The sequence below is a fragment of the Bombina bombina genome, chromosome 8 (genome assembly GCF_027579735.1).
Source record: "Bombina bombina isolate aBomBom1 chromosome 8, aBomBom1.pri, whole genome shotgun sequence".
NCBI classification, from domain to species: Eukaryota; Metazoa; Chordata; class Amphibia; order Anura; family Bombinatoridae; genus Bombina; species Bombina bombina.
Window position 1 is genome coordinate 216015744 of NC_069506.1, and position 72089 is coordinate 216087832.

Below are 72089 nucleotides of genomic sequence, written 5' to 3' on the forward strand. Positions count from 1 at the left end.
TTTTTAATTTAGAATAGGGTAGGGAATTTTTTTTATTTTGGGGGGCTTTATTATTTTATTAGGGGGCTTAGAATAGGTGTAATTATCTTAAAAATCTTGTAATCTTTTTTTTATTTTTTGTAACTTAGTGTTTGTTTTTGTAATTTAGTTTAGTTTATTTAATTGTATTTTAGTTTAGATATTTGTAGTTTATTTAATTTATTGATAGTGTAGGTGTATTTGTAACTTAGGTTAGGATTTATTTTACAGGTAAATTGGTAATTATTTTAACTAGGTAGCTATTAAATAGTTATTAACTATTTAATAGCTATTGTACCTAGTTAAAATAAATACCAAGTTACCTGTAAAATAAATATAAACCCTAAAATAGCTACAATGTAATTATTAATTACATTGTAGCTATCTTAGGGTTTATTTTATAGGTAAGTATTTAGATTTAAATAGGAATATTTTCATTAATAATATTAATATTAGATTTATTTTAATAAGAGTTTAGTTAGGGATGTTAGAGTTAGATAGGGTTATTATACTTAATATATATATAATATAATAACAATATTAACTATATTAACCCTAATATAATTAGGGTTAAAATAGTTAATATATATAATATAATAATTATATTAACTATATTAACCCTAATATAATTAGGGTTAATATAGTTAATATAGCTGGCGGCGGTGTAGGGGGATTAGATTAGGGGTTAATGTGTTTAATATAGGTGGCAGCGGTGTAGGGGGATTAGATTAGGGGTTAATACATTTATTATAGGTGGCAGCGGTGTAGGGGGATTTAGATTGTAGGCAAAAGAGCTGATTACTTTGTGACAAAGCCCTGCCAAAAGCCCTTTTAAGGGCTGGTAAAAGAGCAGTTTTCTTCGGGGCATGCCCCGCAAAAAGCCCTTTTAAGGGCTGGTAAAAGAGCAGTTTTCTTTGGGGCATGCCCCGCAAAAAGCCCTTTTAAGGGCTGGCAAAAGAGCAGTTTACTTTGGGGTAATGCCACGCAAAAAGCCCTTTTCAGGGCTATTTGTAGGGTTAGACTTAAGTTTAGTGGTAGGGATAGTTTAGTATTTTAGGGGTTAAATAATTTAATATAGATGGCGGCGGGATAGGGGGTAGGGGCTCACTTTAGGGGGTAGGTAAGGTAGATGGCGGCGGTGTTAGGGGCTCACTTTAGGGGGTTATAGATTTAATATAGCTGGCGGCGGGGTCCGGGAGCGGTGGTTTAGGGGTTAATAACTTTATTAGGTGGTGGCAGGGTCCGGGAGCAGCGGTTTAGGGGTTAATACATATTTTATTGTTAGGATAGTGAGGGGGATAGCGGATAGAGGGTTAGACGTGTCGGGCTATGTTTGGGAGGCGTGTTAGACAGTGCGGGTGATTTCATACTTTAGTCAGATTTTGTAGGCGCCGGCAGTTTCTAACGTGCCGTAAGTCACTGGCGACTCCAGAAATTTGTACTTACGCAGATTTCTGGACATCGCTGGTTTATCCGACTTACGGCACTTTAGCATCTGACGGCGCCGTATATTGGATAGCTCGAGTTGCGAGATGAAACTGCGGGCGACGCAGGTTCCCTCGCTTTCGCCGCAAACTACGCTGTATATCGGATCGCGCCCCTGATGTCTAGCTCATAAGTAGAAATACTAGAGAGATGGGAAAGGAATTTTTCATTGTTGTGCCTAGGGATGGGGGAATATTTCAGTACAATAGTCAAACATAGAAAATCATGGCTGCATTGATTCTAAATGTGTAATATTTGATGAAAATTTGTCAGATGATTTTGGAAAACATTTTTTTACCTGAACTAATATAAAAATTATTCAAATAACATTTGAATATTAATTCCGCAATATTTAAATGTTGATTTATATATTTTATTTTCATACACCTAGATTACAAGTTGTGCGTTCATGTTTTAATGCTGAAAATGGTAATTTCAGCGTTAAAACAGCACGCAGCCATTACAAGTCTTGTCAGTATAGCTGTATTGTAAGCCTTTTAGCCTGTACCGCAACGTCAGTCCCGCACACGTAAAAATTACGTTTTTTCATGGGACTTCCATAGCGCTGCCATTATGAGTTTTACGGTGAGGCTAAAAAGCTTGCTTTGCAGTAGTTATGAGTTTAACAGTACAAAACTGTAACATAAAACTCATAACTAAAGTGTTACAAAGTACACTAATAAACTACCTATTAACCCCTAAATCGAGGTCATCCCGCATCGCAAATACTATATTAAATTTATTAAACTCCTAATCTGCCGCTCCCGACATTGCCGGCACTAAAAATAATTATTAACCCCTATTCCGCCACTCCCCAACATCATCAACACTATAATAAAGTTATTAACCCGTAAACCGCCGCCCTCCCGCATCGCAAACACTATTTAAATATTATTAACCCCTAATCTGCTGTCCACCCACATCGTCCCCACTTTGCTAAAGTTATTAAGCCCTACACCGCCGTCACTATAATAAACCTATTAACCCTTAAACCGCAAGCCCCCCACAACGAAATATACTAAAGTAAACTATTAACCCTAAACCGAAAGCCCCCCACATCGCAATAAACTAAATTAACTAACGCCCCACTAACTTTATTTTAAAATTACAATTTCCCTATCTAAAATTAAATTAAAACTTACCTGTCAAATTAAAAGAACTAAGTTTAAACTAACAATTAAACTAATATAATTATTAAACTAACTATCAATTAGATAAAACTAAACTACACATTAAAAAAATCCTAACACTACTCTAAAAATTACAAAGTATCAAATTACAAAAAAATAAAAGACTAAATTACAAAAAATACCAAACACTAAATTACGAAAAATAACAAACGACATTATCCAAAATAAAAAAGAATTATACCTAATCTAATAGCCCTATAAAAATAAAAAAGCCCACCCAGAATAAAAAAAAACCCTAGCCTACAATAAACTACCAATAGCCCTTAAAAGGGTCTTTCGTGGGGCATTGCCCCAAAGATATCAGCTCTTTTCCCTGAAAAAAAAATACAAAGACCCCTCCAACAGTAAAACCCACCACCCAACCAACCCCCCAAAATAAAAAATCTAATTCTAAAAAAACCTAATCTACCCATTGCCCTGAAAAGGGCATTTGTATGGGCATTGCCCTTAAAAGGGCATTTAGCTCTTTTGCTGCCCAAACCCTAATCTAAAAAAAAAACACCCAAAAAACCCTTAAAAAAACCCTAACACTAACCCCCGACGATCCACTTACAGTTTTTAAAGTCCCAGATTGAACAATCTTCATCCAGGTGGCGAGAAGTCTTCATCCAAGCAGCCTCTTCTATCTTCATCCAGGCAGTGTATTCCTTATCCAGGCGGCGAGAAGTCTTCATCCAGGTCGCCTCTTCTATCTTCATCCAGGCGGCGAGAAGTCTTCACCCAGACGACCTCTTCTATCTTCATCCAGGTGGCATCTTCTATCTTGATCCCGGCGGCGTGGAGCGGGTCCATCCTGAAGACATCCGGCGCAGAGCATCCTCTTCATACGGTCGCCACCGTACACTGAATCTTCAATGCAAGGGAGCCGTTTTAATTTTTTTTAATCAGCCAATAGGAATTAGAGCTGCTAAAATCCTATTGGCTGTTCAAATCAGATAATAGGATTTAAGCAGCTCTCATTCTATTGGACTATTTACTAACTAGTCTACCTAGTTAAAATAAAATAAAAATTAAACCTAAGCTAGCTACAATATAACTATTAGTTATATTGTAGCTAGCTTAGGTTTTATTTCACAGGTAAGTATGTATTCAGTTTTAAATAGGTATTATTTAGTTAATAATTGTAACTTTAGTTTAGCTCTATTTTAATTATGTTAAAATTAGGGGGTGTTAGGGTTAGGTTTAGGGTTACGGTTAGGGTTAGATTTAGGGGTTAATATAGTTTAATTTAGGTTGTTGCGATGTGGGGGGCTGGCGGTTTAGGGGTTAATAGGTTTATTTAGTGGTAGTGATGTGGGAGGCCAAAGGTTTAGGGGTTAATACCTTTATTTAGTGGTGGCGATGTCAGGGAGCGGCGGAATAGGGGTTAATAACTTTAATATAGTAGCGGCGATGTTGGGGTGCAGTGGAATAGGGGTTAATAACTTTAATATAGTGGCGGCGATATCGGGAGCGGCAGATTAGGGGTTAATAACTTTATTTAGGTGGCGGCGCTATCAGGAGCGGAAGATTAGGGGTTAATAACATTATGCAGGTGGCGGCGGCGATTTTGGGGGCGGCGGGGTGTTTAGACTCGGGGTTTATGTTAGGGTGTTAGGTTAAAACGTAACTTTTATTTTCCCCATAGACATCAATGGGGCTGCGTTTCGGAGATTTTCATTCCACGATCACAGGTGTTAGGCTTTTTTTTGACCCGCTCTCCCCATTGATGTCTATGGGGGAAGCGTGCATGAGCACGTCAAAACAGTGCTTGAATTGTGTGCGGTATGGAGCTCAACGCAGCCATATCGCACGCACAAGCCGGCTATAGAGAATAAAATAACGCAACTTTTGTTGCGTTCGTTAATTTCCCTATATCGCGCATAACTCGTAATCTATCTGAAAATTATTATCAAGGGGAACATTTATTCTTCAATTTGAATACCAAAACGGAATCATCCTTAGTTGCATGTAAAATAGAGTTACTTCAAATGTATTACGTATTTTTGTAAATTGTAAACATATGATTCTCTGCTCAATTGTTCTATGCTTTTCATACTTGCACAGGCTTGATTATGTCTTCCAGTACAACTGTAGAAGTTGTCCCTGTGTAGTATTAGTTGCACAGAAATAATTAACACTTTAAAAACACGGGATTATCCTGTATGTCACGTGTCCTAAGACGTTTTATGCCCTGTAATAGCTAGACATGTGCATGGCCAAAAAATTTGGTTCGGTTCGGATCGATTCAGATTTTTTCGAATTTCGGTTCGGATTCGAATAAATTCGGCAGGATTCGGTTCGGTTCGGAAATTCGGAATTTCGGTAAGTGTTAGGTGGGATGTGCTGTGTATTAGACTAGTATTATGTACTGTATATTATATGTAACCCATAGCAGAGTGATATAACCTAATATACTGTACAATACTAGTGTAATCCATGGCCATCGGAATCTACCGAATAAATCCGAACTAATTCGGCACTATTTTAATTCGGAAATTCTAATCAATCTGAATACCAAATTTTACGAATTCGGACAAATTTTCGAATCGATCCGAAACTAAACGCACATTTCTAGTAATAGCTTGTGTCTCATCAACACCAGCAATACCACGCTTCTACATACCTTACTCGCAGAGGCAACTGGAAATAGCGTGGTATTGCCACTGTCTATGAGACCCATGCTATATAGCCACTTAGAGTAAAAACAACAGCCGACAAACAGGGTATGTTCACTGTTGTTAAAGAGTTAAAATCCTTAAGATGGGGTGTTCAAAACAGTTTTATTATTATTATTCAAGAATTAATTCATTAACATACTATTAACCTCTAGAGAAATAATAATCTTTCTCCCTACACATTTACAGTGAGGTGCAATGGTTTAATTATGCAATTAGAATACGATACACAGCAGCACTTCTTAGGTTAAAAGGATCTTTATTTCAACACATGGTCACCAGTAGACAAACATATGCATGTGGTCTTACCAAAAGCAATCTTAAAGGGGCGTTAAACACTAAACACATTTCATGCAACTCCCTCTAATTATGAGTGAGGCCATTTTGGAGCCTAGGACTTGCGCAAACTCATGAGTTTACTCACCTGCTTTTCAACAAAGTATACCTAAAGAACAAAGTAAATTTGATAATAGTTATTTTGATAATTTGATATTTCTTAACAGAATATTTTAAATGATATGCTCTATCTGAATCATGAAAGAAAAATTTTGGGTTTCGTGTCACTTGTATGTCTCTTTAAGGCCATCTATTTTGATTTTTGAAACACTTGGCTGTGTACCACTGTACCAGGTTGCTCACTGTCTGATAAGCAGAACTCCCACTACCTTGCGTTTGACAGTGACACAACTATCAAGCACTTTCTGTGTACAGGAACATCCATTTTACAATCACAGAAATAAAAATGTAATTTCTCTTTTAGTACTTTAATATTTCCCCCCTTAACAATGAGCATCCAAGAACAAGCATTGCATCTAGACAAATGGTTTGCAGGATTCATCCTTTGATGGATGGCCTCATGCCCATATTCTTTCAGACCCTGTGCTTTCAGAGAGATCTGCAACAGTATTGACTTGGATTTAATTGATACCATTTAAAGGGACACTCAAGCCAAAATTAAACTTTCATGATCCATATAGAGCATGCAACTTTAAAGGGACATTAAACACAAAATTTTATTTCATGATTCAGACAGAGAATACAACTTTAAATAACATTCAAATTTACTTATATTAGCTAATTTGCTTCATTCTTTAGACATCCTTTGTTAAAGAAATAGCAATGCACATGGGTCAGCCAATTACACAAGGCATCTATGTGCAGCCACCAATCAGCAGTGCCTGAGCCTATCTAGATATGCTTTTCATGAAAGAATATCAAGAGATAAAAGCAAATTAGATAATAGAAGTAAATTAGAAAGTTGTTTAACATTGTATTCTCTATCTAAATCGGGAAAGAAAAAAATTGGGTTCAATGTCCCTTTCAACAACTTTCCAATTTACTTTGATTAAACAAATGTGCACAGTCTTTTTATTATTACACATTTTGAGTCACCAGCTACTACTGAGCATGTGCAAGAATTCACAGAATATACGTATATGCATTTGTGATTGGCTGATGGCTGTCACATGATACAGGAGGAGTGGAAATAGACATAAATGAAATTTGTAAGCAAAAAATCTACTACACATTTGAAGTTCAGATTAAGGGGCCTATGTATCAAAGGTCTTGCGGACCTGATCTGACAGTGCGGATCAGGTCCGCAAGACCTCGCTGAATGCGGAGAGCAATACGCTCTCCGTATTCAGCATTGCACCAGCAGCTGACAAGAGCTGCTGCTGCTGCAACGCCACCCCCTGCAGACTCATGGCCAATCGGCCGCCAGCAGAGGGTGTCAATCAACCTGATCGTACTCGATCGGGTTGAATTGTGGCAATTCCTGTCTAAAATGGTTGTCTGATTATCGCACTTGGGCTCAAATAGAGAGATAACTAAATCCTTTTTAAGTAGACCCCAATTTTCATTTTTTTTTTACTATGGATCTCAGTAACTAATTTTTTTGTGACTATGGTTACCCCAAGAGATAACCAATAACGATTTTCTCTTGGTGGGCAGTGAAATACCTAAGAATAAAAACAAAACAGCAGAGGAACATTTATTTTACAGAATAACAGTAATACAGATACAAAATAATTACAATTTAGTGCTTTGATATATCCCTATATCAAACAATAAGCATCCAGGAGTAAGCATTGCATTGAAATGAATTGTTCCTGCAAATCAGCATTTGACAGACGGTGTCTTCCCTGCCTCATCATAAAAAAGAAAGGAAAGGCAATCAAACTTCGTGCAGGATAAAGCTGCAGAACAGAGCACATAAATGTAAAATATACAATAGTAAAGCTTATAGTTTATGTTGTTATTTAACAAAAAGGACCACAACAACTGCATATCCTGGACTTTACTTCTATTATTTAATTTGCTTCATTCTTTAGATATCCTTTGGGGAAGAAGTAGCAATGCACATGGGTGAGCCAATCACATAAGGAATCTATGTGTAGCCACCAGTCAGCAGCTACTTAGCTTATTTAGCTATGTTTTCAACCAATTATATCAAGAGAATAAAGCAAATTAGATAATAGAAGTAAATTGGAAAGTTGTTTAAAATGGCATGCTCTTTCTAAATCACGAAAGAAAAAAATTGGGTTTCATATCCCTTTAAACCTGACAACTGTAGTTTTTCCACTTTGCCCAGAGAAGCTGAGAAGAATTGATTTGGGATTTGCTGGTTAACATTTATCTGCTTTCATCTCTTAGCATCACTAACAGATATCTGAGCTAGACGTGTCTGTGTATCTTCTGCCATCAAGCTTTATATTGTCCTTCTTTTGCTAAACTTTCAAACATTCCCTCAGGGTTGCAGCATTTAAATGTCTATACTGACTTCTGTTGTAGCATGTTTTTGTTTTGTTTGTTTGTTTTTGCATCTATTTCTGTTTACATAGCCTCCTTTAAAGGGACATAAAAAATCTGCATGTCAGAAATCCGATGGTACAAACAGTGTTTAAATGTGCAAGCTGTGTTTAAAGTCACAACCTTAGATAATCAAGCTGTGAACTGATTAAGCTTTAAATAGCTATACTATAATTGCGTTTGTAATGTCCGTCGCCGTCGGCAGTTGCGCACGCATACTCAATGGGATGTTGGCAGCGCGAGGACAAAAGAATTCACCTGGATGCTGCAAAGCTGCATCCCGGTGGATGCAGCGAAGGCAAACGGAGCATTACAAAAGCAACACCTAATCGCCCACATTAAAGTATTTTTTTTTAAAAAACTAACCGCCCGCATCAAGTATTAAAAAAAACACACCGCCCGCATGAAATATAACAAAAAAAAATCCTACACGAAGTATTTACTCCTAAACCGCAAAAACCCCACATCGCAATAAACCTATTTACCCAATTAACCCCTAAACCACAAAACCCCTACATCTCAATAAACCTATTTAATTTATTAACCCCTAAACCGCAAAATCCCTACATCGCAATAAACCTATTTTCCCTATTAACCCCTAAACCGCAAAATCCCTACATCGCAATAAACCTATTTACCCTTTTAACCCCTAAACCGCAAAACCCCTACATCACAATAAACCTATTTACTCTATTAACCCCTAAACCGCAAAACCCTTACAACGCAATAAACCTATTTAACTTATTAACCCTTTAAACCTCAAAACCCACAATGCAAATAACTATTTAAATAACTAAGTACAGTACACTAACCTAACAACCCCTAACCTAACACCCCATTAAATAAACCCAAATTACCTAAACTAATACATTCCAAAGTTACAAAAAATAAAAAAAATACTAAGTTTACAAAAAATAAAAAAGCTAACATTACAGAAAATAAAAAAATCAAATTACCAAATTTAACAAAATTAAACCTAATCCCTATTAAAATAAAAAAGATCTCCCCAAAATAAAAACACTCCCTACTCTAATAATAAACTACCAGTAGCCCTGAAAAGGGCTTTTTACAGGGCACTGCCCCAAGATAATCAGCTCTTTTACAAAAAATATACAAAGTCCCACCTAACATTAAACCCCCCAAAATAAAATAACATAACACTAAAAAAACTAAACTACCCATTGCCCTGAAAAGGGCATTTGTTTGGGCATTGCCCTTAACAGGGCATTTAGCTCTTTTTCTGTCCATCCCTAATCTAAATAAAACAAATCCCCCCAAAAAAACCTTAAAAAATCCTAAATCTAACCCCCAGGTTGGTACTCATCGTTCCTGAAGTCCGGCGGAGAAGGTCCTGTTCCAGGCGGTGAAGTCTTCTTCCAAGCGCAACCTCTTCTTCTTCCAGGAACATCCTACGTGGATCGGTGATGAAGACTGAAGACCGCGGAGCTAAAGACCGGCAACCCTGGAACTGAAGACCGGAGACCGCAGAGCCATGGAGCGTGGAGGATCCTCTTCGTACGATCTCCGCCGTACACTGAATAGTGAAATCAAGGTACGCGATTAAAGATGGTGTCCGTTGAATTCCTATTGGCTGATTTGATTCTTCCAATTCAAATCAGCCAATAGGATGAAAGCTACTCCAATCCTATTGGCTATTTAAATTAGCCAATAGGATGAGAGCAAGTGAAACTCTATTGGCTGATTTGAATAGCCAATAAAATTTCACTTGCTCTCATCATGTTAAGTGGGACTTTGTATATTTTTTGTAAAAAAGAGCTGATTATTTTGGGGCAATGCCCTGCAAAAAGCCCTTTTAAGGGCTACTGGTAGTTTAGTATTAGAGTGGGGTGTGTTTTTTTAGGGGGTATTTTTTATTTTAATAGGGATTAGGTTTAATTTTGTTAAATTTGGTAATTTTATTTTTTTATTTTCTGTAATGTTAGCTTTTTTTATTTTTTTGTAAAGTTAGTTTTTTTTTAAAATTTTGTAACTTTGGAATGTATTAGTTTAGGTAATTTGGGTTTATTTAATGGGGTGTTAGGTTAGTGTACTGCAGTGATGTGCAGTGAGGTCAGAGGCTGGTGAGGCACTAGATATGATACGCCGGAGAAACACATGTACAGAGGGCCGCAAGTACCCCCAACAGGGCAGGTTTAAATGATAGCTGAACCAGTGCACAGGTGACATAATCAGGTGATGGGTGAGAGCAAGTTAGTAACCACTGAGTTACTGATCAGCTGATTACTTCACCTGTGCACTGATTTGGCTATAATGAAAACCTGGCCTGTTGGGGGTACTTGAGGACCATTGTTGAGAAACACTGCACTAAAGCACCAGCTCATCGGAAATGTATTGATTACCTGGAGAATAAAGCACACATACTCTGCTCACTGACACCCACACACACTCTGCTCACATACACACTCACACAATTCTGTGGCACAGTGCCAGTTACTAAGCAATTAGAACGATACACAATCTCTTCTCTACTCACTACTGTATTGTAAAAATAGAAATAATTTACCATACAAGTTTTACACAAAGTTATCAATACTGCCAACACAGCTGTTGCAATATGGTGTTCATATGCACGTGCACATCCCACTTAGGTATGCTCTTCAACAAAGGACACCAAAGGATACCAAAAGAATGAAGTACATAATAATAAAAGTAAAATAGAAAGGTTTTTTTTGTGCAATTTCTATCTGAATGATGGAAATGTAATTATGACTTTCATGTTCCTTTCAAAAACTAATTTGATTTGCTGATATAGGGCCAGTAACAGTTGATGCTAATTCTCAAAATATAAATAACTAGAAAAGTCTATTAAAATAGCATGTTCTACCTCAATCATGAAAGTTTAATTTTAAATGTCTCCCTTTGACTATGTGTTTAACCAGTTACTTTACAGTGGCATTATTTCTAAAAACATTTAACAACTGCAATAATTACATATATTTTTTAAATGAATCATGATCTCCTTTTTATCAATATAAACTTGTATAAAAGCAGCACATATTAAAAACACAATGCAACAGTTTTCAATTGATTTGTGAATTACTAGTTATCAGCAGTCTTTAAATAAATGGAGACACAGAGAAAAATAAAAAGAGATACTGCATCCTCTGACTGAACAGACATAACATATATGGAGTTTGTACCTAATTAAATCAAATAACCATGAAACCATGAAAAACCATGAAAAAGGGAGGCTTAGCAATATTCAATGTCAAAAACTTTAATTTAAATAATGTGGACACTGCACACTTAACTTCAAACTCTGGGTTTTAAATTATGGATTTAAATTTGAATTGACCCTTTGACTTCCTGTAAGTATTGGGTTATGCTCACTTACTGTCCCCCCTGTTAATGAGCTGTATCTGAACACAATTCAACAAAAACACTAAACCACATTCATTAAATTATCATTTTCACTAACAGAATCCATTTCAGTAAAATCTACGGCTGCAGCACTACAATAAAATGATGTTGAAACACTGCTCTCTCTGCCTCTCTCCCTTTCCTGCTCTGTAAGGATTCAGGAAGTGACAGTGGAACATTCCACTGCACTTAGAGGGGAAAAACAGAACTCTCTTTTTCACTTTAGCAAAGCTGTCAGCTTCACAGGACAGCAACAAAATAAATGAAAGTTGTTTTTTTTTCCGTTTTTTGTTTTGTTTTATATGATTTAACATCCAGCCCCAACCCTAAATTCCACTTACTAATGCCTCTCACTGGATTGGGTCAGCCCAAATGGGACTGCCTCAAATAAGCAGATAATGAGCCATGCAATGATCTTAACCACTTTCATCCAGTAGATGGCGTAGCATGTTGTGTAATGGTGGGCAGACCTGCTTGTGCCTCTCCATTGCACAACATGTAGCTGTGAAAAAAAAAATGCTGGGGAAAAAAATAGCAATTTTTTTATTTTTTTAAAGCCAATAAAATTTTTTTTTATTTTTGCCCATATGAGAGGTGAAGCACTGCCTCACCTGCCTCTAGTGACTGCACATCACTGGTGTACTGTACTTTGTTATTTAAATAGTTATTTGCATTGTGGGTTTTGCGGTTTAAAGGGTTAATAAGTTAAATAGGTTTATTGCGATGTAAGGGTTTTGCGGTTTAGGGGTTAATAGGGTAAATAGGTTTATTGTGATGTAGGGGTTTTGCGTTTTAGGGGTTAATAGGGTAAATAGGTTTATTGCGATGTAGGGGTTTTGTGGTGTAGGGGTAAATAGGGTAAATATGTTTATTGCAATGTAGGGGTTTTGCAGTTTAGGGGTTAATAGGGTAAATAGGTTTATTGCGATGTTGGGGTTTCACGGTTTAGGGGTTAATATAGGTTTATTGCGATGTGGGGGTTTTGCAGGTTAGGGGTTAATAAGTTAAATAGGTTTATTGCGATGTAGGGGTTTTGCTGTTTAGGGGTTAATAGGGTAAATAGATTTATTGCAATTTGGGGTTTTGCGGTTTAGGGGTTAATATTGTAAATAGGTTTATTGTGATGTAGGCATTTTGCGGTTTAGGGGTTAATAGGGTAAATAGGTTTATTGTGATGTGCAGGGTTTGCGGTTTAGGGGTTAAGGATTCCATTGATGATGGATAACAGGAAGATAAGGGTAGCTATCCAGTTGAGTTTTTAAATGAATTGGCACCTTCTGGAATGCCAGTTCATAAACTCAATCTAAAAAAAAGTAGTATTATTATGCTTTTGCGTAATCTTAACACCAAAAGAGGACTTTGTAATGGCACCAGATTAGTTGTAAAAGCATTGCGTGAAAATGTAATTATTGCACAAGTATTAACAGGTACAGCTGAAGGGCAAAATGTTTTCATTCCCCGAATAGATTTAGCCCCAAGCAATACTGAACTTCCTTTTGTGTTAAAGGGACAGTATACTGAAAAATAGTTTTTTGCTTAATGTGTTTACAATTGCTTTTTTTACCAACTGCAGAGAAAAAAATGTATGAAAAATAACTTTAAATGTTTTTTTGTGTATATTAAAGCTCTGATTTTGTGTTTTGAAGCCACAACCTAATAAAATGGGTTGAGCTTGTAGGTACAATCAGATCTCATTACTTTATCACATTGTGCAAATATATCTGCTTCTTTATCTTATATCTGTCCATAAAACAATCACCAGTACTTGGAGAGAACAATGGAAAATCAACATTGTATTACCTTATCTCTGCTATATCCCACTGGGGGTATAATTTCTTCTGCTGGCTGTGTTTACAAAGCTTATCAATAGCTGGGACCTGCGGCCACAAACTTTCAGAATAGGTGGGGATACCACATGCTAAATCAACTATTTCAAATGCCAATAGAAGGGTAAAGGAGCTACTTGTAAACAATTTAATACACTCCAGCAGGTAAAGTGGATCATTGGGAACAAATTAAAGGGGAGAAAATTTTTGAGTAAACTGTCCCTTTAAGAAGAAGACAATTCCCAGTTAAATTAGCATTCGCTATGACCATTAACAAAGCTCAGGGACAAACTTTAAGAAGAGTTGGCATATATTTGCCAGAGCCAGTTTTTAGCCATGGACAGTGTTATATGTAGCTTTTTCTGCAGATGTAAAAGTTAAGGTCATAGATGGACAAGAACAAGGGAAATTAATAACTGGAAGTGATGCCTGTTTTACTAAAAATGTTGTATATTAAGAAATATACTTAAAGTAGATATAATTTAAAGAGAAGAACTTTTGTATTTATTTAGGACAGTAGTTTGTCCAATTAGAGTGTGGCTATATCTGTAGTTTATTATATAGAAAATATTTTTGATATATTTAATATAGTAGTCCAATAAAATTTTAGTATTGCTACACCTGTAGCTTAAATTTTTATATATAAAAGAAGAGTTACAAAATACGTTGTTTCTACATCTGTAGTTTAAAAAATTATTAGACTGCCCTCTGGGCAGGCTTATCGACTAGTCTCATATAAAGGTAAAAACAGGACTTACCCAATTAACCAATGTGAGCAGAGCACTTTGGTCCAATATAGGACTTTTTAGAAAGTTTTTTATGTCATATTTTATATAGTATAGATCACTAGCTCTATTCTCAGCAAGCTTTGCACTTCTCATTGATTTCTTTTTTGTGTAAATCAGTTTTTTTGTCATGGGGTGACTTTTTCTCTGAAAAGCTGTAGACTAGTGAGGTAGCGCAAGAATTCAGGCGCGTATTTAGGCATAGGCCAACAAGGCCGGTGCCTAATGCGTCAGATTTTTGGGGGGGGCAGCACTGGCACTGTTTTGTTGGCAACTACTTTTTTTTAATTTATTTATTTTATATTTTTTCCCCGAATTTTTTTTTATTTTTTTTCATGCCGCGGTCACGTGACATTTTCCACCTTCCGCCCGCCTGCGCCTTCCTGTCTGCTCACAGTTGCCGGCTTGCCACACATGGATGGAGGGATCTCCCTCCCAGCAGGGCATTGAGGTAAGCGGCTTAGCGATGACTGTAAGACAGAAGTGGACGGACAGTACACGGACGGACTAGGCTCAGTGACACTGACTGCAGTGACGACGAGTCAGTGAGTGAGTGCCTGCCTGGGATCACATCGGAGCGTCAGCGGAGCCATCAGCCATAACATAGAGGATTGGACTGGTGAGGAGGGGGTTGACCCGGCCGGCACAGTGACCTGCTACCCTGAGTTTCACCCCTAAGTTGAAAGAGAATAGTTCTGCAATCTTTCACATATGGGGCATATTGTCTGTGTGGTGTGTTTATGCGATAGAGGATTATTTGGTGCTGCTAACTCTATACAGTAAATTAAATTATATAGGTGCACTGCTTACAATTTTTATGGTAATCACTTATCAATGATTAATCAACTTAATAATGGGGCCTCATATAATTCTGTTTTTTTTTATTATTATGAAAGAGGCAGAGCACTTCTCCCCATTACAAAAACTCGTGAACTAGTGAACTTTATTTTTGGCACATTTATTGTCATTACATGCCCAGAAGACAGACTACTAGACATTCTTGTTTGCCCTGCCTTTTTTCTTACAAAAATATAAATGGATTGGTTACTCTAAGGAATGCTAATTGCTAATACAGAGGGGGGAACATGCAGCAACCTGACAAAGTCCAGTCCAGACAATTAACAGCTATTCTATGATCACTTTAGTTGCACTGGCATCACAAAAATACTGCTTTCTCCTATTTCATACAAATAACATATTTTTATTTGTATAGCAGTAGTGTACTGCTATACACTGGAGTAGTTTACTGCTATACACTGGAGTAGTGTACTGCTATACACTGGAGTAGTGTACTGCTATACACTGGAGTAGTGTACTGCTATACACTGGAGTAGTGTACTGCTATACACTGGAGTAGTTTACTGCTATACACTGGAGTAGTGTACTGCTATACACTGGAGTAGTGTACTGCTATACACTGGAGTAGTGTACTGCTATACACTGGAGTAGTGTACTGCTATACACTGGAGTAGTGTACTGCTATACACTGCAGTAGTATACTGCTATACACTGGAGTAGTGTACTGCTATACACTGGAGTAGTTTACTGCTATACAAAATGAAAATATGTTATTTGTATGAAATAGGAGAAAGCAGAATTTTTGTGATGCCAGTGCAACTAAAGTGATCATAGAATAGCTGTTAATTGTCTGTACTCCAAATAATGTGACAAACTAACAGAAAAGCATTGATTGGTTTGGTAATGCCTTATTATGAAGCTATAAGTCACTGCAGTCAATAAAAAAGTCCACTGCTGCTGACCTTGAAAATACAGAATATAAAGCTTTGAAACTGCAGCTCCACCAAAAAAAGTCACATTACTCCTTGACCAAAAAATGATATGGACAAAAATGACCTAAATCCAGGGGGGTGGGGGCAGCAGGATTATGAGTGCCTAGGGCAGCACAAAACCCCTGCCCCTGCAAGAATTATAATCCAATTGTTTTGAAAAAATTAAGACAATTTGATATTAGAAGTAAACTGGAAAGTTGTTTCAAATTGTCACTTCCATTTCAGTTTAGGCAAAGGGCTGGATTAATCAACTGCCTTTCTGGCCTCTAAAGTCTTACTAGTTACTATGGTATCCTGTAGAAAGATGGTGGAGTAAAAGGGGCAGTATACACCAATTTTCATATAACTGCATGTAATAGACACTACTATAAAGAAGAATATGCACAGATACTGATCTAAACATCCAGTATAAAAAATTTAAAAACTTACTTAGAATTTCCCAGTTTAGATCTGTTAAATAGGTAGCAGGAACACCCACTACAAGAGGGAAATAGCAGACACTCCCCCTTTCTTTGCATATGAAAAGACTCTTTACACAAACGGGAGCAAGCTGGAGTAGGTATACATCAGTATTCTCCTAAAACTTTGGGGCTTGGTTAGGAGTCTGAAAATCAGTGCAATGTTATTTAAAAAATAAGCAAAATTATACTTTTAAAAAAAACTAAACAAAAAATACTGTATGGGCTCTTTAAATTGATCCTCTTCAAAACATTTATGCAAAGAAAAATCTAGTGTATAATGTCCCTTTAAGTGAAAGAATTTGTGGACTTGAACTGTATATAAACTCAAAAGATTAGATAGGTTGCTAATTATCATTTATCTTGCTAGTATGCAGCCACCCTTAATAACAAGCACTGAGTAACCTTTTTACATCGTTTCCAAAATTGTATCCTATGGAACTCTGTTTCCAATTTGTTTGTGGCTAGGGTTACCACAAGAGATAACTGCCAAAAGGTTCCTATCTGCAGAAGTTTATGTGCAAGAATCCTAACTGCAGGGTGTGCAATTATATATTGATATGTATCAGGTTTATCGTTCTGGTGAGGATTTGTGTGCCTCTGCAAACAATTTGTGTATTTTTACTAAAAAGGGGACATTGAATTGCTCTGAGAAGGAGATATAATATGATTGGCTATTTGGTTCTTTTTCCCCTGTGATATTGTGTTAGTGCTAAAGAAAATTTCCTAGATTTGTTACTAGTCATTCTTTTCACTCTACTGTAGAGGCAAACCCTTCTCTAAATAAGTGCCTATCAATTATTTCCTAAGACTTTATATAATTATTTCTTGCTACATAATTGCTTTTATCTTTAGACCCTTGTACACGTTCTCATCATAATGAATATGTTTCACAACGCTATTTGATTCTGTAGCTAAAGGACAGGAAACCTCTAAATTTTCTTTCGTTATTTGGATAGAACATACAATTAGAAACAACTTTCCAATTTACTTCTATTATCAAATTTGTTTAATTATCTTGTTATCCTTTGCTGAAGGAACAGCATTGCCATACTGGTAGCTAGATGAACACATCTAGTTAGCCAATCACAAGAGACAAATGTGAGCAGGCACCAATCAGTATCTAGTTCCCACTAGTGTAGGTTATGTGCGTATTCTTTTTCAACAATGGATACCAAGAGAACAAAGCACATTTGAAAATAGAAGTGAATTTAAAAGTGTCTTTAAACTACGTGCTCTATCTCAATCATGCAAGTTTAATTTTGACTTTTCTATCCCTTTAATTCTAGCAAATCATTTGTAAGGTGTAAATTTAAGATAATACAGTAACTTTTGCAAGTCATTTATAAAACCTGTTTTTATGTTTTTGTTTGTTTGTCTTTAACTTCCTTACAAGGTGCAAAAGAAATATATTAATAAACCAATAATTGTTACTATCTAGAATTTGTTACTGCTTACATAGAAAGCACAATAAATGTTGATAAAATGTTGTAAATCTTGTAATGCTGGTTCCAGAAAGGCTGGAAATAAAAATAGGTGTCTCAATAGTGAGGCAGACCAGGCTTATGATATTACTGTATCCCACTCTTGTATATCTGGTTTGATCAGGAAATGCAAAATCCCCATTAATCATCCTAACCTCCCCAGTGGATTAATCAAGAAATGTTATGAAATCCACTGAAATATCTCAGAAGATAAGAAATATAGAGACACTTCAAATGTAACATTGAAAAATGTGCATTTACAGTATATAATATAGCAAATTAAAATGTTAAGTAGCTGGGGTGAAGGCTTGAAGTGGTTCAGGGTGGTATGAAAGTGAGCCTTAAAGGGGCAGTATACACCAATTTTCATTTAACTGCATGTAACAGACACTGCTATAAAAAATAATATGCAAAGATACTGATCTAAAATAACTTTTAAAAACTTATTTAGAAGCTCCCAATTTAACAATTGTTAATGAGCCTGGGGCACCCACTGAAAAGGGTTGATAGCAGAACCTTCCCCCTCCCCTGTATATGAAAAGACCCATTATACAAACAGAAATAGTCTGAAGTCTGTATACAATAGTATACATCTTAAACTTTGGTGCTTGGTTAGGTGTCTGAAAATTAGCACAATGTTATTTAAAAATAAGCAAATATATACATTTTTTCCAAAAACACACCCAGATGGGCTATATAAATGGATCATCAACATTTATGCAAAGAAAAATCTAGTGTATAATGTCCCTTTAAGATAAGTACCTTATCTGCTGAAGGCTAGATACAAAGCAGTTCAAATATAATGCGAGCACTAATCCTCTGGCAATTAAATATTTGGTATCTGCAATATCTTTTAATTTCTGACACTGCAAAAGGGAAATTAAAATATATATTTTTAATTTCTTACATCTAAAAGATAGCATTTTATATAGTATTACAATTATATAAACTGATGTTCCTGTATTAAAAAAATAAACATTTTAATTTGTGTGTTTGTGGGGTGTGTCAATGTCTACCAAAAGGGCTATGGGAGTCTTTTTTTATCCACCAATGAGCTTCTATCCCATAAGTGTGCATTTCCTTTTCAAAATCAAATAAAAAGCTTTAATGTATAATTTGACTACTACCAGTTCTACTGAAAGCAATTCCATGTATAAACCAGCATTCCTTAAAATAGTATTTTATTACAATAGTATTATTTTATGTACTGGTTATTACCATAAACAAAATTCCACTCTCGGATATTATTAACTTTAAAATAAAACACTTTTCCTTAGCCTCCACCAAAAAAACTGAAGGTAAATTTAGTGGCATACAGGGTCATATTGTATGAATATGTGTGCTCCTCATGTCACCTATTCTCTTTATGAAATGCAATAAGAAAATACTATCAATCAAAATGAGACGAAAAAATATGTTCTGGAAATAGGATCTACACCCAGTTTAATTAACATGAGATTTGTTAATGTGACAGCAAAAATAGGATGGTACAATACAAACTTGTGACATCAGCAAGTGTTTTACATGTAGTAGAAAAGGATATATTGAGTAACAGAGATGCATAGAGGAAGTGATAAATAACATTTTATATAATGATAGAAAGCATCATACATTTTTATAATATAGTATCAGTAAATTTATTTTGCTATTTATTTATTTTTGCAGGGGAAACTTGTTTTTTAACCTATATTTGAAACTCACAAAGGTTTAAATTATATGTATCAGTACAATAAATCTACAAAGTAATAAAATGCAGCATGAAAGAAATGAAACTGAATGAAACTGTGGTATGTGATTACAGAGGTCTAATGCTGATCACATGGTACAGTCTCCTGGTTTGACCGTTACTATGACAAGAATCTCATAAAAACAGTGTTAGCATCAAGTGACCATAGGATCCACAAATTTGCCAAAGGGAAAAATCATCATTAGTATTTGATAATTCTAAGAATGGTAAAACGATTTTTAAAAATAAAATAAACATAAAATAAATGTAACAATATGAATTAAATATATGACTCCCGTGCTCAATGCTTCAACCTTCCATATCCCTATTTAAATAGGAGTTAATATCATTAATTGTATCCCTAAAATGTGTATTATTATTGTATTATAATTTGTAATATTACTGAAGAAACAGATATCTTGTGATGTCACATTTTATAAGGCAGCTATTTGTATATATAATTAACCTATGCTTTGTAAATTATTTAGAGAAAAGGGGTGGGGGGGACATACCAAGGTGGTGGCTGCTGATGTCACATCTGCCTACAGGTGCTGTATCCTCCCAGATATGGCTCATTTCACTATAAATACAGAATACAAAGCAACGTCAGACACAGCATCCTGAGACAACTCACTCAGAAACAAGTAAGTGTCTGCTTTCCTGGGTTATACTTTTGCCAACGCCTTTTATTTTTTTATCTCTTACTTGAAATTATTATATGATTAATGCAAAATATCTTTCTTTTATTCTTTCTTTCTTTTTCTTTCTTTCTTTCTTTCTTTCTTTCTTTCTTTCTTTCTTTCTTTCTTTCTTTCTTTCTTTCTTTCTTTCTTTCTTTCTTTCTTTTTCTTTCTTTCTTTCTTTCTTTCTTTCTTTTTCTTTCTTTCTTTCTTTCTTTCTTTCTTTCTTTAAGATATTTTTTTATGTATCTGGTAAACACTATCCTGTAAGCTGGATATGAGATCTTAATAATAATATCCCAGCATCTTGACTGCCACTAAAAGTTCCTGTTAAATGGATATATTAAAACTCATCGCAGGAATTAAACCTTCCTCCCACACACTGGAATGGTGTCAGCTGATTTTTTTGGAAATATAATCGTTTTTTTGATGCTGGACCACAAACCCTGTTGAAGGTCATCTTCCTTTGGACCCAGTCTCCTAAAAATGATGTCATATTGGGATTTTCTTGTTTCTAAGAATACGTTTGACTTTAGTATTTGTTTATTTTAAGACTTGCCTTCCTTTGGGATTACTATATATATTATATATATATATATATATATATATATATATATATATATATATATATATATATATATATATATATACACACACACACATCTGTAATAGAGTTTTTGGATTTATATGCTCTTCATAAAAAATCTACCCACTTGATTTCACTCTTTGTGGGTATTCTGCTATCATTGGCTGATTATATCCTTTTGGGGTTTATATTGCAACGTACCTCCCTTTATGATGCTTCCAAAGTAACATCAGTTCAGAGGTTCCCTTCCTCTTTGCTTGAATATATACTCAGGGAAACATTATTTGAGGATTCTTAATGCAATCATTACACCATAGATTTTTTGAGAATGATTTCCCTGTGGTCTCAAGGGTAATTTTTCCTGAAAATAAAGAATCAAGCATAGTATGTTCCTAGGATTCCCATACAACTGATCTTCATAGGGCATGCTTCATGAGAGTCATACAGAGAACATTTTAAAGTGCCTTTAAGCATGGGTGTTTAGTCTCCACAATTAATTCCTGGGATATTCTAATGTCAAAATGATATGCTGTAATTTACTAGATCATGCACGTTTTGCATTAGAGACTCTAGATTATAAGTCACAAGCTGGGCAGCACTTGAGCAGGACATAGCAGTTTCCATGAATTACTAATCATGCCACCTCTTACAAAATATTCTCTATCACAGGCAGGAATTGGTTAAATAGATTCATATTTGTTGACTTTGGGTGTAGTTGGAAGAAACAATATGCCTCTGACTGTTTAACTATAGGTAAAAACTAAGCATTACCCTGTCTCTAAACCTGATGGGCGAATCTGACCAGTACCTCTGCAGGTAATTGAACCTCTGGGATAATTTCTAATATACACAATTATTGTCATGCTCATTTATTTTAGTGTGAATTTTAGGTGAGAAAATTAGTATTTCAGGGAATAATATTATGTGGAATTGTATCATTATGCTTTCCTTCATTCCTGTTTCTCTACAGTTTTAAGAACAGCTCAAATGCTAGAGAAGCACTGAACTTTACAAATTAATATTTAATATGTATAGTTTAGTGGAATTTTGAATTCAGTTCTTAATTTCCCAGAAAATGTTTAATTATGTATTGCTAAAAAAAACTTTGCAATGTACTTTCATAATTTATTTGCCCTGTTTTCCTGTAATTTAACTCTAAAAATTGTAAAAAAATAAATAAAAAAAAACTAAATGGATCCTGTAGGATTCTTCATTTTAGCCCTGCAAGATTCTAAGCAGTGACTGCTTAATCAGCACAGATAATTAATGTCTGTCCCTAACTGACCACAGCAAAGTAAATAACATAAACAGAATTAAAAAGTATGTTCAGTGGTTATTTTCCTAGACTGTCAAACATTAACCTCTTAAGGACCGGGCATTTCAGACTAAAACTTCCCCAAAAGTCAGAGCATTTTTAGCATTTTTAACATCACTACATTTAAACAGAAATAGAGCCTTTTTTTACCTATCAAAACTATATATTTTTTTGAGTAGACAACCCAAAGTATTGATCTAGTTCCATTTTGGTATATTTCATGCCACCATTTCAATGCTAAAAATAAAAAAAATGGTTAACTTTTTGACAAACTTTAGGTTTCTTACTGAAATTATTTACAAACAGCTTGTGCAATCATGGCACAAATGGTTGTAAATGCTTCTCTGGGATCCCCTTTGTTCAGAAATAGCAGACATATATGGTTTTGCCATTGGTTTTTGGTAATTAAAATGCCGCTAATTGCAGCTGCGCACCACACTTTTATTATTCCCAGCAGTGAGGGGGTAGCTTGGAAGGTTAATTTTAGCTTTAGTGTAGAGATTACTCTCCCACCTGACACTTCACATCCCCTGATCCCTACCTGATCCTTTTCAAACAGTTCTCTTCCCTCCGACACCCCCCAATGGTCACCCCCATCTTAAGTACTGGCAGACAGTCTGTTAGTATGCAGTTTTACACCCTTTTTTTAATGTAGTGTAGGATTACCCCCTTACCTTCCCACCTCCCTGATCCCCCCAAAAAGCTCTTTAACCCTTCCCCTTCTAACCAATTTCATCCATCTTAGGTCTGCCAGTACCCAGTTTTTTATTATTTTAAATTTATTTTAATAATAAAAAAAAATGTATGTAGTGTAGCTGCCCAACTCCCTCCCCCTCCCTCATTTACCCCCCTCCCCATCCATGATCCTTTCCCTACCCTCTGACTGCTCCCTCCACATAGGATCCCCCTCTACCTCCTTCTACCTCCTCCCCCTCCCTCACCCCCCCCCCCGACACTCTCAGAGAATATTTTTTCTGTAACGTAGCCATCCCAACCGCTCCCGCCCCCCTCCAGCGATGGGCCACCCACCCGCCTCCCTCCTAACCCAACCACGCCACCAACGATCACCACCGCTGCCCGATGTACAGAGTGTCCTTCTCTGCATCGGTTACTCTGCACATCTATTTCTGCACTGCCCCACTCGTTAGCAGAAAAGAGGCCAAGGAAAGCAGCGTTGTAGTACTCTAGATGCCTACCTGGGTATCTCTTCAACACAGAATATAATGGGAACAAAGCAAATTTGATAATAGAAGTCAATTTGAATATTTTTTTTAATAGTTTGTTCTCTCGCAATCACAAAAAAAAATAATGTTTAGGTTTCATATATCTTTAAAACAAGAAGCCCCAATAGAAGAGTGTTTCTACAAGTACTCTGTCATCAGTTTCTGCTAGTTATTCTGCTGTTATTTACTTTTTCTTATTTCACCACCTTTCCACCATTTGCAAGGAATAGGTTTCCATACAAAAACTGGTTCTTTTAGTTTTTTAATTATGCCAAGAAAACAAGAGCCTTTATTTGTTCAGAATAAAGGGATATTCTAGCCAACATTGAAAACCACATGGGTGCCTTTTGGTATTGAAGAGAAGCAATTTTATAATATACCTGCATTAGCAAAAATGCTTCTAATAAAAGCTATAGCTGTTTCAAAAGTGTATTTAAGTATGCACCGTGCACCAGCATTTTAAACATAACACTTGCTCTGAGAGCCTAAGGTGCTTGTACCATCTGGTAATGACTCAATTTGTTCGTTGCTGACATAATACAAGCCCCACTGATGATCTGATCAGCTGCATTAATTAAAATGTGGGTGCAGTGACAATATCTAGCTATGCTTCACAGGCACGTGCAGAGAAAAATGTTAACACTAAAACAGTGATAACTCTTATGTATATATGTATATTGCAAATATGTTTCTATTCAAAGATGTAATAAATCTATGTGCATTTATAGTTTGTCTGGAATGTCCCTTTAACCCCGTCTAAGGTTCATTCTTTGTACTCATCTCCACATCTACTGGAAGTCTATTATGTGTATCTGCTACAGTAAAAACTCTGCTATATATAAAAAAAAAAATCTAAAATGACTTGGTTATAGTATTCCTAACTTTCTAACATCCCTAATGTTTTTTTCAATTCTAAAATCTCTTGAAATATTAGATTTCTATTCTATAACCCCATGTTCAATTTTGTGCTATCGCTATTGTTTTCCCTCTGTTTTATTTTCTAATCATGCACCTTTATAACAACAATATTGTATATAATTTATGTGCAGTTAGAGATAAGCTATCCCATAGTTGTCTCAAATTTGGGCAATTATGCTCTCCAGGGCTGCACAGTCTTTAGAAATGTCCTATTTTCTACATATTGCTACATTGTTTCCCATTAAAATATAAACTACTATTCAAAAATAGATGGTCATGAAAACTAAAAACATATCAATCTCTGGACAGCAAAATAACAGCACGTACTTTGCAAATGAATTCCTCAGTGTGGGACATAGGCAGGTTTATATGCACACTCCAATTTAACGTCTCTATATCACCATCTGCTGGTAAAAAAGCCCTGAATGTTACATTTAGGTGAGCAATGCCCCCAGAGGACAAAACCAACCAATATATTACAAACCCTTTTAAACGAGTATGAATTTTCTCAATAAAAAAAAAATCTCTTCAGTGCCCATATTACATTTTTTAATTTAAGGGAACATTAAATAAATACTAGATTATTTTCAAGGCAAAAATACGTATCTGCAAGTAAAGTTTTATTGCTTATAAAAAATACTTTTTTAATCCCTACAAAAGCAGCCAAATAATTAAATTAACCTCTCCATAAGGGGAATTTTGCTTGATATATATGTCCTTAGTATGAGATGATGTGATCTTCAGCCTACAGTTATTTACTCATATTGATATTTGTTTTCTATGTTTCTCCATGGGGTAAGAATAAGAGACTAAATTCAATAAAAAAGAGCATATTATTATTATTATTATTATTTTAAAGCAGAAGTTTGTATCACTATATTTGTATGGTTTTTATCATCATTAAAGGTATAGCAGCACTATCACAGCTAATTGAGTACTGATACCTGAGAAATTGTTAGCAAACTTTCACAGCAAGTGAAGAAGATGCAATAAATAAAACTTACATTTGAATTAGTAAAATTAAAGTGATAACAAATAAAACACACTACAAAGATAAAGAAAATAATATTTACTGAAAAACACTTTTTATATCCAAAAAGCACTTGTGTGTATTTTTTAATAATAATGTAATAACTTACCAAATTAAAGGCTAAAAAAAATGTTTTATTGCAAATTATACTATTGTTCTGATTTACATTATTTTTAAAAAGTAGTCTTTTTACTCTCTGTGTTTATAATAGGGGGAGGTGAGAGGGAATCAAACAGCTCCCTCCCCACTACCACAGCCTCTCTGACCCCGAGTGCAAACATTTTATCTCCTGTAACTGCATTACATTTTGTTACAGAAAAATAAACTGACAAATTTGATTTTTTTTTAAATCTTCTGTAGCTGTGAGTGCTTATTTATCAGTGGCTTTCTATGGGAACACCACCCAACTTTATCAAGGGGACATTTATATTTTGCTGTATTATTTCTTGTAGACCCCTGGCAATTAATATAATCCTAAACACATGGATTCCTGTTGTGAAATAACTGTAGTTCTTATCACTGTTCTTTTTTTTTTTTTTTTTTTTTTTTTACAGATCATAATGTCTTATCCAATCAGTTCTCAGCCTCAATTTGTCACGGGGGTGTACACTAGCAGCTCCAGCCAATGGAATTCTGAAGTCATGGACTGCTGTGAAGATGTGGGCATCTGTGAGTATCACATCTGGGGGCAATCTAAATTTTCAAGTGCTTTGTAAGGAGGGAGCATAATACTAACACTGCAACTATATATCTGTAGCTACAACATATAGCTATAAGGATGTGTATGTGTTGTTGTTTTGTTTTTAATCTTTGGCATTAGAGAATGCGGTGACATAAATTACAAGAGTACGCTCTCTGAGACTGTCAGGCTTTGTCAGGCAGTTTAGAATCACTAGAAAAGTAAACAATTACTAGTATCTTAAACCACAGCTGCTGAGATTTATAAAAGTTTGTTTGTTGCTAGTAGGTGTGGGGAAAGCAAATAAATCACCTAGTTGGTGATTTGCAAACCACATTGGCTACTAGCAGTTGTATGATGGTCCCTATGACATAAACTTTAATGCTGCCACCTGTGAATGATACACTTAATAAATGCAGCAGAGATTATTATTACAGGAACCAAAAGGTTGCAAACTGAGGTAGAAATAATACAATGCACTCAAGGGGTTAATTGGTAGAATAGTAATAAGTCAGAGAAGCCACAGGGAGAATAAACTTATAGAGACAAACTAAAATGAGCAAGAGGACTTGCCAGGTAGTTCGTAAATATAAACACTTAGAGCAAATAGTGTACCTTCTCCAATAGATGTAAGAGGTAAAAGCAGGCTTTAGTATACCAGATGAGCAGTAGAACTGTCCGGTCAGCGTTCAGGAGCGACAGGAGGATAGTGAAGTGTCGGTTAGATCCGTGAAGCTGGCGTGTGATGTCACCGCGGATGGATACACAGTCCGGCTAGTGTGGAAGTAGATCCGCCTGTGAGTAAAAAGATACGATCCGTGCGGCAAACAACTGTAAGGAGCAAACTTCTAAGAAACAAAGAAGATTGTAAGGATAAAGTCACTGGTGAAGTAGCACTACTGTCTCAGAAACTGAGAAGTAGTCAGGATAACACAAGGCTTAGGCCTCTAGTTATCAACGTGTCTACTTACCTGCCTTCGTCGGCCCCAATACGCCCGCCTAAGCTCGCCTCACATCGCCGCCGCGGACCTGAATACGCTAATCAAAGTTATCAATAAAGCTGTCAAAAAGCCGCGCACCAAGTACGGGGCGATGAGCAGCGGACTGTGATAGTTATCACTCATCCGATCTCGCTGCTCTTCGGCTTTTTTACAGCTTTATTGACAAGCTGTCACTAAGCACCCAAACTAACTACACTGTTCTACCCCCTATACCGGCGCCCCCGGAGCCCCCCGCAACTAAATAAAGTTATTAACCCCTAAACTGCCACTCCCGGACACCGCCGCAACTATAATAAATGTATTAACCCTTAAACCGCCGCTCCCGGAGCTCACCGCCACCTACATAATACCTAGTAACCCCTATCCTGCCCCCCCTATACCGCCGCCACCTATAATAAATTTATTAACCCCTATCCTGCCAATCCCGGACCCCGCCGCAACTAAATAAATTGTTTAACCCCTATCCTGCCCCGCCTACACCGTCGCCACCTATAATAAATTTAGTAACCCCTATCCTGCCCCCCCTATACCGCCGCAACCTATAATACATTTATTAACCCCTATCCTGCCCCCCCTACACCGCCTCCACTATAATAAAATTATTAACCCCTAAACCTAAGTCTAACCCTAACACCCCCCTAACTTAAATATTAATTAAATACATCTAAATAAATTTAACTCTTATTAAATTAATTATTCCTATTTAAAACTAAATACTTACCTTTAAAATAAACCCTAATATAGCTACAATATAAATAATAATTATATTGTAGCTAACATAGGCCTAGATTTAGAGTTGGGCGGTAGCCGTCAAAACCAGCGTTAGAGGCTCCTAACGCTGGTTTTTACCACCCGCTGGTATTTGGAGTCAGTCAGGAAAGGATCTAACGCTCACTTTCCAGCCGCGACTTTTCCATACCGCAGATCCCCCTACGCCATTTACGTATCCTATCTTTTCAATGGGATCTTTCTAACGCCGGTATTTAGAGTCGTGGCTGAAGTGAGCGTTAGAAATCTAACGACAAAACTCCAGCCGCAGAAAAAAGTCAGTAGTTAAGAGCTTTCTGGGCTAACGCCGGTTTATAAAGCTCTTAACTACTGTGCTCTAAAGTACACTAACACCCATAAACTACCTATGTACCCCTAAACCGAGGTCCCCCTACATCGCCGCCACTCTATTAAATTTTTTTAACCCCTAATCTGCCGCTCCGTACACCGCCGCCAGCTACGTTATCCCTATGTACCCCTAATCTGCTGCCCCTAACACAGCCGACCCCTATATTATATTTCTTAACCCCTAATCTGCCGCCCCCAATGTCGCCTCCACATACCTACAATTATTAACCCCTAATCTGCCGACCGGATCTCGCCGCTAATAACTGTATTAACCCCTAAAGCTAAGTCTAACCCTAACGCTAACACCCCCCTAAGTTAAATATAATTTAAATCTAAAGAAATAAATTAACTCTTATTAAATAAATTATTCCTATTTAAAGCTAAATACTTACCTGTAAAATAAACCCTAATATAGCTACAATATAAATTATAATTATATTGTAGCTATTTTAGGATTAATATTTATTTTACAGGCAACTTTGTAATTATATTAACCAGGTACAATAGCTATTAAATAGTTAATAACTATTTAATAGTTACCTAGTTAAAATAATTACAAAATTACCTGTAAAATAAATCCTAACCTAAGTTACAATTAAACCTAACACTACACTAGCAATAAATTAATTAAATACAATACCTACAATTATCTACAATTAAACCTAACACTACACTATCAATAAATTAATTAAATACAATACCTACAATTATCTACAATTAAACCTAACACTACACTATCAATAAATTAATTAAATACAATACCTACAATTATCTACAATTAAACCTAACACTACACTATCAATAAATTAATTAAATACAATACCTACAAATAAATACAATGAAATAAACTAACTAAAGTACAAAAAATAAAAAAGAACTAAGTTACAAAAAATAAAAAAATATTTACAAACATTAGAAAAATATTACAACAATTTTAAACTAATTACACCTACTCTAAGCCCCCTAATAAAATAACAAAGCCCCCCAAAATAAAAAAATGCCCTACCCTATTCTAAATTAAAAAAGTTTAAAGCTCTTTTACCTTACCAGCCCTGAAAAGGGCCCTTTGCGGGGCATGCCCCAAAGAATTCAGCTCTTTTGCCTGCAAAAAAAAACATACAATACCCCCCCAACATTACAACCCACCACCCACATACCCCTAATCTAACCCAAACCCCCCTTAAATAAATCTAACACTAAGCCCCTGAAGATCTTCCTACCTTATCTTCACCACACCGGGTTCACCGATCGATCCAGAAGAGCTCCTCCGATGTCTTGATCCAAGCCCAAGCGGGGGGCTGAAGATGTCCATGATCCGACTGAAGTCTTCATCCAAGCGGGAGCTGAAGAGGTCCATGATCCGGCTGAATTCTTCTATCAAGCGGCATCTTCAATCTTCTTTCTTCCGGATCCATGTTCATCCCGCCGACGCGGAACATCCATCTTCACCGACGAATGACGGTTCCTTTAAGAAAATTCTGATTGGCTGATGGAATCAGCCAATCAGAATCAAGTTCAATACGATTGGCTGATCCGATCAGCCAATCAGATTGAGCTCACATTCTATTGGCTGTTCCGATCAGCCAATAGAATGCAAGCTCAATCTGATTGGCTGATCGGATCAGCCAATCGGATTGAACTTGATTCTGATTGGCTGGTTCCATCAGCCAATCAGAATTTTCCTACCTTAATTCCGATTGGCTGATAGAATCCTATCAGCCAATCGGAATTCGAGGGACGCCATCTTGGATGACGTCCCTTAAAGGAACCATCATTCGTCGGGAAGTCGTCGGTGAAGATGGATGTTCCGCGTCGGCGGGATGAACATGGATCCGGAAGAAAGAAGATTGAAGATGCCGCTTGATAGAAGAATTCAGCCGGATCATGGACCTCTTCAGCTCCCGCTTGGATGAAGACTTCAGTCGGATCATGGACATCTTCAGCCCCCCGCTTGGGCTTGGATCAAGACATCAGAGGAGCTCTTCTGGATCGATCGGTGAACCCGGCGTGGTGAAGATAAGGTAGGAAGATCTTCAGGGGCTTAGTGTTAGGTTTATTTAAGGGGGGTTTGGGTTAGATTAGGGGTATGTGGGTGGTGGGTTGTAATGTTGGGGGGGGGTATTGTATGTTTTTTTTTACAGGCAAAAGAGCTGAATTCTTTGGGGCATGCCCCACAAAGGGCCCTTTTCAGGGCTGGTAAGGTAAAAGAGCTTTGAACTTTTTTAATTTAGAATAGGCTAGGGCATTTTTTTAATTTTGGGGGGCTTTGTTATTTTATTAGGGGGCTTAGAGATGATGTAATTAGTTTAAAATTGTTGTAATATTTTTCTAATGTTTGTAAATATTTTTTTATTTTTTGTAACTTAGTTCTTTTTTATTTTTTGTACTTTAGTTTATTTCATTGTATTTATTTGTAGGTATTGTATTTAATTAATTTATTGATAGTGTAGTGTTAGGTTTAATTGTAGATAATTGTAGGTATTGTATTTAATTAATTTATTGCTAGTGTAGTGTTAGGTTTAATTGTAACTTAGGTTAGGATTTATTTTACAGGTAATTTTGTAATTATTTTAACTAAGTAACTATTAAATAGTTATTAACTATTTAATAGCTATTGTACCTGGTTAATATAATTACAAAGTTGCCTGTAAAATAAATATTAATCCTAAAATAGCTACAATATAATTATAATTTATATTGTATCTATATTAGGGTTTATTTTACAGGTAAGTATTTAGCTTTAAATAGAAATAATTTATTTAATAAGAGTTAATTTATTTCGTTAGTTTTAAATTATATTTAAGTTAGGGGGTGTTAGGGTTAGAGTTAGACTTAGCTTTAGGGGTTAATACATTTATTATAGTAGCGGTGAGATCCGGTCGGCAGATTAGGGGTTAATTATTGTAGGTAGGTGGAGGCGACGTTGTGGGGAGCAGATTAGGGGTTAATAAATATAATATAGGGGTCGGCAGTGTTAGGGGCAGCAGATTAGGGGTACATAGGGATAACGTAGCTGGCGGCGGTGTACGGAGCGGCAGATTAGGGGTTAATAATAATATGCAGGGGTCAGCGATAGCGGGGGCGGCAGATTAGGGGTTAATAAGTGTAAAGTTAGGGGTGTTTAGACTCGGGGTACATGTTAGGGTGTTAGGTGCAGACTTAGGAAGTGTTTCCCCATAGGAAACAATGTAGCTGCGTTAGGAGCTGAACGCTGCTTTTTTGCAGGTGTTAGGTTTTTTTTCAGCTCAAACGGCCCCATTGTTTGCTATGGGGAAATCGTGCATGAGCACGTTTTTTAAGCTGGCCACGTCCGTAAGCAACGCTGGTATTTAGAGTTGCAGTGGCGGTAAATTATGCTCTACGCTCACTTTTTGGAGCCTAACGCAGCCATTCTGTGAACTCTAAATACCAGCGGTATTTAAAAGGTGTGGGGGAAAAAAAGCCAGCGTTAGATACGCGGGTCGTTACCGACAAAACTCTAAATCTAGCCGCTAGGATTTATTTTTATTTTACAGGCAACTTTCAATTTATTTTAACTAGGTACAATAGCTATTAAATAGTTATTAACTATTTAATAGCTACCTAGTTAAAATAAAGAGAAATTTACCTGTAAAATAAAAACTAATCTAAGTTACAATTACACCTAACACTACACTATACTTAAATAAATAAATCCTATTTAAAACTAAATACTTACCTGTAAAATAAACCCTAAGATAGCTACAATGTAATTAATAATTACATTGTAGCTATTTTAGGATTTATATTTATTTTACAGGTAACTTTGTATTTATTTTAGCTAGTTAGAATAGTTATTAAATAGTTATTAACTATTTAATAACTACCTAGCTAAAAGAAATACAAAATTACCTGTAAAATAAATCCTAACCTAAATTACAATTAAACCTAACACTACACTATCATTAAATTAATTAAATAAATTACCTACAAATAACTACAATTAAATACAATTAAATAAACTAACTAAAGTACAAAAAATAAAAAACGCTAAGCTACAAAAAATAAAAAAAATAAGTTACAAACATTTAAAAAATATTACAACAATTTTAAGCTACTTACACCTAATCTAAGCCCCCTAATAAAATAACAAATCCCCCAAAATAAAACAATTCCCTACCCTATTCTACATTAAAAAGTTAACAGCTCAATTACCTTACCAGCCCTTAAAAGGGCCTTTTGCGGGGCATGCCCCAAACAAAACAGCTCTTTTGCCTGTAAAATAAAAATACAACCCCCCCAACATTAAAACCCACCACCCACATACCCCTACTCTAACCCAAACCCCCCTTAAATAAACCTAACACAACTCCCCTGAAGATCATCCTACCTTTAGCCGTCTTCAGCCAGCCGACCACCGATGGAACCGAAGAGGAGATCCGGAGCGGCAGAAGTCATCATCCAAGGGGCGCTGAAGAAGTCTTCCATCCGATTGAAGTCATCATCCAGGTGGCGCTGAATAAGTCTTCCATCCGATTGAAGTCATCATCCAGGCGGCGTCTTCAATCTTCATCCATCCGGAGCGGAGCCATCTTCAGACGAGCCTACGCAGAGCCATCTTCTTCCCCCGATGACTGAACGATGAATGACGGTTCCTTTAAGTGACGTCATCCAAGATGGCGTCCCTCGAATTCTGATTGGCTGATAGGATTCTATCAGCCAATCGTAATTAAGGTAGGAAAAATCTGATTGGCTGATCCAATCAGCCAATAAGATTGAGCTCGCATTCTATTGGCTGATCGGAACAGCCAATAGAATGTGAGCTCAATCTTATTGGCTGATTGGATCAGCCAATCGGATTGAACTTCAATCTGATTGGCTGATTGGATCAGCCAATCAGATTTTTCCTACCTTAATTCCGATTGGCTGATAGAATCCCATCAGCCAATCGGAATTCGAGGGACGCCATCTTGGATGACATCACTTAAAGAAACCGTCATTCGTCGTTCAGTCGTCGGAAGAAGATGGCTCCACATAGGCTCGTCTGAAGATGGCTCTACTCTGCTCTGGATGGATGAAGATTGGAGACGCTGCCTGGATGATGACTTCAATCGGATGGAAGACTTCTTCAGCGCCGCCTGGATGATGACTTCAATCGGATGGAAGACTTCTTCAGCGCCCCTTGGATGATGACTTTTGCCGCTCCTCTTCGGTTCCATCGGTGGTCGGCTGGCTGAAGACGGCTAAAGGTAGGATTATCTTCAGGGGGGTAGTGTTAGGTTTATTTAAGGGGGGGTTTGGGTTAGAGTAGGGGTATGTGGGTGGTGGGTTTTACTGTGGGGGGGTTGTATTTTTATTTTACAGGCAAAAGAGCTGTTTTCTTTGGGGCATGCCCCGCAAAAGGCCCTTTTAAGGGCTGGTAAGGTAATAGAACTGTTAGCTTTCGTAATTTAGAATAGGGTAGGGCATTTTTTTTATTTTGGGGGGCTTTGTTATTTTATTAGGGGACTTAGATTAGGTGTAAGTAGCTTAAAATTGTTGTAATATTTTTTAAATGTTTGTAACTTTTTTTTTGTAACTTAGTTTTTTTTAATTTTTTGTACTTTAGTTAGTTTATTTAACTATATTTAATTGTAGTTATTTGTAGCTAATTTATTTAATTAATTTAATGATAGTGTAGTGTTAGGTTTAATTGTAACTTAGGTTAGGATTTATTTTACAGGTAATTTTGTATTTCTTTAAGCTAGGTAGTTATTAAATAGTTAATAACTATTTAATAACTATTCTAACTAGCTAAAATAAATACAAAGTTACCTGTAAAATAAAAATAAATCCTAAAATAGCTACAATATAATTATTATTTATATTGTAGCTATATTATGGTTTATTTTAAAGGTAAATATTTAGTTTTAAATAGGAATAATTTAGTTAATAAGAGTTATAATATTTAGATTTATGTAATTAATATTTAAGTTAGGGGGGTGTTAGGGTTAGGGTTAGACTTAGGTTTAGGGGTTAATAATTTTATTATAGTTGCGGCGGTATAGGGGGGCAGGATAGGGGTTAATAAATGTATTATAGGTGGCGACAGTGTAGGGGGGGCAGATTAGGGATTAATATGTATAATGTAGCCTGCGGTGGGCTATGGGAGCGGCGGTTTAGGGGTAATACATTTATTTAGTTGCGGCGGTATAGGGGGACAGATTAGGGGTGTTTAGACTCGGGGTACATGTTAGGGTGTTAGGTGCAGACATCTCCCATAGGAATCAATGGGATGTCGGGCAGCAGCGAACATGAACTTTCGCTATGGTCAGACTCCCATTGATTCCTATGGGATCCGCCGCCTCCAGGGCGGCGGTTTGAAAAACAGGTACGCTGAGCCGGAAAAGTGCCGAGCGTACCTGCTAGTTTTTTGATAACTAGCAAAAGTAGTCAGATTGTGCTGAACCTGTGTGCGGAACATCTGGAGTGACGTAAGAATCGATCTGTGTCGGACTGAGTCCGGCGGATCGAAGCTTACGTCACAAAATTCTACTTTTGCCGGTGTAAAGGGCTTGATAACTTAGGCAAATCAGCCTCGCCACAAATACGCTGCGGAATTCCAGCGTATTTGAGGTTGACGGCTTGATAACTATAGGCCTTAGTCTCAAGCAAATGTTAATACCAAGCAAGGAAGCAGGGGTTGCTGGGAGATATAAATATATAGATTGAGGAGGAAATGTAATTGCTTCTTAAAGGTACATCACTGTATATAACAAAAGAGCGGTTGCTAAGTGAGATCCTGACAGAGACTGTAATCTAGGGAATAAAGTAAAAGCTGTTCACATTTATATTAAAACTAGCCAAAATATGTTTGCACGCAATTTATAATGCAGCATTACTAAAGAGACAATGTACTCAAGCAAGCAGCTAATAAGAGTTAATTGTATTCAAAGATGGCACAAGAACACTATGTCCCAGCACCCACTGCAACATTGATTCATCCTGCTGCTTCTTGTTTACATATTTTCTATAGTGAATACCTCAGTATTGATATTTTTAGTGAAGGTAGTGATTTCAACAGACAAAATCAGATATTCCAAATTACAAAATAAAGGTAAAGGGTTTGTTTTTAAACACTTTAATACAATGCATTAGGTAAAATAAGAAATTGGGAACATGTACAATGTCTCTTTAATGCTCAATGGCTAAATAAAACAGCACCCACAGCTGTAACAAAAGACAGTCATTAGCATCCGTAAACACTCAAATGTATGTTGATTTACCCCACTAAACCAAATTTGCCAAATTAAACAAAATTACTTCCATTTTCTATTTACATGCAAATACTATTAACAATTTAAATACAATGTGGATAAAGCATTTTTTATTGCTATATTTATTTATTCCTTTAAGTAAATAACTTGATGCAGATATGATCCCTCTTGTACACACCCTCTAGTAACAAGTAATACACACACATTCTTATTATATTCATGTGATTCATTTTATCTTTCTCAGGTCTCTGTGGAGCATTTGTCCCTTGTTTCTTGGCATGTAAAGTGGCCACTGACTATGGGGAGTGTTGCTGTTTACCATGTATAGGAGGAGCTATCCTTGCCATGCGAACAGGAATCAGAGAACGCTACCGTATCCCGGTAATTGTGAACCTCCTCATCCCTTTAATAATTACTCCTTTTACACTCCCTGCAATCTCCGGTCTGTGCTCTTCTCTATCTCTTGTTTTCTGTTTAATTTTCTTGCTTGTGCTGACAGTGGTGACTGGTGAAACTTTAAAGGGACATTAAACCCAAATTTTTTCTTTCATGATTCAGATAGAGAATACCATTTTAAACAACTTTCTAATCTACTTCTGTTATCTAATTTGCTTCATTCTCTTGATATGCCTTTCTAAAAAGCATATCTAGATAGGCTCAGTAGCTTCTGATTGGTGGCTGCACATATTTGCCTCATGTGATTGGCTCACTCATGTGCATTGCTATTTCTTTAACAAAGGATATCTAAATAATGAAGCAAATTAGATAATATAAGTAAATTGGAATTTTGTTTAAAATTGTATTCTCTGTCTGAATCATGAAAGAACATTTTTGGGTTTAATGTCCCTTTAAGTTCATGGTATAGAAAACGTCGCCCCTTAGAGACTCCTATTTTAAAACCTCACTCACACAACAACGTGCAAAAGCTAGAAAGTGATATTTATTCTCTCATAGAACATGCATTTTATATTATCAATTAATCAAGACTTTTTATGTGTTAAACACTTAAGTATTTTTAGTACTTAATTTTTAATCTCTTGGTACAGGAATCAAAGCTCTTTGTAAACACAAGATAACAAACTAAATGAGAATGTCTTATCTGTATTCGATTTAAAGGGACAATGCAAAAAAATAAAAAATAAATCTATCCTCAATATTAAAGAGCATTGTTTTAACATTGTTTTTTTATGCAAAGTAAAATCAATTTTTAACTAACAGCCTCAGTCAATGAGGATTAGTAGGAAGTACCTATCAACCAATGAGTATTAGTAGGAAGTATCTATCAGCCAATGAGTATTAGTAGGAAGTACCTATCAACCAATGAGTATTAGTAGGAAGTATCTATCAGCCAATGAGTATTAGTAGGAATTGCCTATCAACCAATGAGTATTAGTAGGAAGTACCTATCAGCCAATGAGTATTAGTAGGAAGTACCTATCAACCAATGAGTATTAGTAGGAAGTACCTATCAGCCAATGTGTATTAGTAGGAAGTACCTATCAACCAATGAGTATTAGTAGGAAGTACCTATCGCTCAACAACCAGTAGAAGAAAGCAGAAAAAGTAATTGTGTTTGAATGCTATTTTTTCATATAGGTGAAGAAAATGTTTGAGAACATTGTTCCTTTAAATCAAACCCTAGCTTATGTTTATGGTCCTCCATTAACCCCTAGATGCCTTTGGGACATTCCATGCCATCCTAAAAGCACTGGGCTTTAATGCCTTTCGGGCGGCATGAAACGGCCTAGCTTTTGCAGTGTCCTGCTCCCCTCCTTGTAAAAATGGTGGTGGATCCGACTGGGGGATGTGCCTAGCAATGCAGGAAGTACCCCAGGAGCTAATCAGCACCGTTATGAGTCGCATGTGGAACTAGGCACTAGCGACACACTGGCAACATGATCTAATTGGTTGTGCATCTGGTGCGTCACATTCACACGGACCAATCAAATAATGCAATAACGGCAGAGGGCAGATACGTTTTAGAGCTCTCTGTTCTAATCAGAGCCTCAGGCACCGCAACAGCCATTGGGAGCCTAACCATGGGTCCCACCACCACAACGTGCTTTTAAAGGTTCTCGGACAATTCAGTCCAAGAACCTACAAAAGCACATAGTAGTTTTGGGAGCTATGGTTAGGTTCCCAGAGATGGTTGTGGTGCCCGAGGTTCTGATTAGAACAGAGCTCTCTGGAGCTTATCTGTACTCAGCTGTTTTTGCATTATCTGATTGGTCCGTGTCTCCGTGAGGGACAGGATGCACAACCAATCAGATAATGTTGCCAGTGTGTCGCTGGCGCCTTGTCATGATCGCAGTTATGATCATGTGTCTTCCTTTTTTTTCACTTTAGTTTATGATGAATAACTAGGACGGTTGCCTACAGCCTTAAAAAGTTAAAACAATTTAAATGAGGTTTTTATCATTATTATTTTATCTACAATTCTATGTTGCTTTTTATGTTAGTTTTCATTTACTTTTTGTATATGTTCCTCGTTCTAAGTAATTTCCATTTGTATTCTAGGGCACTATTTGTAACGATTGTGTGTGCCTCACATTCTGTGGCCCCTGCACGCTCTGCCAGATGGCTCGTGAGCTGAAAGTGCGGAAATGAAAAGGAATGAACACATGTGGGATCTGCGTTTAATTGGGGGTCAGAAAATAATTTGTATAGGTCTTTATAAATATGTATTGTTATACATTTTCTATATTGATTGCAATCTGTTGTACAGAGTATGCTCCATCTTTATTATAAAGGAAGCTAATATTCAAGGATAACATAACTATGATCTGTTACACTTGTTACTGAGTGTCATTGTCTTTGGGTAGCTTGTCCTTTTAGGCTATTTCTGATGATGTCATTAGTGCATTTCAAATAATTTTGTCATGGCTACTATGACATACATAATGAAGCATCATATCCTGTAATATGACATTACTTTTACATTTTTATGCCATAGCATTTCTCTGTAATATTGTATTCCATAGTATTTTATATTTGCTTGTGTTTAAATATTATATTTTATTCTGAAACAAAAAAATCTAAATAAAATTTTGTATCTAGATGTTGTATATTCTATCTGAGATTATGGGCCGGATCATCTAAAGATCTCCACACTGGCAAGATTATCTCACAAGTCTCCCCAGTGCTTCACTGTCTTTCAAATAATTTTAGAAAAGCAAATTTTAGCTTGAACATTGTTTATCTTGCTATGCTGGGTTCTAGATGTGGAATAACATTACTATTTAAACCCTTCACTACTGGGACTTTCAGACAAAAACTTGCCCAACATACCAGAGAATTTTTAGCATTTTGCTATCACTCCATTTAAATAGAAATAGAGCCTTGTTTTTTTTATTTACCTGTCAAAACTATATATATATTTTTTAAGTAGACAACCCAATTTATTGATCTAGGCCCATTTTTGGTATATTTCATGCCACCATTTAACAGCCAGATGCAATCAAATAATAAAAATGGTACTTTTTTCACAAACTTTAGGTTTTTCACAGAAATTATTTACATACTGCTTGTGCAATCATGGAACAAATGTTTGTAAAACTTTCTCTGGGATCCCCTTAGTTCAGAAATAGCAGACATATATAGCTTTGCCATTGCTTTTTGGTAATTAGAAGGCCGCTAATTGCAGCTGCCCACCACACTTCTATTATTCCCGACAGTGAAGGGCAGCTTAAAAGGTTAGCTTTAGTTTTAGTGTAGAGATTACCCTCCCACCTGACAGTTCCCACACCCTGATCCCTGCCTGATCCCTCCCAAACAGCTCTCTTCCCTCCCCCACTGGTAACCCCCACCTTAGGTACTGGCAGACAGTCTGCCAGTATGAAAATATAAGGCTTTTTTTTAATTTATTAATATTAATATTATTATATTTTCTGCACTGTAGGATCCTCCCTTACCCCCTCCAACTGCCCTGATCCTTCCCCATATTTTTATAGTGTAGTTAGGGGGCTCCCACACTCCCAGATCCCCTTCTTTACTGTAGCGTAGCTGCTCCATCCCTTCCTGTCCTATAATTTAAATTTTTCCGTAGCGTAGGGCCCTCCCACTCCCTCCCTCTCCGTCCCGCCTCCCCTGCTGGGCCACCCACCTGCCTCCCACCTACACCTCCCGCCAGCACCAGCAGAATATCGTTACAGATGGTGACACACACAGTGTCACTGTCTGAAACGATCAGGCATCTGCCCTCATATGGAGCGGGAGCACCGACTGCACTCCTTCTTTGCCTAGGCCAAAATACGCCCCTGATAGAGAGGGTTGGCTCTACAATGTATAAAGGTGACTACATTCCTCTACTTTGTAGATATTATACAGGTAGCGATCAGTTTACGCCGGGGTTAGGTTCCAGGAGGAATGGTTGTAAATCGAAACTGTTGTAAATTGAAACCCAGTTTATAATGTAAGTCAATGGGAAGTGAGGGGGTTAGGTTCCAGGCCCCTCTCAAAATTGTCATAAGTAACACCTAATACATTATTTTTAAAGCTTCGAAATGAAGACTTTAAATGCTAAACATCATTATAAACCTAATAATATAGATTGTATCATCATCAAACCAAGTTAAAGAACAAAAACATTTGCTAACAGCACCTAATAAAATAATCACACAACAGACTGCATCATCATCAAACTAAGTTTAATAAACAAAAACGTTTTTTTACTTGCATTTTTCTGCAGTCAGTTCTCTGCATTGTTAGCATGTTAGATAATATTGGGTCTGCACCTATTCTATGCATTTCAATCTGCAGTGATTAAGCAGTTAGGCACCCTCACCTGAAGCTGCTTGACAGGAAGATAATAGGAAAGTGGCTGCTAAAACTTTTTGCTCGATAGCTAATGTCTGCTCTGTGTACACCGATCAATATCAGGCTGTTAAATTGCATATCTTTGCTGCAAAACAAGCGGACAGCTCCACCTACTGTCTATTTTTATTAGTGCACTTTGCTTTCCAAAGCTTTTCAATAGCAGTCACAAGATTGAAAAAAAAGGTTGTTATTCTGAAACGGCGCAAATTGAACCGGCGTAAACCGAGGGCCACCTGTATTTTTCCAAATGCAGACACACAGTGCAAAAATACCTACACAGTATACATACAAATACATAGGGTATACACACATTACTCCCTTATACACAGTACTTGTGGACAGTGCTTTCTAGAGTTTTTAGAATATATAGCATAGGTGACATTTTATTTAGAGGGGGGTTTGAGTAATTTGCACCTAAAATGGGCAGTGGCACAGTTTATGTTTGAAAGGGGCAAAGTTCACCCTGAGCTGTAAAGATATTTTTCTAGTCCTCACCACAGACAGGGAGGGTGCAAACATTTTTGGAGCCCCCCCGGACAAAGATGTACAGTATGTTACTGTCCCCTCATCAAAACTTGACCCTTAATCTTACTCTTAAATTCAGTTGGTATAATTTTACAAATTCAATAAAAAAAATCTCTAAATCATAATTATTTGTTTCCTTTCACAAACATCATTAAAGGGAAAGTCTAGTAGTCAAAAATAAACTTTCATAATTCAGATAGGGCATGTAATTAAAAAAAAAAAACTTTTCAATTTACTTTTTTTTAATTATTATTGAGGACTCAAAGTTACATATACAGAAAAAGCAAAACACAAGGTATTGTACATATTAGGTATTCATATCATATCTGTATGGTAATAGTAAACATGCAATATACAGTATATATAGTCCCCATTTTTCACCCTTCTAGAGTAATTTGGCCACTTTTGGACCATTGAACTGTATTTTTAATGCTTATTCAGGGTTTTTTGTTTTTATTTGTTAAAGAAATTCTAATATTGGTTTGAAGAAAAGAACCCCTAACTGGGCTGTGTATTCTTAAAACATTGAAAATAATATTATACAAGGCGATAAGCTTTGTTGTAAATAAGGATATAGCGGGGCATAAGCTGTATAAGCAGTATTAGCTGCAGTGTTAGATTAGTTTAAGTGTTAATTCCAGTTCCAAATATGAACAATCTATGTTTATATATTCTAAACCACTGAGAGTGACTACATCACGCTATATTTTTCTAGTCCTCACCACAGACAGGGAGGGTGCAAACATTTTTGGAGCCCCCCCGGACAAAGATGTACAGTATGTTACTGTCCCCTCATCAAAACTTGACCCTTAATCTTACTCTTAAATTCAGTTGGTATAATTTTACAAATTCAATAAAAAAAATCTCTAAATCATAATTATTTGTTTCCTTTCACAAACATCATTAAAGGGAAAGTCTAGTAGTCAAAAATAAACTTTCATAATTCAGATAGGGCATGTAATTAAAAAAAAAAAACTTTTCAATTTACTTTTTTTTAATTATTATTGAGGACTCAAAGTTACATATACAGAAAAAGCAAAACACAAGGTATTGTACATATTAGGTATTCATATCATATCTGTATGGTAATAGTAAACATGCAATATACAGTATATATAGTCCCCATTTTTCACCCTTCTAGAGTAATTTGGCCACTTTTGGACCATTGAACTGTATTTTTAATGCTTATTCAGGGTTTTTTGTTTTTATTTGTTAAAGAAATTCTAATATTGGTTTGAAGAAAAGAACCCCTAACTGGGCTGTGTATTCTTAAAACATTGAAAATAATATTATACAAGGCGATAAGCTTTGTTGTAAATAAGGATATAGCGGGGCATAAGCTGTATAAGCAGTATTAGCTGCAGTGTTAGATTAGTTTAAGTGTTAATTCCAGTTCCAAATATGAACAATCTATGTTTATATATTCTAAACCACTGAGAGTGACTACATCACGCTATGTATAAGATTTTGTCTATCTTAAGCTGGCATATATTTAGGTTAAGTGTTTCTTGATGTTAATTCCCTCATGTCCCCGGCCGCTGGCCAATGAGAGGAGGAACACATTGTAAATATATAGATATCAGTAGTGATGGGAGGTGGATAATGCTAGCCTCTCACTTATAAGTAATATAGGAGTTGTCCTCCAGGGGCTCCCACAAACCCCTGAGACAGCTGTATGTGCATAAGTGCTTACAGAGATCTTTATTAGCAATATAGTCATGACAGAGTCTCAATATAGTTTACATTTGTACAAAATTGAGGATTAGTAGCGTTGACATCCATATCACATTCAAGTATTATTAGTATGTCCCCCCTGGGGCCCCACTTAAACCCTCAGAATAAACGGTAAGACACAAGTAATTATAGAGAACATCATACGCACTATTTTGATTAAAAAAACCATTCAGAACATGGAGTGAGACTAATGAAAAATTATCAAATAAATGCTGCGGTACACAGCTCAGGGCATGGTATGGTGAGGAACTGCTATCGCCTAATCACACTGGTTAATAATGCTATAAATGCTAGCCGTTGGTGAGTTTTTTTTATTGACTAGATGCGCTAATGACTTTATTTTAATTTCAGCTATGCATTAGGGAGTTTATAGTCTCTAGCGATGTTAAATTAGACTTCCTCCCAGTATATTTGTTTTTTAGTTTGAGAAGGTATGGTTAATAACAACATTCTGCCTTTAAATCAGCATAATAAACAACATAATAAACAACATTCTAACTATGAGAGAACATTAAAAGAACAATCCACTTTAGAACCTGTATGAGAGTCCAGCATTTATCAAAGTAACTGTGATAAGAAGGGGAGTATAGTCTAGGGAAGGCATCTGCAGGCTACCCGACACCTTTTTCCAAAATATGTCTATCACTGAACGGGTAGAGAGAAGTCCCATCTGGGGTAATTGAATAGGAACTTGCTTGAGGATATGTATATAGAGAACCGTTTGATAAGTTTCCATAATGTCTCTCAAGGTTGTCGAGCAGGCAAGTTTTAAAAGTTTTGTGGAAACAGCTCTATCTTATCTTGTCCCGATCTCTTCATTGCCGTATGCTGTGTTACGCTCTCCTCTATGTGCCGTGATCCTGGGGCCCCCGGTGGAGGTTTTCTCTGGAAGGCAGTCTTTACAGCATGTTCTTTATATTGCTTAGTGATGTCAGTAGACTGATTTGTTAGGATGATGGAGGGTTTTAGAGGTGGTTCCTTAGATTTCTTTATGTGTAGAGTCATGAGGGCTCTCTGTGTTGGCTGCAAGCCACGCTGTAGCTGTGAAGTCATTAATCGGATTGGAGATATTGTGTTCTCAAGCTGCTTTGCTTCTGAATATTTAGTCTCGTTTGCATATACCAACTGTATCAGGTAATCATATGATGCTCTAGTAATCAGTTGTTGCACAAGGTATAAGAGCCTGACCCCCTAAGTCGTCAAGCCTACGGATACCATTATTCTCAAAATTGCTCATAAACCCCCCACAAAATAAGACACTAAAGACAATAAATGGGTAAATAAGTCTGGCCACAGCCTTTTATTAAATTACATAAAATTTAAAACATAAGCATATAAATATATAAACCTTTAAACAGACCTGAAGTATAAAACTGCATTTTAACCCAGCGGTGCTAGTCCACCTTCCTATCACCTCAAGTTCCTGACCTGGCCATTCTTGCAGAATTAAACTGGACCCAGCAAGGCTATTTGCAAAGTCTGTGTACTCTCATCTTTAAGGAAAGGCCCAAGGAACCCTTTGTCCAAGGAGCAACAAACCTGGCATTCCCACCCCGTACGGAGATACCATCAACACCACTTGGCCAGGATCAAAAGGAAGCACCCCGCCACAGACTGGACTGACCTTCAGACCAGACCCGCTACCCTGGCTAAGACCATTGATAACCCTTCTTTAATCTCCAATAGGAAAAGTCTGACACCATAATCGTTTAGATGCACTACATCTTGTAGGTAGAATTCCCCAAGCCCTATGTCCTCTAAATCGGGATGGTGCAAAACCTCTCCCTGAATTCTCCTAACAAAAGATGCGACCAATTTGTTCACCTTCTTTCTACTTTTTTCCAATTTGCAATGATCCCATGCTGCACGCCAGACCAACCTAGGAAGCATATCAGACCAGACAATTACCAACCCAGGGAAAAGAACAACTAATCTAGCCAAATCCCTCTTTATCAACCTCATGAGTTCCCTTTGAGGCAGATAACTCAAATCGTTACCCCCAGCATGAACCAGTAACACATGCAGAGGGGGAAAACGTTTAGCATAATCCACCACCAAAGATAAAACATAAACCCATTGAAGGCCCCGTACTCCCAGCTATCTGAACTCAGCTTTTCTTCTTGATAAACCAAACTGCAGACCATCCGCTTTCTCTGCTGCTACTCTTTGAGCCCAGTAAATAAAAGAATGGCCCACCAACCATAACTGAACAGGATCTGGAATTAAAAGCAGAAAAACAACAATATAAACTAAAGCTAAACAGATTCCACCCTTAACTCTGGCCATATATAAGACCGGTAACGTTTAGAGCCCCATCTCCCCACATGCTTCACCACATTCTCACTGAGCCCTAAATCAGACGTTTCTGTGGCTGCGCCAATTCTGAAGGAATGCGACCCAAACTCCTCAGGCTGCAAACCCAATTTTAACAGAGCTTTACCCAGCACTGCCCTGAACTGAAAGTGCGACAAAGCACTACCCTCCCTGTGGATCAGGAAAGAGCCCCCAACATGCGGCCTCCATTGCAAATACTTGCGCACCGCAAGCCAAGGGCAAATTTCAGTACCTGTGGGAAATAGCAGAATAGAATGACCTTTCCCTTCCTGATCCATTTTACATCTTCTTAAAAATATGGACACATGAGAGTCCGTAAGCCCCACATCCAACAAATTTAAACACCCATGAGCCATCTATTCCCACTGACCAACTCTGAAATACGAAAAGCCCCAAAAAATGATAACAAGAAAGCAGCCCGAAATAGGACCACCTCGTAATACATCAAACAAACTTTTGGTAGTACCCCCAACATCTTCTCAAGTAAAGAGAATGAAATAGGCCTACAAAGATCTTTAATAGCCCTACCTCTCTTGAGGCCTTTAATGATTTTCAGAATGCAAAAGAGCTTTGTTATGTCTTTAACGCCAATCAACTTAAAAAGGAAAACCAAAGCTGCCAAATGCTTATTAATCGCAGACTTGGACAAACCCATTCCATTTCCATATCCATTTAAGCAGTATTTCAATTCTCTCATCACAACCCTCTTGGATGCCTTGATCCTTCAATAAACATTGCCACTCCTCCCAGACTTTGGCATAAGAAGCCCAAGAAGATGGAGCCAATGACGTCCTTACCAGATTGGCAAGTCCCCAATGCCAAGACTCCACAGTTCCACCGGGCATTCCCTTCCATCTTTGTCCACTTGAGGAGCCAACTCCTGAAACTGCTGCCACTGGAAATGAGAGAGAGCATCCGCAATGAAGTTGTTGGCCTCAGGAATATGCTTTGCCCTAACCAACACATTCAGTCTCAGGCACTGCAACACCAACACCCTAAGCAAGCGAATGACTGGAGGAGAAGCTGAAGACAAAGAATTAATTGCTGCCACCACCCCTGTATTGTCCGTATGGAACAATACTGACCTGTCCCGGAATGCCTCTTACCACACAAAAATAGCTACAATGATGGAAAACAGTTCTAGAAAAAACAAATTTTTAACCAGCTCTGAACCAACCCATTAGGATGGCCACTTAGCCGCACAACACTGACCGTTAAAAAAGGTTCCAAAACCAACAACCCCTGCCGCATCAGTCACTAGCCCAAGTTCTTCATTAGACAATCTAGGTGACTGGAAAAATGCTGCCCCATTGAAATCTTTTGAAAAGGCCAGCCATACACGCAAGTCCTCCTTGTGTTCTACTGAAAGCCGAACAAAATGATGCGGCTCCTTCACTCTGGCAGTCGCCAGGGATAGTCATCTCGAAAATATTCTCCCAATGAGAATGATTCAACAAGTGAAATTCAGCTTGCCCAAGAGGGATTGTAAATCCCTCAAAGTCACCTTTTCAACTGATAGAAATCTCTGAATCACACCTGGAAGATCCCAAATTTTGTCAGCAGGTAAACGCATTCCATCTTCTCTGAGTCAAAAGAAAATCGAGGACCGTAGTTGGGCCCTCCGACTTGTCAACGGCAATGGGCATGCCAAAATCATCTACCATCCGTAAAAATGCATCCTTTAAACAAACACAAGCTGAAGATCCAGATGAACCAATGAATAAAAAATCATCTAAATAGTTGACAACAGAAAAGAAACCAGAAAGCTCACACACTACCCATTCCAAAAATGAGCTGAAACACTCAAACAGGGAACACGATATTGAGCAGCCCATGGGTAGACAAAGGTCAACATAAAAATGTCCTTCAAAAAAACAACCTAACAGCCCATGAGACGACGGATGCACCAGAAGTAACCGGAATGCAGCCTCAATATCAATCTTGGCCATTACAGCCAGCACCCCACATATCGAACCAAATCCACAGCCTGGTCAAAGGATGCATACTTCACAGTGGACAATTCACTAGGAAATGCCATCATTAACAGACCCCCGTTTTGGGTAAGACAAATTATGGATTAACCTAAATTTACCCGGCTCTTGCTTGGGTACCAAACCTAAAGGAGAAACACGTAGATCCGGAAAAGGAGAAAAGGGGAAAGGACCAGCCATACGGCCAAGTTCGATTTCCTTCCCAAGTTTTTCCAGCACCACATGTGGGAACTCCTTGGCAGATTTTAAATTACCAGGAAAATGAACTTTGCCCCCTTCAGATGGAATCACAAACCCAAACGAAAACCCATGCAGTAGCAAAGCAGCCTGCTCCCTTTGCCCAAGCTTCTTAGCGTAAAGGTTTAGCCAGTGTTCCATCTTTTTTACTTACACTGGCGATGCCTCCGTTTTCAGGAAAATATGCTGCACTGGGACCTTTTTCCTTTTTAAAACATCTGGCAAAGGGGTCAGATACCCCACACCCAGAACATTCATGTTTAAATTTGCATCCAGCCCCCCATTTACATTGCCCTTCATTGAAGGCAAAGCACAGACCTTTTTCAAAGGGCACCGAAGAACCTGCAGCTGCAGACCCGCCGACTCCAGCACAAAAGGACTGGGAGGCTCTCAGTGGCGTCATTATTTTTAGCCAGAGCCTCATGTCCCGGTCATACCAGCGCATTTCAGGATTTACAGCTAAATGTTGATGAAAGTGTTCGTCATACATCCACCAGGCTAATCCACCATACGTCCTCTGAGCAGCCGCAATTTCATCAAAATAACAAAAAAGCGGAGCACCTTGCTCAGTAAACTTTTCAGTCATAACACTGGCGTAAATGACGAATGCCTGGAACCAATTGGTGAACGTTTTAGGTAACTTACGGTACCTTTTCTTTCTCTCCTCCTCCTCCTTTTTTCCTGATTCTTTCTCAGAATCCTCAGGTATCTCGAAAGATTGTTCTAGAGGCAGCAATGAGAAGAGTTCTATTTATTCTCTTTTCCATATTTTTTTCCTTTGTCTCCTTAGACAAATGCAGACCCAAAGGCCCAATAGAGCATAAACAAGATTGTGACATGGCTGTATCAGCAACCTTAATCTCTTAACCTCCCCCAGCACTTCCTGAAACAGCCGGCCCTACAACCGCTTGTGCAAGGGGAGTATTCTCTCCCAACACCAATGCTCCACCTGAAACCAAATTGGAGGGAGGAACCCATGCTCTACCAGCAGGAGGCAATACATCTGGGGCCACTGATGACTCCAGTCATGCCACTAAGTCTCTAAGACCTGCTAGCAAATTGGAAGACACTCTATCCACCCTATGCACACCACTATCACTAACTTTCTGCAATAATCCGGCCACATGCTTACCTGCCACCTCTGTGCATAAGCTACGATTGGCTGAATAACTGGCTCCCTGGGCACTGTCCCTTCAATAACACCTGCCGCCACAGCCTGTGATGTACTTGACTGCGCCACCTCTCCAAACACCTCAAAACGCAGCGCTGACTGAACACCCCTCTGGATGGAGCCCTGCAGCTCCAGCCGTGGACTCAGCAACCCTTGTTGCACCTGCAACATAGAGACTGATGACATACTAGTAGGCTGTGTAACAATCCCAACCCTTTGTGACCCTTGCTGGGCAACCCTAGAATGCTTGCCCAGTATAGCCCCTGACTCTTGAACAACATCCTTGCCAAGCATACCATGACCCACCAGAACTGACTTCACCCCTTGATCTTGACCAATTCTAAGCAGTGTTTTACTTTTTATTCTTAAATCTAAAGGCCCAGATTCTACCCATGGTGAAGGTGGCCCCACGTCCTCCTCAGAAGAGCCAGAAAAGTGATCTATAAATTGCAAATTCAAATCATCAGCAAAAAACACTCTCCCTTGTTTCTTCTTACTCACTACTTCCTTAGAACTACGGCCAGCATGGGTAATTAAAACGGGCCCTTTCCCATTCTTAACCTGCCTAACTACCCCCTGAGCAACCCCAGAGGACCTGTCAGAGGCCTTGCCTCTTTTTTTCCATTCCTTGTGACCTCCTAGGCACAACCATGCTCCCAGTTCTAACATGCCTGACCCTACCACTAACAGATGCCAAATCAGCAACCCCTGCAATTGAGACCCCCCTTGCACAGAACCCTGCTGCATGTTTAAACCTCCACAAACCTCTGAAAAAACATTATGAAAATCCTGCCTTGAAGTTAAAATATCTTCCCCCCAACAAAATAGAAAACCCACTCTCAGGCCCAGAGGGGCCGTGAAACAGGTCCTGTCTGACTGAAACCTCATCTTGCTGACCTGATATTACCGGCTCCTCCTCCACCATGGCTCTAATGTCACCTGAAACACCAGGAACAGCATGTACTGAATCCTCCATCACTGCAATGTCTCCCTCTGAAGCCCCACTCACAGGCCGTCTCACCTCCTTGCTGGGACTTCTCCAGCGACAACCAAAACCTAGAAGATGCAGGAGACTCCACAGGAACAGCACCTCCAGAAAGAACACCCAGGAGCTGTGTGGCCATCCATTCAGAACCCCTCTCCACTGCCGTGGTACGAATCCTGCACAAAATCTCCTCAAAATCCATAGCACATATATCATATGTCAAATTGCGCCAAAACACCCAGAACCACCCCTTTTTATAACCCCCACCATAAGCTCCGCCCTCCGATGTCTTACTTCCTCCTGGGGTCAAAAGCCCCTACATCTATGCTCCGTGAAGCTTCCAGGGCCGCCTTTCTTAAACACTCATCGGGTTGTTGTGATTTATATTCTCCCGCCATGACCGCCATTAGATGACATCTGAGTGCTTGAACACGCCCCTTCCCATTTACTTTTATTATTAAACTGGCTTTGTTTTTGTTGGTATTCTGTGTTGAAAGTACAGTTTTTCGCAGCTTGACAGTTCACGTGTGCCATATAGATAACATTGTGCTCACTCCTAAGGGGTTATTTATGAGTCAGCACTTATTGGCTAAAATGCAAGTCTGTCAAAAGAACTGAAATAAGGGGGCAGCCTATAGAGGCTTAAATACAAGGTAATCACAGAGCTAAAAAGTATATTAATAAAAAAAAGTGTTGGTTATGCAAAATGGGGAATTGGTAATAAAGGGATTATGTATCTTTTTAAACAATAACATTTCTGTAGTAGACTGTCCCTTTAACATCTAACATAGGGCTAGATCTTATAGTAACTTCTTTTGATAGCAGCAGCTGTACAACTATGTTGCAGAACTGAAACTATCGAAAGGGAGCAACATAGAAACATAGATATTGATGACAGATAAGGGCCATGGGCCCAGCAAGTCTACCCGATATTACCTAACAGTATAAACTTATTTAGTTTGTAGGGCTGATCGGAACAGCCAATAGAATGCGAGCTCAATATGATTGGCTGATTGGATCAGCCAATCGGATTGAACATGATTCTGATTGGCTGATTCCATCAGCCAATCAGAATATTCCTACCTTAATTCCGATTGGCTGATAGAATCCTATCAGCCAATCGGAATTCGAGGGACGCCATCTTGGATGACGTCCCTTAAAGGAACCGTCATTCGTCGGGAGACGCTGGAAGAAGAGGATGGATCCGTGTCGGCTGCTTCAACATGGACCCGCTCCGCACCAGATGGAAGAAGATCGAAGATGCCGCTTGGATGAAGATGTTTGCCGGTCCGAATGTCCTCTTCTTGCCGGATAGGAGGAAGACTTTGGACCCTCTTCTGGACTTCTTCAGTGGATGTCTAGCCCCCGCTTGGGTTGGATGAAGATATCGGAGCCAGGACCGATCAGTGATACCCGGTGAGGTGAAGACAAGGTAGGAAGATCTTCAGGGGCTTAGTGTTAGGTTTATTTAAGGGGGGTTTGGGTTAGATTAGGGGTATGTGGGTGGTGGGTTGTAATGTTGGGGGGGGGGGTATTGTATGTTTTTTTTTACAGGCAAAAGAGCTGATTTTCTTGGGGCATGCACCGCAAAGGGCCCTGTTCAGGGCTGGTAAGGTAAAAGAGCTTTTAAATTTATTAATTTAGAATAGGGTAGGGCATTTTTTTATTTTGGGGGTCTTTGTTATTTTATTAGGGGGCTTAGAGTAGGTGTAATTAGTTTAAAATTGTTGTAATATTTTTCTTATGTTTGTAAATATTTTTTTATTTTTTGTAACTTAGTTCTTTTTTATTTTTTGTACTTTAGTTAGTTTATGTAATTGTAGTTATTTGTAGAAATTGTATTTAATTTATTTATTGATAGTGTAGTGTTAGGTTTTATTGTAGGTAATTGTAGGTATTTTATTTAATTAATTTATTGATAGGGTAGTGTTAGGTTTAATTATAACTTAGGTTAGGACTTATTTTACAGGTAATTTTGTTATTATTTTAACTAGGTAACTATTAAATAGTTCTTAACTATTTAATAGCTATTGTACCTAGTTAAAATAATTACCAAGTTGCCTGTAAAATAAATATTAATCCTAAAATAGCTACAATGTAATTATAATTTATATTGTAGCTATATTAGGATTTATTTTACAGGTAAGTATTTAGCTTTAATACTGCTCTTGGGTGGACACTAAGCGCCTAATGCTAAAGGGACCCTTGGCTCTAATAAATTGACCCCTAGCGGTCAGGGAAGTGGATAATCAAAGAGAAAATTATTAAAGCGCCAAAAGGACAAAGGCTGGGTCTAAGTGAAAATATATCATTTATTACAATAAATATAGAAAACAATTAAAATATGTCTGGAGTACATAAAAATATAAATTATATATATATCCTGGATCCAAGATTTAACAATAAGTAAAACAATAAATAAAAGCAATAAGTAAAAACAGATGTATTAAAAACTTGATTGATCAGTACTTCGAATGGTGTGGAAATCTGATTTGTTGTGAGCAATGGTACAAGCTGTGTATCTTAATGAGTGGCTGTCTAATTATGTCGGCAGTGCTAAGGAGGGTAGATTGAATGTTGTTTGATAGAGTGTGAGTGCTCTTGTAACAAATTGGTGTGAAAAAAATAATAATAAATTGGTGTGAAAAAAGTTGAAAAGATGGTGCTAACAAAGGTTAACAAAGAATAGTGTAAACCAACGATGTAAACACAACCAGCAATCCTTAGATTGTGTAGTGTAAGTGTGCAATTTGGTGATTCAAGTGTTAGAACATAATGGCAAACTCCAAAAAAGCCATATAAAAATATAATTTATATAAAATACAAAAAATCCAAAAATCCAAAATGGTCCTGAGAAAAGTGAACAGTCAAACAACAATGGAGAATGTCAGATTAGAAAAATTAAAATTAAAAAATAAAAAAATAAAAAAAATAAAAAAAATGAAGAAATGTACTTGTATGTCCCAAATAGATGTGGTGGTATTCCTCCCAGTGTTTTTTTCAAGTGTGAGATGTGGATAGGACTCCTAAGTGATGACCCAATCGGTCAGTTCAGTGTTCTGCCATATTGATCCTTTCTGTCAAAGAAACAAGAACAATAATAGTGCAGACGTATTACAAAATAGCTCCCTATCAGAGTATCACTTACCAGTCGACGCGTTTCGGTCAGGCATTGACCTTTATCAAGACTCCTTGATAAAGGTCAATGCCTGACCGAAACGCGTCGACTGGTAAGTGATACTCTGATAGGGAGCTATTTTGTAATACGTCTGCACTATTATTGTTCTTGTTTCTTTGACAGAAAGGATCAATATGGCAGAACACTGAACTGACCGATTGGGTCATCACTTAGGAGTCCTATCCACATCTCACACTTGAAAAAAACACTGGGAGGAATACCACCACATCTATTTGGGACATACAAGTACATTTCTTCATTTTTTTTTATTTTTTTTATTTTTTTATTTTTTAATTTTAATTTTTCTAATCTGACATTCTCCATTGTTGTTTGACTGTTCACTTTTCTCAGGACCATTTTGGATTTTTGGATTTTTTGTATTTTATATAAATTATATTTTTATATGGCTTTTTTGGAGTTTGCCATTATGTTCTAACACTTGAATCACCAAATTGCACACTTACACTACACAATCTAAGGATTGCTGGTTGTGTTTACATCGTTGGTTTACACTATTCTTTGTTAACCTTTGTTAGCACCATCTTTTCAACTTTTTTCACACCAATTTATTATTATTTTTTTCACACCAATTTGTTACAAGAGCACTCACACTCTATCAAACAACATTCAATCTACCCTCCTTAGCACTGCCGACATAATTAGACAGCCACTCATTAAGATACACAGCTTGTACCATTGCTCACAACAAATCAGATTTCCACACCATTCGAAGTACTGATCAATCAAGTTTTTAATACATCTGTTTTTACTTATTGCTTTTATTTATTGTTTTACTTATTGTTAAATCTTGGATCCAGGATATATATATAATTTATATTTTTATGTACTCCAGACATATTTTAATTGTTTTCTATATTTATTGTAATAAATGATATATTTTCACTTAGACCCAGCCTTTGTCCTTTTGGCGCTTTAATAATTTTCTCTTTGAGTATTTAGCTTTAAATAGGAATAATTTATGTAATAAGAGTTAATTAATTTTGTTATATTCAAATTATATTTAATTTAGGGGGTGTTAGTGTTAGGGTTAGACTTAGCTTTAGGGGTTAATACATTTATTAGAATAGCGGTGAGCTCCGGTCGTCAGATTAGGGGTTAATAATTGAAGTTAGGTGTCGGCGATGTTAGGGAGGGCAGATTAGGGGTTAATACTATTTATGATAGGGTTAGTGAGGCGGATTAGGGGTTAATAACTTTATTATAGTAGCGCTCAGGTCCGCTCGGCAGATTAGGGGTTAATAAGTGTAGGCAGGTGTCGGCGACGTTGTGGGGGGCAGGTTAGGGGTTAATAAATATAATATAGGGGTCGGCGGTGTTAGGGGCAGCAGATTAGGGGTACATAAGGATAACGTAGGTGGCGGCGCTTTGCGGTCGGCAGATTAGGGGTTAATTATTGTAAGTAGCTGGCGGCGACGTTGAGGGGGGCAGGTTAGGGGTTAATAAATATAATACAGGGGTCGGCGGTGTTAGGGGCAGCAGATTAGGGTACATAAGTATAACGTAGGTGGCGGTCGGCAGATTAGGGGTTAAAAAAATGTAATCGAGTTGCGGCGATGTGGGGGGACCTCGGTTTAGGGGTACATAGGTAGTTTATGGGTGTTAGTGTACTTTAGGGTACAGTAGTTAAGAGCCTTATGAACCGGCGTTAGCCCAGAAAGCTCTTAACTCCTGCTATTTTTCTGCGGCTGGAGTTTTGTCGTTAGAGCTCTAACGCTCACTTCAGAAACGACTCTAAATACCGGCGTTAGGAAGATCCCATTGAAAAGATAGGATACGCAATTGACGTAAGGGGATCTGCGGTATGGAAAAGTCGCGGCTGAAAAGTGAGCGTTAGACCCTTTAATCACTGACTCCAAATACCGGCGGTAGCCTAAAACCAGCGTTAGGAGCCTCTAACGCTGGTTTTCACGGCTAACGCCAAACTCCAAATCTAGGCCTTACTATTTAAACAACTTAATGAGTGAGCCACTATGACATAACTGTCAAAATAATGTGAGGTAGCCCACATGTCCACTGCTTTCTTATTGCAAGCCCTTAATGCAGAGGATAAAAAAATAAACGATCCTCTATATTGCATTATCCCCCCCCGCTAACATAGTTTAACCTTAACCAACCCTCGTATGTAACTAACACCACAAACAAACCAAATATTTCCCTACCACACCCTAAAACATCCTTACTGCACTGTTCTAAACCCCAAATGCAAAATGCCTTAACTTCAACCTCCCCCACCACAAAAAATAAAAACTAGCATTGCTCTCCAGAATCCCCGTACATACTAGCCTAACAGCACTCTCGCCTCATCACACTTTAACTTTAATTGAGTTTACCCATTCCCAATATAATTAACATTTTCAATGTCCTTTCCTCCTTGCAAAACCCTATAATACCTGACCAATTAAACTTTGTTACATTACTTAGAACTGAAGGCCATAACCTCTCACCTCAATTATGAAATGTCAGTCGATACATTCCAATGTTCAGCTCTTGAAACAGATCTCTTTTACACAGTATTAAAGGGACATGAAACCCCATTTTTTGATGATTCAGATAATGTATACAAATGTTAGAACGCTCCAATTTAATTAAAGGAGCAAATTTACTTTGTTCTCATGATATTCTTTGTTGAAGAGAATACCTAAGTAGGATGAGTGCACGTGTTTTGCAAGAATGCTTTTGAGCACTAAATGGTAGAAGTGCATAACATTGTTAAAAATCATTCTTTCATTCTGCTCAAAAAAACTGAAAAGTACAAAAAGCATGATGGTGCTTACCAACACAAGTACATCCCAGTTAGCCTAAAATATTGGCACTTCAAACCAACCTTGATCAGTGCATACAGTGAAAGAAGAATTTAATGGGTCACATTTTTTGCTCAACTTTAAGTCTTCAAAGCAAAATCCTTTGTCATAATTTTAAGGTGATCAGAACCTTATGGTCAACCAAAAAAGTTGGGTTTAGTATACCTTTAAGAAATCACAAGAAACATTAAAGAAAATTGCAGCCAGGTACTATAGATGGGAAAATCATACTAGCAGATTGTTGGCAGCAGCAGTAAAAATTAAAAAATCTAGTAAATATGCAATTAAAGCCCAAAATAGGATATATTGAGACACAGATTCTATTACTATTTTGTATTCAATATTTAAAGCAGCTAATTTGTAGCAATCCCTAAACCAAGGAAATTTTTTAAAGTCCACAATCAAATAGACCTATTACCATGACTAAATGTGGATTACAACATTCTGATGAAAATCTTGGCAAACAGATTAAAAAGGGTATTACTCTCAATTATTTCAATCTAACGGCTAGATTTAGAGTTTGGCGTTAGCCGTCAAAACCAGCGTTAGGGGGTCCTAACGCTGGTTTTTACCGCCCGCTGGTATTTGGAGTCAGTCAGGAAAGGGTCTAACGCTCACTTTCCAGCCGCGACTTTTCCATACCGCAGATCCCCTTACGTCAATTGCGTATCCTATCTTTTCAATGGGATCTTTCTAACGCCGGTATTTAGAGTCTTGGCTGAAGTGAGCGTTAGAAATCTAACGACAAAACTCCAGCCGCAGAAAAAAAAAACAGGAGTTAAGAGCTTTTTGGGCTAACGCCGGTTCATAAAGCTCTTAACTACTGTGCTCTAAAGTACACTAACACCCATAAACTACCTATGTACCCCTAAACCGAGGTCCCCCCACATCTCCGCCACTCGATTAAATATTTTTAACCCCTAATCTGCCGACCACACACCGCCATCAGCTACGTTATACTTATGTACCCCTAATCTGCTGCCCCTAACACCGCCGACCCCTATATTATATTTATTAACCTCTAATCTGCTGCCCCCAACGTCGCCGCCACCTACCTACACTTATTAACCCCTAATCTGCCGACCGGACCGCGCCGCTATTATAATAAAGTTATTAACCCCTAATCCGCCTCACTCCTGCCTCAATAACCCTATAATAAATAGTATTAACCCCTAATCTGCCCTCCCTAACCTCACCGACACCTAACTTCAAGTATGAACCCCTAATCTGCCGACCGGACCTCACCGCTACTATAATAAATGTATTAACCCCTAAAGCTAAGTCTAAACCTAACACTAACACCCCCCTAAGTTAAATATAATTTAAATCTAACAAAATAAATTAACTCTTAATAAATAAATTATTCCTATTTAAAGCTAAATACTTACCTGTAAAATAAACCCTAATATAGCTACAATATAAATTATAATTATATTGTAGCTATTTTAGGATTAATATTTATTTTACAGGCAACTTTGTAATTATATTAACCAGGTACAATAGCTATTAAATAGTTAATAACTATTTAATAGCTACCTAGTTAAAATAATTACAAAATTACCTGTAAAATAAATCCTAACCTAAGTTACAATTAAACTTAACACTACACTAGCAATAAATTAATTAAATAAAATACCTACAATTATCTACAATTAAATAAACTAACTAAAGTACAAAAAATAAAAAGAACTAAGTTACAAAAAATAAAAAAATATTTACAAACATTAGAAAAATATTACAACAATTTTAAACTAATTACACCTACTCTAAGCCCCCTAATAAAATAACAAAGCCCCCCAAAATAAAAAAATGCCCTACCCTATTCTAAAATTAAAATAGAAAAGCTCTTTTACCTTACCAGCCCTTAAAAGGGCCATTTGCGGGGCATGCCCCAAAGAATTCAGCTCTTTTGCCTGGAAAAAAAACATACAATACCCCCCCCCAACATTACAACCCACCACCCACATACCCCTAATCTAACCCAAACCCCCCTTAAATAAACCTAACACCTGGAATTATATTTTGAATACAATACCCCTTTAACTATCACAACAATAAAATGACAATTAAAAGAACATTCTGCCCTCACCTTAAGAAACGTTATTCTTTTTTTGGGGGGGAAACTGGTTGAAGGGATATAGAGGCCACAATTTACTGTCGCAAGGCTCACTAAAAAGTGTGCAATAAAAAATAATCCTGCAAAAATGTTTAATACAGCACAAGGCTGAATGGGCTTTCAGAGATGGTCGCAACAGGCAACAGCAGCCAGGGCAAAGAGGAAGCAGCAGTCAGATAAGTCAGTGGGCATAAACAAAGTGGGGGTCATTTAGTCTATGGGGTGGGAACAACTTCAGATATCATCTCCCAGGACAGAGATGAGGCAGTTCTGTACCATAAATAAAAGGTGGTCCAGGTTTGATAATCAGTCACTGTGATACTGAAGGTGCAGTTATGGCATTCGTGCCCAATATACATATCGAAAGAGCAGTCCACATCATAGAGTAAAAGCAGGGGCAGCTAGAGAGTTTATTTATAAGATTAGAATGACAAAAGCTCATTTTATACTTTTTTTTAATGGAAAAAAGGCTAGACATTCTATAGAATACCTAAAGGCAATCTATCGACTAGATTTAGAGTTTTGTCGGTAACGACCCGAAAAGCTAACGCCGGCTTTTTTCTGGCCGCACCATAAAAATAACTCTGGTATTGAGAGTCCACATAAAGGCTGCGTTAGGCTCCAAAAAAGGAGCGTAGAGCATATTTAACGCAGCTTCAACTCTCGATACCAGAGTTGCTTACGGACGCGGCCAGCCTCAAAAACGTGCTCGTGCACGATTCCTCCATAGAAAACAATGGGGCTGTTTGAGCTGAAAAAAAACCTAACACCTGCAAAAAAGACGCGTTCAGCTCCTAACGCAGCCCCATTGTTTGCTATGCGGAAACACTTCCTACGTCTGCACCTAACACTGTAACATGTACCCCGAGTCTAAACACCCCTAGCCTTACACTTATTAACCCCTAATCTGCCGCCCCGCTATCGCTGACCCCTGCATATTATTATTAACCCCTAATCTGCCTCTCCGTAAACCGCCGCTACTTACATTATCCCTATGTACCCCTAATCTGCTGCCCTAACATCGCTGACCCCTATATTATATTTATTAACCCATAATCTGCCCCCAACAACGTCGCCTCCACCTGCCTACACTTATTAACCCCTAATCTGCCGAGCGGACCTGACCGCTACTATAATAAAGTTATTAACCCCTAATCCGCCTCACTAACCCTATAATAAATAGTATTAACCCCTAATCTGCCCTCCCTAACATCGCCGACACCTAACTTCAATTATTAACCCCTAATCTGCCGACTGGAGCTCACCGCTATTCTAATAAATGTATTAACCCCTAAAGCTAAGTCTAACCCTAACACTAACACCCCCCTAAGTTAAATATAATTTACATCTAACGAAATTAATTATCTCTTAATAAATAAATTATTCCTATTTAAAGCTAAATACTTACCTGTCAAATAAATCCTAATATAGCTACACTATAAATTATAATTATATTATAGCTATTTTAGGATTAATATTTATTTTACAGGTAACTTTGTAATTATTTTAACCAGGTACAATAGCTATTAAATAGTTAAGAACTATTTAATAGTTACCTAGTTAAAATAATAACAAAATTACCTGTAAAATAAATCCTAACCTAAGTTACAATTAAACCTAACACTACACTATCATTAAATTAATTAAATAAAATATCTACAATTACCTACAATTAAACCTAACACTACACTATCAATACATTAATTAAATACAATATCTACAAATAACTACAATGAAATAAACTAACTAAAGTACAAAAAATAAAAAAGAACTAAGTTACAAAAAATAAAAAAATATTTACAAACATAAGAAAAATATTACAACAATTTTAAACTAATTACACCTACTCTAAGCCCCCTAATAAAATAACAAAGCCCCCCAAAATAAAAAAATGCCCTACCCTATTCTAAATTACTAAAGTTCAAAGCTCTTTTACCTTACCAGCCCTGAACAGGGCCCTTTGCGGGGCATGCCCCAAGAAGTTCAGCTCTTTTGCCTGTAAAAAAAAACATACAATACCCCCCCCCAACATTACAACCCACCACCCACATACCTCTAATCTAACCCAAACCCCCCTTAAATAAACCTAACACTAAGCCCCTGAAGATCATCCTACCTTGTCTTCACCTCACCGGGTATCACACCGATCCGTCCTGGCTCCGATATCTTCATCCAACCCAAGCGGGGGCTAGACATCCACTGAAGAAGTCCAGAAGAGGGTCCAAAGTCTTCATCCTATCCGGGAAGAAGAGTAGATCCGGACCGGCAACCATCATCTTCCAAGCGGCATCTTCTATCTTCATCCGATGAGGACCGGCTCCATCCTGAAGACCTCCACCGCGGACCCATCTTCATCTGGCGACGTCCAACTGAAGAATGACGGTTCCTTTAAGGGACATCATCCAAGATGGCGTCCCTCGAATTCCGATTGGCTGATAGGATTCTATCAGCCAATCGGAATTAAGGTAGGAATATTCTGATTGGCTGATGGAATCAGCCAATCAGAATCAAGTTCAATCCGATTGGCTGATCCAATCAGCCAATCAGATTGAGCTCGCATTCTATTGGCTGTTCCGATCAGCCAATAGAATGCAAGCTCAATCTGATTGGCCAATCGGAATTCGAGGGACACCATCTTGGATGACGTCCGTTAAATGAACCGTCATTCTTCAGTTGGACGTCGCCGGATGAAGATGGGTCCGCGGTGGAGGTCTTCAGGATAGAGCCGGTCCTCATCGGATGAAGATAGAAGATGCCGCTTGGAAGATGATGGTTGCCGGTCCGGATCTACTCTTCTTCCCGGATAGGATGAAGACTTTGGACCCTCTTCTGGACTTCTTCAGTGGATGTCTAGCCCCCGCTTGGGTTGGATGAATATATCGGAGCCAGGACGGATCGGTGTGATACCCGGTGAGGTGAAGACAAGGTAGGATGATCTTCAGGGGCTTAGTGTTAGGTTTATTTAAGGGGGGTTTGGGTTAGATTAGGGGTATGTGGGTGGTGGGTTGTAATGTTGGGGGGGGGTATTGTATGTTTTTTTTTAAAGGCAAAAGAGCTGAACTTCTTGGGGCATGCCCCGCAAAGGGCCCTGTTCAGGGCTGGTAGGGTAAAAGAGCTTTGAACTTTAGTAATTTAGAATAGGGTAGGGCATTTTTTTATTTTGGGGGGCTTTGTTATTTTATTAGGGGGCTTAGAGTAGGTGTAATTAGTTTAAAATTGTTGTAATATTTTTCTTATGTTTGTAAATATTTTTTTATTTTTTGTAACTTAGTTCTTTTTTATTTTTTGTACTTTAGTTAGTTTATTTCATTGTAGTTATTTGTAGGTATTGTATTTAATTTATTTATTGATAGTGTAGTGTTAGGTTTAATTGTAGGTAATTGTAGGTATTTTATTTAATTAATTTATTGATAGTGTAGTGTTAGGTTTAATTGTAACTTAGGTTAGTATTTATTTTACAGGTAAATCTGTAATTATTTTAACTATTTTAGCTATTAAATAGTTCTTAACTATTTAATAGCTATTGTACCTGGTTAAAATAAATACAAAGTTACCTGTAAAATAAATATTAATCCTAAAATAGCTATAATATAATTATAATTTATGTTGTAGCTATATTAGGATTTATTTTACAGGTAAGTATTTAGCTTTAAATAGGAATAATTTATTTAATAAGAGTTAATTAATTTCGTTAGATTAAAATTATATTTAACTTAGGGGGGTTTTAGTGTTAGGGTTAGACTTAGCTTTAGGGGTTAATACATTTATTAGAATAGCGGCGAGATTCGGTCGGCAGATTAGGGGTTAATAATTGAAGTTAGGTGTCGGCGATGTTAGGGAGGGCAGGTTAGGGGTTAATAAATATAATATAGGGGTCCGCGGTGTTAGGGGCAGCAGATTAGGGGTACATAAGGATAACGTAGGTGGCGGTCGGCAGATTAGGGGTTAAAAAAATTTCATCGAGTTGCGGCGATGTGGGGGGACCTCGGTTTAGGGGTACATAGGTAGTTTATGGGTGATAGTGTACTTTAGAGTACAGTAGTTAAGAGCTTTATGAACCGGCGTTAGCCCAGAAAGCTCTTAACTACTGACTTTTTTCTGCGGCTGGAGTTTTGTCGTTAGATTTCTAACGCTCACTTCAGACACGACTCTAAATACCGGAGTTAGAAAAATCCCATTGAAAAGATAGGATACGCAATTTACGTATGGGGATCTGCGGTATGGAAAAGTCGAGGCTGAAAAGTGAGCGTTAGACCCTTTTTTGAGTGACTCCAAATACCGGAGTTAGCCTAAAACCAGCGTTAGGAGCCTCTAACGCTGGTTTTCACGGCTACCGCCAAACTCCAAATCTAGGCCTATGAAAGGTAAAGTATATAACATCAGAATGAAATAAGCTAATTTGTTCAGTAACGAAGGCGGTCGCAAGATGCAAATCCAGATCCCAGTGTGTTCCACTTTCACAAGAATAATTGCGGCTCTGAAAAGAATAATTACGTCTTGTGACCTTCTTCCTGATTCGTTATGGAACAATGTGCACGAATGCACATATCTAATATATAATAAATATCTTGACTGTTTACATTGGGTTTGTTTTAATTTACCTGTATTCACAATACACCTGTTAGTTAACACTGTTGTTTTCTGGTTTAAGTTGTAATAAAGATAAATAAAAATAAAGTATTTTATTTTTTTATTAAAAAAATGGTTATACAGTATATATTTATGTGTTAATATGTGTATATACACATATTGAGAAAAAAAGGGGGGGGGGTGATGGCACTCCTATAGATATAAAGGGTAGGGCTTTTAATTGTATTGTCTTTGCCTTATATACACATATTAACACACAAATAAATATGTATTGTATATATACATATATATTTATATTTTCTGCCCATTGCTGCAGACTTACCTCCTTCACTGCGATAGTGCTCATGCCGTGTCTTACATAAGTGTGCGCTGGTATTACTTAGTTGAGCGAAAATATTGCTTTAGCATAATAGATATTTTGTACTCGTAATCTAACCCTAAATATTTTGTCCAAATATGTTGAAAATAAAATTATTTTAACTGGTAATTTTAATATCACACTGAATCAAGTATGGGTTCTAGATATAATTATGAAAAAAAAGATATTTCATTTACCATATTTTAAGGATTTAAAGTATTTGGCGTAAAAAGAATCCAGATAATTTTGATTACACATACATATCTCGCTCGTATAAGACTATGTCGATAGACTACTTTCTTATATCTGAGGTTTTTAACTTAACAAATGAGGACACTAAACTCAAAGGCCTCTAGTTATGAAGCTCCGTATTTTGCTGCATTCGCCGGCCCAATACGTTCGCCTAAGCTCGCCACTATATTAAATGAATTAACCCCAAAACCTAAGTCTAACCCTGACACCCCCCTTACTTAAATATCATTTCAATTAATCTAAATAAATATTCCTATCATTAAATAAATTATTCCTATTTAAAACTAAATAATTACCTATAAAATAAACCCTAAGATAGCTACAATATTATTAATATTTACATTGTAGCTATTTTAGGGTTTATTTTTATTTTACAGGCAACTTTGTATTTATTTTCACTAGGTACAATAGCTATTAAATAGTTAATAACTATTTAATAGCTACCTAGTTAAAATAATTACAAAATTACCTGTAAAATAAATCCTAACCTAAGTTACAAATACACCTAACACTACACTATCAATAAATTAATTAAATAAATTAACTACAATGATCTAAAATAAAATACAATTAAATAAACTAAACTATAGTACAAAAAAAACAAACACTAAATTACAAAAAATAAAAAAATATTACAAGAAGTTTAATCTAATTACACCTAATCTAAGCCCCCTAATAAAATAAAAAAGCCCCCCAAAATTCCCTACCCTAAACTAAATTACAAATAGCCCTTAAAAGGGCCTTTTGCGGGGCATTGCCCCAAAGTAACCAGCTCTTTTACCAGCCCTTAAAAGGGCTTTTTGTGGGGCATTGCCCCAAAGTAATCATCTCTTTTACTTGTAAAAAAAAGCAATACAATACCCCCCCAACATTACAACCCACCACCCATACACCCCTACTCTAAAACCCGATCCCCCCTTAAATAAACCTAACACTACCCCATTTAAGATGACCCTACCTTGAGCCGTCTTCACCCAACCGGGCCGATATCTTCATCCGATGCGGGCACAAGTGGTCCTCCAGCCGGGCAGAAGTCTGTCAGCCAATCGGAATTAAGGTAGGAAAAATCCGATTTGCTGATGTAATCAGCCAATCGGATTGAAGTTCAATCCGATTGGCTGATTGGATCAGCCAATAGAATTGACATTGCATTCTATTGGCTGATTACATCAGCCAATCGGATTTTTCCTACCTTAATTCCGATTGGCTGATAGAATCCTATCAGCCAATCGGAATTCGAGGGACGCCATCTTGGATGACATCATTTAAAGGACCAGTCATTCGTCGGGTAGTCGTCGGTAGAGATGGATGTTCCGTGCCGGAGGTCTTCAAGATAGAGCCGCTCATCGCCGGAAGGATGAAGATAGAAGATGCCGCTTGGATGAAGACTTCTGCTGGATGGAGGACCTCTTCTGCCCTGATCGGATGAAGACTTCTGCCCGGCTGGAGGACCACTTGTGCCCGCATCGGATGAATAGTTCAGCCCGGTTGGGTGAAGACGGCTCAAGGTAGGGTGATCTTCAATGAGGTAGTGTTAGGTTTATTTAAGGGGGGATCGGGTGGGTTTTAGAGTAGGGGTGTGTGGGTGGTGGGTTGTAATGTTGGGGGGGATATTGTATTGCTTTATTTACAGGTAAAATAGATGATTACTTTGGGGCAATGCCCCACAAAAAGAAGAGCTGGTTACTTTGGGGCAATGCCCCGCAAAAGGCCCTTTTAAGGGCTATTTGTAATTTAGTTTAGGTTAGGGAATGTTATTATTTTGGGGGGGGTTGATTTTATTAGGTGGCTTAGATTAGGTGTAATTAGATTAAACTTCTTGTAATATTTTTTTATTTTTTGTAATTTAGTGGGGGGTTTTTGTAATATAATTTAGTTTATTTAATTGTATTATTTTTTTTAGATAATTGTAGTTAATTTATTTACGGCTAGATTTAGAGTTTTGTTGGTAACGACCCGAAAAGCTAACGCCGGCTTTTTTCTGGCCGCACCATAAAAATAACTCTGGTATTGAGAGTCCACATAAAGGCTGCGTTAGGCTCCAAAAAAGGAGCGTAGAGCATATTTAACGCAGCTTCAACTCTCGATAACAGAGTTGCTTACGCAAGCGGCCAGCCTCAAAAACGTGCTTGTGCACGATTCCCCCATAGAAAACAATGGGGCTGTTTGAGCTGAAAAAAAACCTAACACCTGCAAAAAAGCCGCGTTCAGCTCCTAACGCAGCCCCATTGTTTGCTATGGGGAAACACTTCCTACGTCTGCACCTAACACTCTAACATGTACCCCGAGTCTAAACACCCCTAACCTTACACTTATTAACCCCTAATCTGCCGCCCCCGCTATCGCTGACACCTGCATATTATTATTAACCCCTAATCTGCTGCTCCGTAAACCGCCGCTACTTACATTATCCCTATGTACCCCTAATCTGCTGCCCTAACATCGCCGACCCCTATATTATATTTATTAACCCCTAATCTGCCCCCCACAACGTCGCCTCCACCTGCCTACACTTATTAACCCCTAATCTGCAGAGCGGACCGCACCGCTATTATTATAAAGTTATTAACCCCTAATCCGCCTCACTAACCCTATAATAAATAGTATTAACCCCTAATCTGCCCTCCCTAACATCGCCGACACCTAACTTCAATTATTAACCCCTAATCTGCCGACTGGAGCTCACCGCTATTCTAATAAATGTATTAACCCCTAAAGCTAAGTCTAACCCTAACACTAACACCCCCCCTAAGTTAAATATAATTTTAATCTAACGAAATTAATTAACTCTTATTAAATAAATTATTCCTATTTAAAGCTAAATACTTACCTGTAAAATAAATCCTAATATAGCTACAATATAAATTATAATTATATTATAGCTATTTTAGGATTAATATTTATTTTACAGGTAACTTTGTATTTATTTTAACCAGGTACAATAGCTATTAAATAGTTAAGAACTATTTAATAGCTAAAATAGTTAAAATAATTACAAATTTACCTGTAAAATAAATCCTAACCTAAGTTACAATTAAACCTAACACTATACTATCATTAAATTAATTAAATAAAATACCTACAATTACCTACAATTAAACCTAACACTACACTATCAATAAATTAATTAAATACAATACCTACAAATAACTACAATGAAATAAACTAACTAAAGTACAAAAAATAAAAAAGAACTAAGTTACAAAAAATAAAAAAATATTTACAAACATAATAAAAATATTACAACAATTTTAAACTATTTACACCTACTCTAAGCCCCCTAATAAAATAACAAAGCCCCCCAAAATAAAAAAAATGCCCTACCCTATTCTAGATTACTAAAGTTCAAAGCTCTTTTACCTTACCAGCCCTGAACAGGGCCCTTTGCGGGGCATGCCCCAAGAAGTTCAGCTCTTTTGCCTGTAAAAAAAAACATACAATACCCCCCCCCAACATTACAACCCACCACCCACATACCCCTAATCTAACCCAAACCCCCCTTAAATAAACCTAACACTAAGCCCCTGAAGATCTCCCTACCTTGTCTTCACCTCACTGGGTTCAGAGATCGGTCCAGAAGAGGGTCCGAAGTCTTGATCCAAGCGGAGCAAGAAGAGGTCCTCCATCCGGTAGAAGTCTTCATCCAAGCGGGGCAGAAGAGGTCTTCCATCCGATTGAAGTCTTCATCCAAGCGGGATCTTCTACAGGGAGTGCAGAAGTATTAGGCAAGTTGTATTTTTGAGGATTAATTTTATTATTGAACAACAACCATGTTCTCAATGAACCCAAAAAACTCATTAATATCAAAGCTGAATATTTTTGGAAGTAGTTTTTAGTTTGTTTTTAGTTTTAGCTATTTTAGGGGGATATCTGTGTGTGCAGGTGACTATTACTGTGCATAATTATTAGGCAACTTAACAAAAAACAAATATATACCCATTTCAATTATTTATTTTTACCAGTGAAACCAATATAACATCTCAACATTCACAAATATACATTTCTGACATTCAAAAACAAAACAAAAACAAATCAGTGACCAATATAGCCACCTTTCTTTGCAAGGACACTCAAAAGCCTGCCATCCATGGATTCTGTCAGTGTTTTGATCTGTTCACCATCAACATTGCGTGCAGCAGCAACCACAGCCTCCCAGACACTGTTCAGAGAGGTGTACTGTTTTCCCTCCTTGTAAATCTCACATTTGATGATGGACCACAGGTTCTCAATGGGTTTCAGATCAGGTGAACAAGGAGGCCATGTCATTAGATTTTCTTCTTGTATACCCTTTCTTGCCAGCCACGCTGTGGAGTACTTGGACGCGTGTGATGGAGCATTGTCCTGCATGAAAATCATGTTTTTCTTGAAGGATGCAGACTTCTTCCTGTACCACTGCTTGAAGAAGGTGTCTTCCAGAAACTGGCAGTAGGACTGGGAGTTGAGCTTGACTCCATCCTCAACCCGAAAAGGCCCCACAAGCTCATCTTTGATGATTCCAGCCCAAACCAGTACTCCACCTCCACCTTGCTGGCGTCTGAGTCGGACTGGAGCTCTCTGCCCTTTACCAATCCAGCCACGGGCCCATCCATCTGGCCCATCAAGACTCACTCTCATTTCATCAGTCCATAAAACCTTAGAAAAATCAGTCTTGAGATATTTCTTGGCCCAGTCTTGACGTTTCAGCTTGTGTGTCTTGTTCAGTGGTGGTCGTCTTTCAGCCTTTCTTACCTTGGCCATGTCTCTGAGTATTGCACACCTTGTGCTTTTGGGCACTCCAGTGATGTTGCAGCTCTGAAATATGGCCAAACTGGTGGCAAGTGGCATCTTGGCAGCTGCACGCTTGACTTTTCTCAGTTCATGGGCAGTTATTTTGCGCCTTGGTTTTTCCACACGCTTCTTGCGACCCTGTTGACTATTTTGAATGAAACGCTTGATTGTTCGGTGATCACGCTTCAGAAGCTTTGCAATTTTAAGAGTGCTGCATCCCTCTGCAAGATATCTCACTATTTTTTACTTTTCTGAGCCTGTCAAGTCCTTCTTTTGACCCATTTTGCCAAAGGAAAGGAAGTTGCCTAATAATTATGCACACCTGATATAGGGTGTTGATGTCATTAGACCACACCCCTTCTCATTACAGAGATGCACATCACCTAATATGCTTAATTGGTAGTAGGCTTTCGAGCCTATACAGCTTGGAGTAAGACAACATGCATAAAGAGGATGATGTGGTCAAAATACTCATTTGCCTAATAATTCTGCACTCCCTGTATAGTCATCCATCCGGAGCGGAGCGGCAGGATCCTGAAGACCTCCGACGCGGAACATCCATCCTGGCCGACGACTGAACGACGAATGACGGTTCCTTTAAATGACGTCATCCAAGATGGTGTCCCTCGAATTCTGATTGGCTGATAGGATTCTATCAGCCAATCGGAATTAAGGTAGGAATATTCTGATTGGCTGATGGAATCAGCCAATCAGAATCAAGTTCAATCCGATTGGCTGATCCAATCAGCCAATCGGATTTAACTTGATTCTGATTGGCTGATTCCATCAGCCAATCAGAATATTCCTACCTTAATTCTGATTGGCTGATAGAATCCTATCAGCCAATCGGAATTCGAGGGATGCCATCTTGGATGACGTCATTTAAAGGAACCGTCATTCGTCGTTCAGTCGTCGGCCAGGATGGATGTTCCGCGTCGGAGGTCTTCAGGATCCTGCCGCTCCGCTCCGGATGGATGACTATAGAAGATCCCGCTTGGATGAAGACTTCAATCGGATGGAAGACCTCTTCTGCCCCGCTTGGATGAAGACTTCTACCGGATGGAGGACCTCTTCTTGCTCCGCTTGGATCAAGACTTCGGACCCTCTTCTGGACCGATCGCTGAACCCGGTGAGGTGAAGACAAGGTAGGGAGATCTTCAGGGGCTTAGTGTTAGGTTTATTTAAGGGGGGTTTGGGTTAGATTAGGGGTATGTGGGTGGTGGGTTGTAATGTTGGGGGGGGGGTATTGTATGTTTTTTTTTTTACAGGCAAAAGAGCTGAATTTCTTGGGGCATGCCCCGCAAAGGGCCCTGTTCAGGGCTGGTAAGGTAAAAGAGCTTTGAACTTTAGTAATCTAGAATAGGGTAGGGCATTTTTTTATTTTGGGGGGGTTTGTTATTTTATTAGGGGGCTTAGAGTAGGTGTAATTAGTTTAAAATTGTTGTAATATTTTTCTTATGTTTGTAAATATTTTTTTATTTTTTGTAACTTAGTTCTTTTTTATTTTTTGTACTTTAGTTAGTTTATTTCTTTGTAGTTATTTGTAACTATTGTATTTAATTAATTTATTGATAGTGTAGTGTTAGGTTTAATTGTAGGTAATTGTAGGTATTTTATTTAATTAATTTAATGATAGTATAGTGTTAGGTTTAATTGTAACTTAGGTTAGGATTTATTTTACAGGTAAATTTGTAATTATTTTAACTATTTTAGCTATTAAATAGTTCTTAACTATTTAATAGCTATTGTACCTGGTTAAAATAAATACAAAGTTACCTGTAAAATAAATATTAATCCTAAAATAGCTATAATATAATTATAATTTATATTGTAGCTATATTAGGATTTATTTTACAGGTAAGTATTTAGCTTTAAATAGGAATAATTTATTTAATAAGAGTTAATTAATTTCGTTAGATTAAAATTATATTTAATTTAGGGGGGTGTTAGTGTTAGGGTTAGACTTAGCTTTAGGGGTTAATACATTTATTAGAATAGCGGTGAGCTCCAGTCGGCAGATTAGGGGTTAATAATTGAAGTTAGGTGTCGGCGATGTTAGGGAGGGCAGATTAGGGGTTAATACTATTTATTATAGGGTTAGTGAGGCGGATTAGGGGTTAATAACTTTATAATAATAGCGGTGCGGTCCGCTCGGCAGATTAGGGGTTAATAAGTGTAGGCAGGTGGAGGCGACGTTGAGGGGGGCAGATTAGGAGTTAATAAATATAATATAGGGGTCGGCGGTGTTAGGGGCAGCAGATTAGGGGTACATAGCTATAATGTAGGTGGCGGCGCTTTGCAGTCGGCAGATTAGGGATTAATTATTGTAGGTAGCTGGCTGCGACGTTGTGGGGGGCAGGTTAGGGGTTTATTAGGGGTTAAAAAAATTTAATTGAGTTGCGGCGATGTGGGGGGACCTCGGTTTAGGGGTACATAGGTAGTTTATGGGTGTTAGTGTACTTTAGAGTACAGTAGTTAAGAGCTTTATGAACCGGCGTTAGCCCAGAAAGCTCTTAACTACTAACTTTTTTCTGCGGCTGGAGTTTTGTCGTTAGAATTCTAACGCTCACTTCAGCCACGACTCTAAATACCGGAGTTATAAAAATCCCATTGAAAAGATAGGATACGCAATTGACGTAAGGGGATCTGCGGTATGGAAAAGTCGCGGCTGAAAAGTGAGCGTTAGACCCTTTTTTGAGTGACTCCAAATACCGGAGGTAGCCTAAAACCAGCGTTAGGAGCCTCTAACGCTGGTTTTCACGGCTACCGCCAAACTCCAAATCTAGGCCTTAATTAATTTATTGATAGTGTAGTGTTAGGTGTATTTGTAACTTAGGTTAGGATTTATTTTACAGGTAATTTTGTAATTATTTTAACTAGGTAGCTATTAAATAGTTATTAACTATTTAATAGCTATTGTACCTAGTTAAGATAAATACAAAGTTGCCTGTAAAATAAAAATAAACCCTAAAATAGCTACAATGTAATTATTAATTATATTGTAGCTATCTTAGGCCTAGATTTAGAGTTTTGTCGGTAACGACCCGCGTAGCTAACGCTGGCATTTTTCTGGCCGCACCTTTTAAATACCTCTGGTATTGAGAGTTCACAGAATGGCTGCGTTAGGCTCCAAAAAGGGAGCGTAGAGCATAATTTAACGCCACTGCAACTCTCTATACCAGAGTTGCTTACGGACGCGGCCAGCTTCAAAAACGTGCTCGTGCACGATTCCCCCATAGAAAACAATGGGGCTGTTTGAGCTGAAAAAAAAACTAACACCTGCAAAAAAGCCGCGTTCAGCTCCTAACGCAGCCCCATTGTTGTCTATGGGGAAACACTTCCTACGTCTGCACCAAACACCCTAACATGTACCCGAGTCTAAACACCCCTAACCTTACACTTATTAACCCCTATTCTGCCGCCCCCGCTATCGCTGACCCCTGCATATTATTTTTAACCCCTAATCTGCCGCTCCGTAAACTGCCGCTACTTACATTATCCCTATGTACCCCTAATCTGCTGCCCCTAACACCGCCGACCCCTATATTATATTTATTAACCCCTAATCTGCCCCCCACAACGTCGCCTCCACCTGCCTACACTTATTAACCCCTAATCTGCCGAGCGGACCGCACCGCTATTATAATAAAGTTATTAACCCCTAATCCGCCTCACTAACCCTATAATAAATAGTATTAACCCCTAATCTGCCCTCCCTAACATCGCCGACACCTAACTTCAAACATTAACCCCTAATCTGCCTACTGGAGCTCACCGCTATTCTAATAAATGTATTAACCCCTAAAGCTAAGTCTAACACTAACACCCCCCTAAATTAAATATAATTTAAATCTAATGAAATTAATTAACTCTTATTAAATAAATTATTTCTATTTAAAGCTCAATACTTACCTGTAAAATAAACCCTAATATAGCTACAATATAAATTATAATTATATTATAGCTATTTTAGGATTTATATTTATTTTACAGGTAACTTTGTATTTATTTTAACCAGGTACAATAGCTATTAAATAGTTAAGAACTATTTAATAGCTAAAATAGTTAAAATAATTACAAAATTACCTGTAAAATAAATCCTAACCTAAGTTACAATTAAACCTAACACTACACTATCAATAAATTAATTAAATAAAATACCTACAATTACCTACAATTAAACCTAACACTACACTATCAATACATTTATTAAATACAATATCTACAAATAAATACAATGAAATAAACTAACTAAAGTACAAAAAATAAAAAAGAACTAAGTTACAAAAAATAAAAAAATATTTACAAACATCAGAAAAATATTACAACAATTTTAAACTAATTACACCAACTCTAAGCCCCATAATAAAATAACAAAGACCCCCAAAATAAAAAAAATGCCCTACCCTATTCTAAATTACTAAAGTTCAAAGCTCTTTTACCTTACCAGCCCTGAACAGGGCCCTTTGCAGAATTCAGCTCTTATGACTGTAAAAAAAACACATACAATACCCCCCCCCAACATTACAACCCACCACCCACAGACCCCTAATCTAACCCAAACCCCCCTTAAATAAACCTAACACTAAGCCCCTGAAGATCTTCCTACCTTATCTTCACCATACCAGGTTCACTGATCGATCCAGAAGAGCTCTTCCGATGTCTTGATCCAAGCCCAAGCGGGGGGCTGAAGATGTCCATGATCTGGCTGAAGTCTTCATCCAAGCGGGAGCTGAAGAGGTCCATGATCCGGCTGAAGTCTTCTATCAACGGCATCTTCAATCTTCTTTCTTCCGGATCCATGTTCATCTTGCAGACCTCCGATGTGGAACATCCTGCTG

The 72089-nt window shown here is 37.6% G+C and overlaps 1 protein-coding gene across 1 annotated transcript; it reads left to right on the forward strand.

Moving 5' to 3' along the window:
• The first annotated feature begins 20214 nt into the window (after positions 1-20214).
• LOC128638118 (cornifelin homolog A-like) lies at positions 20215-38429 on the forward strand. Its single transcript, XM_053689982.1, has 4 exons — positions 20215-20255; positions 25918-26032; positions 35618-35754; positions 37891-38429. The coding sequence occupies exons 2-4, from the start codon at positions 25924-25926 to the stop codon at positions 37978-37980; spliced, it is 336 nt and encodes a 111-aa protein (XP_053545957.1). The 5' UTR covers positions 20215-20255; positions 25918-25923; the 3' UTR covers positions 37981-38429.
• Positions 38430-72089: the final 33660 nt, after the last annotated feature.

Excerpts from the sequence above, each read along its gene's own strand:
- LOC128638118 (XM_053689982.1), top strand. The coding sequence starts at position 25,924 with ATGTCTTATCCAATCAGTTCTCAGCCTCAATTTGTCACGGGGGTGTAC. Across the intron at positions 26,033-35,617 it reads CTGTGAAGATGTGGGCATCT|GTCTCTGTGGAGCATTTGTC; the intron begins GTGAGTATCACA and ends TATCTTTCTCAG. Across the intron at positions 35,755-37,890 it reads GAGAACGCTACCGTATCCCG|GGCACTATTTGTAACGATTG; the intron begins GTAATTGTGAAC and ends TTTGTATTCTAG.